Raw genomic sequence first — 72,089 nt, forward strand, 5'->3', positions numbered from 1 at the left:
TCTTCAGCCAAATCTTTTACTGAAGCTATGCAAATCCCCCCAACCACTGACCTTCCAAGAATATTTGTGACTATTTCCTATAATTTTACAGTTTCTGTTACCACCCTCACTGAACCCCTACAAATACTAAGGGACTTTAAAGTTTACACAATGTTGTTTTCAGTGTTCTCAGGTATACCTGTGCCAGAGATAAGGTATTTCACTGATACAAGTTTTTCAGAAAAATAACGAAGAAACACATATTTAGTCATTCTGATTCTCAGGTGTCAACTTGAACTAAAGGATGACTGTAAAATTAGAACTTACTGACTGCTTGAAGATGAAAGAAAAAATAAAACATGTTTTGGTGGGAAAAAGAAGTTGTATTGTCCAGTTCTACAATATTATTATACTATATTATTAGCTTCCCAAGTTGCGTCTGTTTCATATTCTGCAAAATACAGCTTACATTTTATTGGTCCTACAAAATTATACATGTTTTAATTATATAAAATTTTAAAAAAGATTGTCTTCACTGACTTACAAGAAACACTTCTGTTTAATACTTTGTATATTCAGTTATTTATCATCAATATTTTATTCTACTTTATTTGAATATATTTTGATAAATCTTTAATTCTCAATAATTTGCCAGTATGTTATTGCCCTCTAATACATATTACCTGTAACCATGAGATTCCCTATTTTTTACTTACAGAAAATTTTACTTCTCTGTACCCTGTGACCTAGCCTCTGATTTCTTTTGCTTCTAATATATTTTTATACTTTACAGCATGTTTATGTGATATATAACCTCCTGAACTCTTCCATACATTGGCCTGGTCCTACGAAGGCAATTACTAGGAAATTTTCTGTAATGGGAAGTGAAGTTTTGGCAGAAACTTTATATCGATTCTTGGGAGTAAACCAGGGCTGGTTACTTGAAGTTGAGCAGACACCAAATGTGTACCTTCCCCTTTTACTATTATCTTATAGAGAGTATTACTTCTTTATGGATTAATAACTTCTTGTATGTAAAAATTATGTTTTGATGACATATCTGTATAGATTCATAGTAGGTGAAGTGAAATTGACAAAATAGTAAATACAATATGATTACAACATTGTCTGTTATACTATAGTAACACACAGTTCTTCTTCAAGAAAGTGAATACCTATGGAAACTAAGGCCACATGCTCTTGGCAGATGGTGTAACTCTGATTAGCATGTGTAGCAGGTAAAATTTTAATGCGTACATGATAGTTATAGATTCACGTTGCCTGTTGAGCAACAAACTTTATTTCTTACTGGCTCACAAATATTTTGACCCCTCCGTGTGCTATTTTGGATTAAAAAATAACGGTTATTAGGTCTGAAATACTGGCCATAAACATTAAATTTATTTGTGTTCACTAGGGAAGCATTATTTTGTTTTTAACTGGGTTTTTTCTTTCAGGAAAAGTTGTTCATTTGCAGGTGCAATACATAGTTAATTCCATAAAGGAGGAACTCACTCTGTAAATTGCATAAAAGAACTTGAGGTAATTGTTAAGGTTCTTGTTTTTTGAAATAGATTTTAAGAAATATATACAATTTTAATCTTAAGTAATTTATCCCAAGTTATCCTCTGTTATGTTTTGGTTGCCACTTATGGGTGACAGCTGCTGATAATAATTCAGTAGCTTTTAATTTCAATCACTGTCACATAGAAAATTGTAAACAGTTCTTTGGCTCCTGAAGTCCTGCTTGAATTCTCTCTGTGTGTCTAATTGCTTGTGTGTTTTGGGGAAGGCTGAAGTTAATGAATTGTAATCTGTAGAATTTTTTTTTTAATATTACAGGGTTGTGGAGGGAATTAGAGCACAAGTTAATAAGCTGCAATCTCTAGAAGGGAAGTCCTGATATGCAATCTCATATTACAAGTCTGTGGAGAAAATTCAGTGAAAAAACTTACATGTAGTAGGTGACACCTACTGGCAAATGGCCAGTACTATTAGTTTCTACATTGAATGGCATTTGGCCAATACTATGAGTTTCCACATCAGCCTATTCACTTCTTCCATCATCAGCAGGTGAAAATTCCTGTTGTTACCTTGTAATCTTACAGATTAAAATAAAATTAAGTGCATTTTTCACATGCCATTGCCTCTTTACTTTTCTCTTTATTTCTGTGATTGCTGTCAAAAGATGGAATATTAGGTACTTGCAATGTATTTTGCATATAAAATTTATTTTTAACTTCATTTTATATCAGAACTTCATTGTCATTCATACTCAAATATAAGGTATAGTATACTTAAAAGATGGAAGCACTTCACAACATGTTCAGATTTTTTTTTTAAGACAGTATTTTATTCTGTCACTAAGACGTGAGTGCACTGGCATGATCTCAGCTGGCTGACACCTCTGCCTCCTGGGTTCAAAGGATTCTCATGTCTCAGTTTCTTGAGTAGCTGGGATTGCAGCAGAATGTCACCATGCACAGAAATTTTTGTATTTTATTATATATATAATGAAATACATACATATATATATATATATATATATATATATATATATATACACAAAACATACACACACACACACACACACACACACGTATGTGTAATTGTTGTTGGGTTTTTCCTTGCATATAGACAACGCAGTAATAATCTTAGAAGAACTTGCTTCACGGGATATGGTCTATAAAACTATCCCTGTCTCTACTCTAGGGCAGATGATAAATTTTACTCGTGTAGTTAGTATCTTATTGCAGAGATTCAGACATATGTTTAATGATGTTAAGTAAATTGTTTCACTGTGCTTAAAGAAAGAAGGCTGCCAGCTTTTACTTTTGCCACACTGTAAAGTCATTATCCAAGTGTAAACTTTTCTTGTTTAATTTCAGGTTCTTAGAATCTGTCAAGGTCCAGTCTTTGGCAACAACAAAACCATACACTGAATGAGAAGGTTAAAAAGATGAGTCCTTATTCACTAGTAAAAGAAGAAAAATTGGAGCTTCTTGCACAAAATTAATTACTTAAATAACAATTGGAAGAGAGTAGAAATGTAAACTTCCATCTCCTAAACCATGTCATTTTTCCTGATATTCATGTTTTAGTAATTAATATTAGGTCAGTATTATAAAACTATGCTTTGTACTAGCAATTGGAGGGTTAAATTGAGAAGATTTATAATATTAAGATTCCCGGATTGAATTTGGCAAACCTGCCTCTTGGTGGTGATAAGTCATCCCTTGCAGTCTGCCTGCTTATTGGCCAGTAATTACACCAGCCTTCACATACAGTGGCCCAAGACTGGCTGCTGCACCTCACAAACAAGTGAGGTCATAGTGCCTGTGACGACCTCTTCCCAGTACTCTGCACCTCCTCTCTTTCTCCAGTGCTAAGGGAGAAATTCCTAACTGATCCTTCAGTCCCAAGGAGTGAGTGCTAATAGAGTGATCCTCTTCCTATCCCAGGGAACCCCACAATTCTTTGCAGTTATGCTTAATGTGACTCTTTATTAAATGGATCTCAGATGATCTTGATTGTGGGAGCTACCTGATTTCTGCCTGTATTCCAACTGCTGCTGACGGATGCACAAATTATATTAGGTCTTGAGGTTGTCATCAACAAATAGATGGAGAGTTCCTTCTGTACCTGGTAGAGGAGAAAGCAGTTTTCTGGGTTAATCTGAGGATTTAAAAGAGTTACTTTCCTTGGAGTATGACTTCAAGAGTAATAGAGTTTGCATTAACGTGCACTAAATTCTTTTGTTCTAAAATTTGAGTCATGATTGCTCTGGAGTCATTTAATAGAATTAATATCATATGTATCGTGTGAGTACAAACAAAGAGAAGAACAGTTTAAAAACTATTTACCTGTATGTGTTAAATACAATTAAAAACAACAAACAAACAAACAAAACTAAGATGATAATAAATAGAATTAGATTTTACCTTTTTAGGCCTAGCTCAGCCAGCTCCTGAAGTTGCTGTCTTTCCAAAGGAACTGCAGAAAGCCAAATATTCTATATTAGCTGAGCATGAGGAGTTTGAAATTCACAGCCAAGGTCTACCAAAACAAATGCCAGGTGAAGTGAGTACTGGTCTTTGCCAATTTCAGTGTAATTAGTATGCTTTGTTGATATGCATACTTGGCCCAAGTTACAGCACTGTAAATCAGATTTCTTTTAACATCAAACATTACTCCACCAAATATCTTAGAGGTAAGATATTTGAGTAAATTCTCAAGTGATTATATGACCAATGCTCATAATAGTAATAAAATGGAGAGGAAAGCAAGTTATCATTTTTCTTACACTTTATTCTTACTATTCTAGAAGTTTTTAGGTAGAGCATTATGCATGGCTGAAGGCACAGATACTAGATTGTAAAGCTTCCAGATAAGAAATAGTTATTTAGGTTGCCAATTTAAAATTGCAACTGAAGCAAACTCAGACAAGCAAGGGACATTTTTAACCCATAAATATTACTGCGTGTGTAAAGCTTCTGATGCTTGTGAAAATGTGGTGATCATAATTTATTGAATATTCAGTAACTATTGTGTTATAGAAAAAAAAAAAAAAACAACACAGAAATACCACATGCATAATTAGCAAAAGTGACTGCTTCATAGTTGTAACTGGCTCGGGAGAGCCTCATTCCCAAATGGCAAAGGTGTGGTGATGACATAGAAGTCCCAAGTTTATCTTTGTATTTCCTTTCTTATTTGTTATCCCAATGTTAACAACAATTTAGTAGTTGTATGGATTTCCTGATAGACAGATATATACACACACGGAAGAAGCAGGGTGGTTTAACTATAATAACACTGTCTGTAGAATCAGAGAACTGTTTTATCTTTTAGACCAAAGTTTTGATATTAGTTGTTATATATTGTTACTTGCATGTTACTTTAACTTCCTTGCACCTCAGTTTCTGTGTTTGTAACAGGGATATTAATACCCATGAAACCATGATGAATTAGATGAAATGTGATGACTTGTAGTCCAGCATAGGGCCATATTTTAAAAAGCACTGTAGAAATGGTTATGGGGATGATTTTACTATTGTGTCTTTAGTGTGGATGCATCTCTGTCTCTTCCTATTTCATAGGAAGAATATTGAAGACTATATGCCTTTATTTTTTAATTTTACTTGCTTTTGAGTGCAAAGAAAGTATACATGTGCTACTGGTTTCACTGTTTTTTTTTTTTTTTTTTTTTTTTTTCTTTTTTTTCTGAGCCTTCCTTGTTTTCATTTGCAAGAATTGTGAAAGAAATTTTGACTTATGCCACTATTGCAGGGCACCCTGTTGCCACTTACTAATCCACTGATAGAATGATGGATCAGCCACTGCTTTGGATTGCAGCAAACTTTATTCCCTCATGCTGTGGAGCAGAAAAAAAGCTAATTGTGGAAGCAAGTTGAAAAGCCAGAGAAGAAAATGAATATACTTAGGAATATTAGTTTTTTTGTTTGTTTGTTTTGTTTTATAAAGAATTGAGTACTAATGACAAACTTGCACACTAAACATTTTATGGAGCCCTGATAGTAATAACCACTAACAGTTATTGAGAACTTACTGTTCCAGCTACAGCTTTATATGTCTTTTGAAGCATGGTACAATTACAGAATACATTATATACAATTTTCAAATACACAAACCTCTGAGAGCACAAATTTATCGATCACTTACTTGGTGGCAAAGCCTAACCAGACTTGAACTCCTCTGGTTGAAAAATTGACCTGAACTAATGTAAATGCATTTATGATCTTTCTTTATTCTAGCATGAATATTAATATAGTTCACTGCAAAATAATTTATGCATTTCACTACAGGAAGGTGTTTAGAACTATTGCAAATTCTACAGCATATGGCCTGAGTTTCAGACTAGAACGTGAAGAGCCTGCACTTACAACAACACGGTGGTAAGGAAGATCTCACTGCTCCCATTTTATAATGGGAGACTAAAGCTTACTGAGACTGGCTGAGACAGTTAGCAGATGGAGTAGTCTGATCACTTAACACACCTACGAAGTCTTCCTTCAATTACTGTAACATATGAATGTTAACATGACTCCTGGTTAATTCACGTCTAAAGCAAGAGAGGCAAATTAATACCTCCCTTCATTTAGATCACATATTTGTCTCTTAGATGATACCCTTGACTTCAATTTTCAAAGTTAATTTGGTAGCATACAGGCTGTGCTTGAAGAACTGAAATTATATTAGTGCATTTTTAAAAACAGTAATGAGAACAAAGTAATGAGAGACATATCTGTTCACAGTGAAAATCCGTTAGAAAAATACATGAAAATCATTCAGTGGGAGCAAAACTGGGAGTTCAGAGATAATGCCCCAATGCCCATGGGCAGAGAAATCTGTGGGTTTGGGACACTCAGGAATTCTGTGTATTCTTATATCTTATTGGAATGAAAATCTTTATTCTCCATCGAAGACAGAAAAGTGAAAAGCATAAACAGTTCAAAATTTCAGATTGAGTATTTTAAATATATTACTTTTTTGACAAAAAAAATAACTTTTTGCTTAAGGTAAAATATTTAAGATGTGATTTGTCAAGCTTGCAAAGGTTGGGATGGCTCATTGTTTAAGGAACAAGAAAGAAAATATTATAATATAATAATTACTTTAGTACTGATGTTAATTTTTTGTATAAGTCTGAAATTTTATGGTGTTAAATGCATACCCTGTAGTTTACTTTTATGTGCTTGGTAAATTTCATGTCTTAAGTCATTGCTTTTCTAGAATTTTAAATCAGCTATAGGTTTCAAAAGTGGTTTTCAGAGAAAAGCATTTCATAAAATTAATACACACTTCATTTCAAAATTCTTCCCTCTTCCAGAGTATTCGAAGATCAATGATCCAAGAAGGCTCTCTAGGAGATATGCTCCAATCTGGTGACAAAGTCAAAAGGTACCTGGTTTCCTCACACTCTGTGTTCCATACATGATCTGTTAATTGCTCATTTTGTCACTCAAGAAAAACAATTAAAAATTTTAGGTTACCTGTAAGAAGTTATTCATTAAGTCAGAATTACTGGCTTATGAAAACAACAGATTGAGTTATTGCACTTGTGAAGTTTATCCTAGTATAACTTATAAGCTAAGGTAGAAACTCCCCAGGGAAGAAATTGAGACTACTGTAAAGATATCAAATAAACTTGACACAAATTTTTAAATATTTGCATTTAATTCTTTATATTTCTCTTAATAATGCAAGAGACTTTTCCCTTGAAGAACCAGATGACTCTTCATAGCCATGTTTGCTGCCCGGCTTCTAACTCATATGTGAGGAGGAATTAGCTGACATTTTCTCCTTTGTAAATATTTCTCTGTCATCAGAAAAACTCTCCATAAAAGTCTCTGAGTACTTCACTGTTATTTTTGTCCATTATTTTATTTGGTACTATAGTGTATGAACCAAAAATAATCTAGACAAGTGAAACCCTTGCCCAATCATACAATTTCTCATTCATTTCACTAAAAGTAGTTGGGTTTTGTTTAATCTCCTTATTTTTGCTTTAAAAATTTAAATGGGTATAACCCATCTAATTGGTAAACTCCAGGCCTACATTTTGATATATAAAGCTGTGTTTTCCCTCTCTCCAGAGTTTGGTTATCCTCTGAAAAACAAGAGGTCATTTTTTTCAGCACATTTTGGTTTTCTCCCTGAACATAAAAACACATATTTTTCTAGATATATTATGATAGTGCCTCTAGTCTTTACATTTGATGTTTGTGGTTTGAATGCGTTTGTCCTTCCAGAATTCATATGTTAGAATTTAAGTCCAGCATTGTAATAGAATTAAAAAGTGGGGAATGTTGGAGGTGATTAAGAGCAGGATTAACAACCTTATATAAAGACTCAACAAAACTAACTAGGCCCTTTTGTCCTTCCATCATTTCAGGAAACTGTACTGGTCTTCTCTGGAGAACACAGCAACATGTGCCATCTTGGAAGCAGAAACCGGGCTTTCATCAGACAGTGAACCTGCCAGTGCCTTGATTTTGGACTTCCTAGACTCTAAAACTGCAAGAAATATTGTTGTGGTTTTTATAAGGTACCCAGTCTAAGGTATGTTGTCATAGAAGCAGAAATATACTGAGATAGCATCTTTGTTGTGGAAACTTTGGTCCTTATACCTAATGAATGAACTACAAATATTTCATTGTTTTTTAATACAGGTTTCCTCATCTATAATTGACTTTATTTTTATCTCTTAAAAATCAAGTTTTACAAGGCAGGATTTGGAAAACACTCCACTGTGGGTTTTTAATTAATTTTTCATAAGTTTATTTGGTTCTATGGTGTAAAAACTAAAAAAGATCTAGTCAAGTGAATTCCTTATCCAGTCATAAAATTTCGTATTCATTACACTAACATTAGTTTTATTGTTGTCATGGTATTTTTTTTTAAGTAGATGGCCCTAAATTTTGTGGCAGAAACACTGTGATAATTAAGAAGCTGCTTGTGGTCTTATTTATTCACTATTTACAGTTGCCTCTGTTGACTCAGGTGACTTATATAATTAGACAACATGCCACTCAAACAAAAGATATGAAGAAGTGGACAAATAGTACCGTAATTGAACTGCTGACTGTTATCTTGCCATGAATTAATGAAAGATGGTGATCCAGTGTCTGCACCTCCTTTATAAATGGTCATGTGTCAATATTGACAAAGGCTAGGCCTCACAGAGAAAGGTCAGGCACATAAAATCCAATGCAGAATTATGTTGACAGATAAGGAGTTTAAACAAATTATAAAATAAAATCCTAAATAACATATTTAGCTACGAGACTCCAGAGATAACTGTTTTAACTACTTTTTATTTTTAATTCCTGAGTACATGTTTCAATGGCCTTTTGTATCTTCAGTTTGCACAATTATCAAGTACATGTCAGCCTGTATTGTGTTTACCTTGCCTAAGTTTAAACCTTGTTAATCTCATAGGTAGATGGCTTTTATTTTTTGCAGCCCCAATCAGAAAACAATTCTTACTTTATACGGAGAACTGCAGAAGTGCGGGTGTCCCTTTAATGTTCAATACAGCTCAGTGGATTATAATGTTTTCTGAAATTGCTAAAGAGAGTTTTTAACAGAAATATAGCAATTAGAACTCATAGACTTCATTTCCATACCAATGTGACTTCTTGATTATGCACATCATTCAAAATGACACCATACTGAGGACAAAGTAAGAGAATAATTATGTGTGGTAAAAAGGTAAGTGAATGAAGCTAAAATTCTATTTTATTACTCTTAGTACATCTACAATTATTTCCACATAAAATCACCATGTACAAGTTTTGACTATTATCTAGAAATGTTCGTTGTAACCCTTAAATAGAACTATAGACAGACTTTGGGATGTATCAAAATATTGATTCACTGTTACATTACAAAAATTTATACTTAGCAAAATGTAATGCCCTTTACATTAAAAAAAAAAAAGTTAGACTACTTATACAAAACTTTCAGTCCTCTATTAGAACACTGGACTCTGATGACACCACCACTGCTGGAAAGAACAGGTAATCTGTCATACAACAGGAAAACAATCCACTAAACTGTTTTGGAACAGCCATTCTACGCTTCTCTGTTTAAAAAAATATTAAATAAGCATTATTAGAGATGAATTTAAAAATCAATTGATATGGGATACTTTATTTTCAAATTTAATAGCACCCTGATAAAGGCATAATTTATTTCTTTTATTTGAATACCTTTCTACACATGTATGTTGCAAAATCCAGGAAACAGCCAAATCACCAGTGAACTCTTAGCATGAATATACATATTAACCCTATAGTAAGCAGCTCACTTGAAAAGCACTGAGGCATCCAACAGTTATATAGATTATTTCATACAGAACAAGACAGAGTTTACCATTACTAATGCCAAGTAACTACAGTCACTTAATGTCTGCCACACAACAATATAGTAGGAAGATTTCTTTTGAAAATGACTTAAATGTGAGAAATTTTCTTACTGAAAAAATCAAACTTCATTATTTCAAGAAGCTAAGGTTTAGAGGCAAACAAATGAAATACCTTCCCTAATTGAAATTACTAACTTCTTCCAGGGAGGAGTGGAGGCTTTATATCTAAGTCCTTGACAACCTGCTCCCATTGTTCAGAGATGCTTTGCCCAGCAAAAACATCTAGTGAGACAGTGTGCTCACAGCTGCTGAGTTGTGTTGGGCCTCAAATCAGTTTGAACTTATTGATATCACCTTTTAAGTTATCTGTTATTGTCTTACATCGTTGCTTGCATTTTTCCTAAAATTCTCTTTTGTCTAATAAAATATCAGTGGTCTATCTTTTTTTTGATAAAACTTTTTTATTTTCTCTAAGCTTTATTTTTAATATTTCAGTGTGTGTATTGCCACGTAAATGAAAATTGTTCTCAATATAATAATATTTTTTAAGACATGACTTTAAACATTTTATATTAAATATGGTTACTCTTTTCTACATAATATCTGATCAGTTTTTTGTTAACCTTAGATTTTCCTTGTCTCTCTGCCTTTTCCTCCTCTTTTTATGCCTTTGTTTTTCTCTCTCTCTCTCCACATGCCACCTGTTTTTCTAACTGTATTGATTTAGTTTTCTTACTTCCATTTATGTCTCTTCCTGCTCTTGAAATTAACCACCATATTTAACACTTTCTGTTCTTAATTGGAAGCACCCAGTTGAATTTTATCTACAAAAGCTGAACTTATTTCTACATCACCTCCAAAAAAAAAATAAAATAAAAAAAATACAAAAGAAGAAAAAAGTTTTCATAGGTTTTATCCTTGGTATTTAACATTTGCTTAAGTTTTGTGAATTAAAAAAATGTATTTTTATTAAATAAGTTATGTGGAAAAATAGTATGTGTATATTTTATTTTTATATTTTTTCTCTTGCCTTTTCTGTGCATTTTTGTCCTCTGGCATTTCTTGTAAACATGTGAAATCTTCCTACTCTGTGCTCAACTTTCATTAACTTCCCTTTCATGTATAGTCACAATCACAAGATACAAAATATAATTCCCAGCTACATTTTCATTTTAAATAAACAACAAAGAGCATTGTAGTAAAATTCTCAATATTCAAGTTATTTAGTAATATACTCAATATTGAATGGGACAGACTAAAAATAAATGATTTGTTTTTGTGGACAAATCATCAAATTATAAATTGTAATGTGATATTTACATTTCTGTGTTTTCTCACTAAACCTACTTTCAGATATAATTAGGACCTCACATATTTTAGCTATGTTTGTGCTGAATCTTCTTTATAAGAAACAAGCAATAAAAAAGATTGGTTTATTTACTATATAATTAATATTTTTAATGTTGTATGATGGTCTATTTAAAAATGTATTACTCTCCTCCTACCCACATGTTTCTGCTGTTAGATTTTATTTCTTCATCTCAGGGAGCACCTAAATCTAATTATTTTTAAGACATTTTGGATTCAATATTTTATCATTGAGTGTGATCCTTAAGTGTGTCTTTTTTTTTGTTTTTGTCTTATCTGTTAAGGCATGAAACATTTATGAATGAATTAGCACAGTTGTCTCTGATGTGGTACAGCAATCCTAAATTTTTAAATGACAACTTATTCTGAAGAGTGAAGTTTTGTGTTAATCTTTTCTGGTTTTCAATAACTTAATTGTTGAATCTAGTATTTTACATCAGTTTCTGCTTTTGAAGTAGTTATATTTTGTAGATAATATGAAGTGTCTGACCTGAGTCTTGAATATTATACAGGATAGAGGTTGATATCTGAATCTTTCCTCCATCAGTTTTAATTAAAACCCCATTCTGTGTCAGATCCTTGTCTCTGTGTGAAATGAATTTCTGTATTGACTCATATATTACAGGTAAATGTCTAAACAGTCCTTTCTTTAACCAATGATTCAGGCAGGAAGCCCAGCCACATTGGAAACAGAAACAGAAACAGCCTCTTTCCAGAGAATGAATTCAGCTTTACTACTCAATTGACTATTCCAATGAACTACCAACTTTAATATTAAATTAATTTTGGGGGGGTCCAAAACAAAATTTTTGTTTTCTTGATAGCTCAATTTTTAAAAATGTATTTATTTAACTTTGGCGCCTACTATATCTGGCATTTCTACTCATGTTATCCCTCCGAATCCTCCCCTCCCTACCCCGGCATTGCCGCCTCTCTGCTGCCCATACCCAGCTGCCCTACAGTGGGTGATGCTATTCTCCCTGGGTCCAAATGTTCTCATTGTTCAACAACCACCTATGAGTAAAAACGTGGTGTTTGGCTTTCTGTTCTTTTGTTAGTTTGCTGAGAATGATGATTTCCATTTTCATCCAAGTCCCTACAAAAAACACAAACTCATTATTATCGTTGCAGAGTATTCCAAGTTGTATATGTACCATATTTTCTTTGTCCAGTCTAACATTGATGGGTATTTGGGTTGGTTCCAGATCTTTGCTATTGTACACAGGGGTGCAATGAACATGCATGTGCATTTGTTTTTATAGTAGAATGATTTATAGTTCTTTGGGTATATGCCAAGTAATGAGATTGTTGGGTCAAATGGAATTTCTACTTCTAGACCTTTGATGAATCACCACACTCTCTTCCACATTGGTTAAATTAATTTACAATCCCACTCACCGTGTAAGAGTGTTTCTATTTCTCCACATCCTCTAGATCATGGTCTCCAGATTTTTTAAGGATCACCATTCTAACTGACGTAAGATGGTATCTCAACGTGGTTTTGATTTGCATTTCTCTAATGACCACTGATGATGGGCATTTGTATATATGTTTGTTAGCCTCATATATGTGTCTTTTGAAAAGTGTCTGTTCATATCCTTCACCCACTTTTGAATGGGGTTGCTTTTTTGTGTGTGTTTCTGTGTTTCTTGTTTTTGTTTTTTTGTAAATTCTGTTTATTAGCCCTTTGTCAGATGAGTAGATTGCAATTATTTTTTTTTCATTCTGTTGGCTGCCTATTAGCTCTAATGATGGTTTATTTTGCTGCACAGAAGCTCTGCAGTTTAATTAGATTCCATTAGTCTATCCTGGCTTTTTTACTACCATTGCTTTTGATGATTTAATCATGAAGTCCTTGCCTATGCCTATGTCCTGGACAGTTTTGCCTAAGCTTCCTTCTAGCGTTTTCTTGATGTTAGATTTTATGTTTAAATCTTTAATCTATCTGAAGTTAATTTTAGTGTAAGGTGTCAGGTAGGGATCCAGTTTCTGCTTTCTGCACACTACTGGCTAGTTTTTTCAATGGCATTTATTAAACATGGAGTCCTTTCCTCATTGCTTGTTTTTGCTGGGTTTGTCAATGGTCAGATGGCTTTTAAGATGTATGGTGATTCTTCTGGGGCCTCTGTTCTGTTCCATTAGTCTATGTCTTTGTTTTGGTACTGGTACCATGCTGTTTTGATTACTGTAGCCTTGCAGTATAGTTTGAAGTCCTGTAGTGTGATGTTTCTGGCTTTGTTCCTTTTGCTTAGGATTGTCTTGGCTATGTGGGCTCTCTTGTCATTCCATATGAAGTTTAAAGTGCTTTTTTCCAATTTTGTGAAGAAGGTCATTCGTGGCTTGATAGGTATAGCATTGCATTTATAGATAACTTTGGGCAGTGTGGCCATTTACATGATATTAATTCTTTCTATACATGAGCATGGAATGTTTTTTCATCTGTGTGTGTTCTCTCTTATTGTATTGAGTGGTGGTTTGTAGTTCTTCTTGAAGAGGTCCTTCACATCCTTTGTTAGTTGTATTCCAAGGTGTTTTATTCTCTTTGTGGCAGTCGTCAATAGTCATTTGCTCTTGATTTGTCTCTCTGTCTGTTATTTATGTATAGGAATGCTTTTGAGTTCTGCACATTGATTTTTGTATTGTGAGACTTTGCTGAAGTTGCTTCTCAGTTTGAGAATATTTTGGCCTGAGATGATGGGTTATTCTGTATAGACAATCATGTCATCTGCAAATAGAGACAGTTTGACTCCCTCTTCTCCTGATTGCATATGCTTTATTTCTTTATCTTGCCTGATTGCTTTGGCTAGAACTTCCAATACTGTATTGAATAGGAGTGCTGAGAGAAGTCATCCTTGTCTAGCACCTGATTTCAAAGGGAATCCTTCCAGCTTTTGTCCATTCAGTATGATATTGGCTGTAGGTTTGCAATATATAGCTTTTATCATTTTATGATACATTCTGTCAATGCTTAGTTTATTGAGAGTTTTATGCATGAAGGGCTGTTAAATTTTGTTGAAGGCCTCCTCTGCCTCTATGGAGATAATCATGTAGTTTTTGTGTTTGGTTCCATTTATGTGATGGATTGCATTTACGAATTTGTGCATGTTGAACCAGCCTTTATCCTGAGGATGAAGCCCACTTCCTTGTGATCGATAAGCTTTTTGATGTGCTGTTGCAATCTGTTTGCCAGTATTTTATTGAAGATTTTTGTGCCAATGTTCATCATGAATATTAGCATGAAGTTTTCCTTTTTTGTTGAATCTCTGCTTGGTTTTGGTATTAGGATGATGTTGGTCTCATAAATGAGTTAGGAAAAATCCCCTCCTTTTGTATTGTTTGATGCAGTTTCAGAAGGAATGGAATCAATTCTTCTTTGTACGTCTGATAGAATTTGGCTCCGAACCCATCTGGACCTGGACATTTTTTGTTTGCTAGGCTATTGATTGCTGCCTCTACTTCAGCCCTTGTTACTGGTCTATTCAGGGTTTCAAATTCCTCCTGGCTTAGTGTTGGTAGAGTGCAACTGTCTAGGAATTTATCCAGTTCTTATTGGTTTACTGGTATGTGCATAGAGCTGTTTGTAGTAATCTCTGGTTGCCTCTATTTGATTCTTCTCCCCTTTCTTTTTTATTTATCTGGCTAGTGGTCAGTCTATTTTGTTGATCTTTTCAAAACATCAGCTCCTGGATTTATTGATATTTTGAAGGGTTTTTTTGTGTTTCTATCTTCAGTTTGATTTTGATCTTAGTTATCTCTTGTCTTCTGCTAGCTTATGAGTGTTTTTGATCTTCTTCCTCTAGCTCTTTTAATTTTGATGATAGGGTGTCAATTTTAGGTCTTTTCTTTTTTATCATGTGGGCATTTATTACTATAAATTTCCTCTCGACACTGTTTTAAAGGTGTCTCAGAGACTGTGATAAGTTATATCTTCCTTCTCATTGGTTTCAAAGAATATCTTTATTTCTGTCTTCATTTAATTGTGTATCCAGTCAATGCTCAGAAGCAAGCTGTTCAGTTTCCGAGTGGTTGTGCGCACTTGAGTGTGTTTCTTAATACTGAGATCTAGTCTGATTGCACTGTGATCTGGCAGACTGTTTGTTACAATTTCTATTCTTTAGCATTTGCTGAGGAGTGATCCAATGACGTGGTCAATTTTAGAGTAAATGCAATGTGGTGCTCAGAAAAATGTATAATCTGTGGTTCTGGGGTGGAGTGTTCTGTATATGTCTATTAGATCCACTTGCCAGCTCTGTATTAAAGTCCTGGATATCACTGATAATTTTCTGTCTTCTTGATCTGTCTAATATCGAAAGTAGAATGTGAAGTCTCCCTCTATTATTGTGTGGGAGTCTAAATCTCACTTTAGTTCATTAAGAACTTGCTTTATGTATCTGGATGCTCCTGTGTTGGGTGCATATATATTTAGGATAGTTAGGTCTTTTTGTTAGATTGATCCTTTTACCATTACGTAATGTCCTTCTTTGTCTCTTTTAATATTTGTTGGTTTGAAGTCCATTTTGTCAGAGACTAGGATTGAAACCGCTGCTTTTATTTTATTCTCCATTTGTTTGGTAAATCTTTCATCACTTTATTTTGAGACTATGTGTGTCTTTGTATGTGATATGGATTTCCTGAATATGGCATACTGATAGGTTTTGGCTTTTTATCCAGTTTGCCAGTCTGTGTCTTTTGATTGTGGTTTCTAGGCTGTTTACATTACAATGTTACTATTCTTATATGTGAATTCAATCCTGCCATTTGGTTATTGGCTGGTTTTCTTTCCTATTACTTGACTCGTTTTCTTTATTGCATTTTTGGTCTTTGCCCACTTGTTTGCTTTTTCGGTGATGGGTACTTGTTCCTTTCCATGCTTCGTGTTTCTTTCAGGAGCTTTTGTAGGGCAGGTCTGGTGGTGACAAATCTCTCAGTAATTGCCCGTTCATAAAGGATTTCATTTCTCCTTCACTTACGAAGATTATTTTGGCTGAATATGATATTCTGGGTTGAAAGTTCTTGTCTTTAAGGATGTTGAATATTGGCCCCCACTCTCTTCCAGCTGCCAAGGTTTTTGCTGAGAGATCTGCTGTGAGTCTGATTAGCTTCCCTTTGTGGGTTACCTGAGATTTCTCTGGCTGCCATTTCAACCCTGGTTAATCTGATGATTATGTCCCATGGGTTTTTTTTCTTGAGGAATATCTTTGGGCAGTTGTCTTTGTTTCTTTTTTTCTTTTTCTTTCTTTTTTTCTTTTTTCTTTTCTTTTTTTTTTTTTTTTTTTTTTTTTTTTTTTTGAGATGGAGTTTCACTCTTGTTACCCAGGCTAGACTGCAATGGTGCGATCTCAGCTCACTGCAACCACTGCCTCCTTGGTTCAAGCAATTGTCTTGCCTCAGCCTCCTGGGGAGCTTGTATTACAGGTATGCGCCACAGTGCCCAGCTAATTTTTTGTATTTTTAGTAGAATTGGGGTTTCACCATGTTGATCAGGATGATCTTGATCTCTTGTCTTTGTGATCCATCCACCTCGGCCTCCCAAAGTGCTGGGATTAGAGGCATGAGCCACCACGCCTGGCCATCTGTATTTCTTGAATTCGAAAATTGGACTTCCTTGCTAGGCTTAGAAAATTTGAAATCTGGACTGCCTTGCTAGGCTTAGAAAGTTCTCTTGGAGGACATAATCCCATATTTGTTGGAGGGCTTCGTTTATATTTTTTTCATTCTTTTTTCTGTTGTCTTGCCTTCTCATTTTATTTCATTTAGTTGATCTTCAGTCTCTCATATCTTTTTACTGCTTGATCATTTTATCTATTAAAACTTGTGTTTGCTTCACATAGTTCTCTTGCTGTGTTTTCCAACTCCATCAAGCAGTTTATGTTCTTCTTTAAGCTGGTTATTCTAGTTAGCATTTCGTCTAATATTTTTTCAAGGTTTTTGTTTTATTTGCATTAAGTTAGAATGTGTTCCTATAGCTCAGAATCTTGTTATTATTCGCTTTCTGAAGCCTGTATCTGTCAATTTGTCACCCTCCTTCTCAATCATAATGTGATCCTGTGTTGCCGAGGAGTTGTAATCCCTTGAAGGAGAAGAAATGTTTCTAGTCTTTGATGATTTCATCTTTTTTGTGCGATTTTTTTTTTTCTTATCTTTGAGGATTTACCTGGCTGTGTCTTCAGGGAGGTGCTTGATGAGGTCGCCTGTCTGCCTGTGAAGACACTACTGGGTTTCTAGGGACTCCTTCAGGTTATAGGGAAGCTTCCTGCATCATTTTTGTTTATACTGGGAGATTAGGCCCACCTCTTCTGCTGACCTGTAGGCACTGCTAGGTTATCAAGATCACTGTTCCATTGCTATGTAGGCTTTTGTTGTTGTTGTTGTTGTTGTTGTTGTTGTTGTTGTTGTTTTGTTTGTTTGTTTGTTTGTTAAAAAATATTGCCCAGCCTCAGCCCTCTAATGTTGGGTTATGCCCTTCTTCCATTGGGCTTGGTCATTCAGGGTTCAGCTCAGTCTGTGGCACTGGCTGTGTAACCCACTAGAGTCAGAGCTTTAGCCCTCTGAGGTTTGTGGGGGACGTTGGGGACCCACTCAGCAGCACCCTGCCATCTCTCACTTTCATATTCTTCTTTCTCCAGTCATGGTATAGGGACCTACCCAACTGCTCTCACTTATATCTTCCTCTCTCTCTGGTCAGGGGTAGGGTCAATAGCTCAGTCCTCTGGTTCTCTCCTCCACCCTTTGGGCTTATGCATCTGTTCAGGTCTGTGTGCCAATCCAGAACATCATCCTGGATTAGTATTCATCTCCACACTTGTAATTCTCAGTGCTTTACTGGAAAAGATCCCCTATTCTGTGTATTGCTGAGGCTTTGGGGGAACAGCTGTATCTGGACCAGAGTGCCACACGGGGAGCCTCTGACTCACCAGTCAGATGCACTTTCTGGGTAAAGCAGAACCCCTCTCCACCTCTGTGCTAAGTGAGTTTTTCTCACTGCTGTACCAGACCCACTGAAATGCACCTGGTAACTTTGTTGGAGTCAGGAGATCTCTGGATTTCTGTATCTCTCTCACTGGGTGTTGTGTGCTGGAGCTGCATATATTCAGCCATCTTGGATGCCATAGCTCAATTTTTTAAAATAGAATTTTTGTCTTGCACTTGTAATCTCTGGCTTTCATAAGAGTCAATTTTGCAAATGTTTGCTTTGCTTCAGACAACTAGAAATAAGTGCTATATTTCTAGTGAACTATTCGTTACTTAACAAAAAAAAAAAACTATGAGAGGCAATATTACCATATCCCTTCTGCATTTGAAGAAGCAGATATTTGTGTTTATATTTTTTGGAAGCATTGCCACCTTCTTTCCCCCAAGTGTATGGCAGGTATTTTATATTTTCTTCATTCATCTATATTATGCATATTATATAAATGATTGTCTAATTCACATAAATTGTAAAGACATCTTTAGGATTATTTAAATTTGGTGAAGGCTTTATTTTGTAAAATCATTTAGGTAAATTTCATCTTTTTTCTCTCTAATTATATCTTCTCAGGTATTGCTTTGTGAAATGTGTTTTGCATGACACTTAAGAAGCATTCTTCAAACTTTCCCTTTCTAGACATTCCAGTTGCAATTCAACACCCCAGTTTTTTATCTTAACATCTCAAACACCACAGATATAACAACAAGAAACAAAGTCAGACTCTCAAAGATAGAAAGAGGAAGAGAATTTGTCTAGGGAGTATAAGATTTGAAGAGTGATAATATGGTAGGTTTCTTTAGTTTTCTTATTGCCTTTCATGTATCCCAGGTGATGGACAGTAGAAGCTTCAATGCAGAGACTCCAAGATACAAAGACAAAAAAGTGTTTCACTGAAGTTTTGTTCTCTCCCAGGAGAGGGTAAGCTAATCATACACAACCACATATAACTCTTCTAGAGGGAATAACCAAGCTACTCTGGATAAACACCACAGAAATATCTCCTACTGCAGATTCTGTGGAAACATGTGCAGGACAATCTTCTGTCAGCCCAGTGATGCTCTGATTTCTCATGAAGACAGAGTAGGCAGCTAATTTTCTATCACTTACCCAGAGGAAAACAGAGGATCACATTCTAATACCCTTACAATATCTGCTCAGTTCAGTAGCAAGTTGAACATCCAGGTCCACACAACAACAATTATTTTTAAACAGCCAGAGCTAAGTAGGGTGGATTGCACTGTGCTTTTGGCCTGCCCTCCCTACTGCCTGGCTCTATCCTCTCAGGAGGCTTCAGTGGGGACTTAAGCAGCTGCCACCCTGCAACCTCTTAGACACTGAACAGTTGCAGTCAATCTAAACTAGTTAGCACTCTGCTATTTCTCCACTTTACAAGTCAGCAGGACCGCAAGTTAGCAACTGTACAATCTACACCTGCTTCAAAAAAACAAGAAACATTTTTATATACATTAAAACAAAGAATACAGGTATGGGGTCTTGGTGCTGAAACCTATAAAACACTAGTGAAAGAAATCAAAGTGGAAATAAGTGGAAATGCACTGTGTTCATAGATGGGAAGTCTCAATATATTGTGTTAATTTTTCTCCAGCTTGATCTATACATTTGATGCAATTTAACTCAAAATCTGAGCAAGATTTTTTGCAGATAAAGCAAACTTACTTTCTAGGATAGCTCAGAAATTTTTCAAGAAGTTTATAGTATGAGGAATCCATCAACAATATTTCAGAGAGTTATTACACAGCTAAAGTAATCAAGGAATTTGGTAGTGACATAGGAGTTGATTCACACACACACACACACACACACACTCACAAAAGTAGCAGATGAGAAATCCCTGGTATAGAGCAACACTAGCATGGATATGACCAAGTGAAAGGGCACAAAGCTGGCAAACACAAATCAGTGGAGGAATAATAGTCTTTCAACAGATAGTGGTAGAGCAAGTGGAAATCAGTAGCTTACCAGAAAAAAATAAAAGCCTTATCATAAATCTTACCCACAGAAATTAACTCAAAACGACTCATAAACTTGAGTTTAATCTAAAATTATAACACTTTCTGTAAAATTTTTCAGATGAAAAATACGAATTCTAATGAAATACTAAGCCTTTTAGGTGTAGCAAAGAGTTATGGTGTGTACTATCAAAAGTATATGCCATAAAAGAAAACCTGATAAACTTTGTAAAATCAAAGTTAAAAACTTCTGCACTGTGAAATACTAATGCAGGGACTGAAAAGCAATTCTGTTGTGGAAATCAGTACCCTTCCTGATAACAGCTGGAGACAATGGGAAGACCACCTGCAAGAGAGAGCATTACCTTCTCTGCTGAAAGAAGCAGCTGTAACAGAGAGCCTCAGAGACTTGCAGAGATATTCAAATTATTTCGCTTACAGAGAGAAGCCATATTCTCCAGGACTGCTTCTCTGCTAAGAGCTGAACACTCCATGGAAGGAAGTGCCTGTAGAGAGAAGCTACCCAGTCCTCTGAGTTCTTTTAACATTAAATAGAACTTTTTATTTCTTTTATTCTTCACTTGCATGTATACCTCATTTTTCCTGCATGCAGGACAAGAAATAAGGCAAAGGTGCCATGGGCACAGAGTTTTTTAGTCAAAAAACAAAATTGACTCTGCAGTTATCCTATAATAATAGCATTGACATTTCTGTGTTGATATTTATTACATTGTTTCATTGAAGGGGCAAGACTTTCTTATTCTTGAGAAGATAAGTGATTTTTATTTTAAAGTTCAACATTCAGGGCACTGTTAGGAGACTCTGGACCTTATTATGACATTTTATTTTGCCATTATAGTTAGCTTTTTCTGATGACACCCTGACAGATGAAAGAGTGTGCTTGTCAAGTATAAGCATAATTTCAAATTTACTTCTTTACTTTCTTTGACACCAACGGCAGGGCTCCTCATTATTGATAAATGAATATGCAGATTCAAGCTTCACCCTAAGCCTTGCGTATACATCCCGGGTTTGGAGGGGGAGATTATTATGTTACCACATCGCAGGGTTGAAAACTCAAACTCTATACACTACCTTCTCTGATTCCATTTCAGAACTGGCTCAGGGTGCTACATTGCTCCCTGGTGCAATCAATGTTCTCACTTGGACTTTTTGTCTTGGCTAGGTTTTTGTCTTGCTTTGTTCTGTGTTGTATTGTTTGGCTAATGTAGGATGGCTATGAAATAAAATAGGATTGTCGTATGTACTTTTCCTATTCCTGTGGCAATTAAAGTTCGGCTTTTTGGGAAAATTATTGTCTGTGACTCTACATTTTGGGATACCATCTCCTTCAAGATCAAGTCTGTAAAATCAACAGACAGAGTATCCAGTAAACTCAAATGTCTTATCACTTGCGAGGTTTTAAGTTTCTCTCCAGTTTATCCCCTTTCAGAGACTTATGTTTGCTACATGTATAATATGCAGGGGTATTAATTGTATTTATGGGAGAGGGTAAAGTATGTCTGCTCCATCTACTTTGTCATATAAATGATGACTCAAGATGCAGAACATCCATGTTGTTTCTTTCGGGCAGCAAATTTGAAGTCATTTTTGCTGTTGAAAGAGTTTAAGCTAGTTTAACATAAATTGAGACTATTTAGGAAGTTATAGCATCAGACAGATATTCTAATTATGCCGACTAGTTCATGTTTTGCACTTGCTTGACTTCATTTTCCTTCATCATTTTTCTCTCCTCCTCCCCATGCTCATTTTATTGTTGCTGTTTTTGCTGTCATTGTTGTTTGTTTGACACTTGCCTTATTCTGGCCTTAACCTTACAATATTGCAGTTCACATTTTAATCTGTCTGATTATCCTTCATTACTTTATCCTACCTTTTCTAAAATGTCATTTTCTATTTTTCTTGTTGTCTCATTGTTCACCCAAGTTAATCTTTTCCTGTTTTATTTTATGCATCAACCTGTTGTTGTTGTTGATTCTTTTGTGGTATAGTCTTAGCCTGTTCCCCAGCCAAAAGTGCAGTGACAATATCTTGGCTTACTCTTACCTCTGCCTCCAAGATTCAAACAATTCCCCTGCCTAAGCCTCCTAACCAGCTTGGATTACGTGGACCCAGCTCCATGTATGGCTGATTATTGAAGTTTTTAGAAGGATGGAATTTCATATCTCTTTAAAAAATGCAACTGGGCTGGTCTCAAACTCTTGACCTCATGTGATCCACCAGCCCCAGGCTTCCAAAGTGCTGGAATTAAAGGTGTGAGGCAGGCCTGGCTAAATTTCTTTAACATTATTCATGTTCAGTGTTTAACCATGCCTATCAGACCATGCTCTGAAAATACAGTTTGAAAACTAAAATATTGTATCTATTGTAACACCATGTCTACATAGGTGAAAGGGCCATTTTGTTGTGTCAGGGTATCCCAGTATAAGAAATCAGGATTTCCCATGTAGATCATTGATTCCACTTGAAAATAAATGCATATGGTAGAATGAGAGCAGTATGTCTCTAGTCTGAGGAATCTGACTGTCCAAATCCATGTCCCATTTCAACCCCAGCTACCCCAGAAAACTAAATCATGAGTCTTGTCAAGCCTTAGCTTGTGAAACCAGCAGTTGTATAATATATCAAATTCATCATTAATGCTGCTTCTGAAAAGTTGTGCAGCAAGGACCCCCGTTGTAATTCATTTCAGCACAAGGACTGAAATCTCCGCTGTAAAAATATGAGAGTGTTAATTGTACAGCTAGCTGATTCAGGCAAGAACCTGCTGGTCAAAGCAGAAAGTGAAAAAGAAATTTTAGAATAAGCAGGAGAAAATTATAACTAGACCAAAAAAAAAAAAAGTGTGACAGTCAAAGTGATAACCACTGACACTAGTTTCAGTAAGATAAAATTATTGCATCTCTTGTTAACACCACCGTTATCTTTACTTTAAAGAGAAGTTGTGGTGAAGAACAATGAGTAAAAAGTAATACCACAACACTATAAATATTTGCTTTAGACAATTAAAATAAATTTATTATTTTAAGTCCACAGTGTGTATGTGTGTGTGTGTATATATATATATATATATATATATACATATATATATATATATATATATATGTGTGTGTGTATATATATATATATATATATATATATATATATATATATATATATATATATATGTATGTGTGTGTATACCAGGTACTGTGTTCCATCAGTGCTGAATGTTTAAGACAAGCAGACAAGAAAACTAATGTGATAGATAAGTACCTCCTGGAAAGAGTAATGTCTGTGCCTTAGAAGTCTTAAGTTGGCAAGCAAGGAGACAGACTTTTATCTCCAGGAAAGAAAGGGGGCATAGTTACAGGATGGGAGAGGAAATGGCTGAAAGTGAAATTGTCTGACTGTTGCTACAAATGGACCATGTTGAAACAGAAAGACATGAAGCTGAAAGGCAGAGAATATCAGATCTTGTAGCAATTTGTTCACCCATGCTGCAGATCTAAGTTCAGAATCTAGAAGATATTAAATGCCAACAAAAACAATTAAAACTGACTTTCAGTGGAGGTTGAAAAGTATTTGATTAAAATGTGTACTAGAGGGCAGGTATACTGGCTCAAACCTGTAGTAGTCCCAGCACTTTCAGAGGTCAAGGTGGCTGAATCACCTGAGTCTGAGTGATCAATACCAGCCTTGCCAATGTCAAAAATTAGCCAATTGTTAGTGCACATCTAGTCCCACATACTCAGGAGACTGACTGACACACAAAAATTGGTTGAAAGCAGAGATTGAGCTTGCAGAGAGCTGAGACTGTGCCATTGCATTCTGGCCAGAGCAACACAGCAAGAGTCTGTCTCAGGGAAGAAGAAGAAGACAGGAAGAAGGAAGAAGAGGAAGAGGAAGAAGAAGAAGAAGAAGAAGAAGAAGAAGAAGAAGAAGAAGAAGAAGAAGAAGAAGAAGAAGAAGAAGAAGAAGAAGAAGAAGAAGAAAAGAGGAAGAGGAAGAAGAGGAAGAGGAAAATGAAGGAGAAGGAGGACGCGGAAAATGAGGAGGAGGAGCAGAATAAGAAGGAAAGGGAAAAGGAGGAGGAGGAGGAGAAGAAAATAATGTGCATTAGAAAACATGAAAAGGCACTCCTGCAGGAGGAAATTAAAAACACAATATACTGGAATGCTTTGATGGAAGATAAAAAACTGTCTATCACTAATGCCAACTGTAAAATTATAACATGTTTTGACAGTGATGTCATCCATGTGCATAATATTATGTGAAATTTATTACTCAAGCAATGACACAGACAATTGTGATCCTAGGTACCAAACTTGCTAGATATGAACTGTAACGAAAATTGTCTTTGTCTACTACAATCTAAGCTTAAGATAACGGGGAAAAGTAATTGAGAACACACTGAACTATACAATGTGTTTTAATCATTTTCTAGATTTTCTGTGCATTGGAGTCTGTGTGTGTGTGTGTGTGTGTGTGTGTGTGTGTGTGTGTGTGTGTGTGTTTGTGAGTATAGTCCATTTTGCCATCCCAATTTAAACCCTCATTTAATTAAGACCAGATTAATTGAGAAGTTAATTACATACTACTTTTTACTGTGTACACTTTATTCATTTTTCCTCACCTGATGCCCTGGTTTTGAATGTCCTCTCCAAATTTTACATAGAAATTCTGTGGTCATTGTGATAATAATGGGAGGTAGGAGCTTTAAGCGGTGATTAGCCATGAGGATACACCCTCATAACTAGACTTTTTTACTTTACCTGGAGAACATGTTAGTTATTCGGTGAGGGGGCTTTGAACCAATGATGAGTTTGGGCTTGATTTTCTGTTCACCATATGTCCGTCACTGTATGATACTTGCTTGCCATCTTGAAACACAGAAAGAAAGCCTCACTAGATGTAGCCTCTTGGACTTCTCAGCCTTCAGCATCATGAACAAAATAAGTCTTTTTCAAAATTAGTCAGTGGTATTCGGTTGTTGCAGCAAAAATTTGACTAAAACACTTTGTTATTTAGTTCTCTTTCGATCACTAAACTTACCAAGAAACAGGGCAAAGTTTCTGTCAAATAATCAAAGAGCCCATTGTGTGTGTGTGTGTGTGTACAAACACACACACACATACAAAATATAGTCAATATATTTTAAGAGCTAATACAATAGCCTACCACTAAAAATGAAACAGGATTTCACTCTTAACCCTATGTTCAGAAATAAAGTAAAAGCAACGATAAGGGTAAACGTGTAATTTTATTGTTCAATAAAATAATTGCCTGGATTTTTAAAATTTTTTTCAATGTAAATTTTTAGTCTCTACTGTCATGCATAATATCATACACTTTCGATGAAATATCAATTGTAATTAAAGTGATATTTGCTAAGTGGCGATGGTTGAAAAGCTGGTTTGAAACAAGAGGCAGCAGATGTATCTGCTATTGTGGGCACCGGCAACCACAGGTTCCCTGCCGGTAGCAGGTTAGGATAAGGAGCCTCATTGACTGACACATCAGGATATTTGCTTGGAAAAGGTGATGATTCCACTATCAACCCCAAAAGACTATCAATTTCGTATTGAGAAATTATGGTTGTAACACAATTCAAAATGTGGTCATTTGCTTGTATACAGGTACTATGAGATTGCACATGAATACTGGCCAACTGACTTAAAATAGCATTTGATTTGTTGTAATTTGTTCTGATGGTCCAACTGAGGCTAGAGATGGAGTAGGATAAAATCTACTTCTAATTGTGTCAGGTGAACAAGCAGTTCTCTGGCCGTCAGAAGATTTTCTTATTAGAGGAATATTGATTGATTTATTGATTGATTGATTAATACAGAGTTTCACTCTTATTACCCAGGCTGGAGTGCAATGGCCAAATCTCAGCTCACCGCAACCTCCACCTCCCGGGTTCAGGCAATTCTCCTGCCTCAGCCTCCTGAGTAGCTGGGATTACAGGCACGTGCCACCATGCCCAGCTAATTGTTTTGTATTTTTAGTAGAGATGGGGTTTCACCATGTTGACCCAGAATGGTCTCGATTTCTTGACCTCGTGATCCACCTGCCTCGGCCTCCCAAAGTGCTTTAAATCTGTGGAGATTGACAATAAATTTTCTCCACTAGTTTTAGCAATTAATCCAGAATTATGATTATTTCTGTTAACGCCTGCTCTAAAGTGCTTCTTGTTGAAATCTTCAGTGAAAAAAGTAGATACAAGAGAAGCATTTCTTGCCCAAATTCTTCTTTTCATTTTTGCTAAAAGTTGAGGATGGCCATGTTTAAAATTTGGATTACAATAAAATTTTAATTAAAACCAAATGAGAAGGCAATTCAGTGCCATTTTAAACTAAGAGAAAAGTTACTATAACATATACAACACATAAAATCTCAGATTTTTGTCTTATCACACAAAGTTAATGTCATCAAATAATGCATGAATGTTGTTTTCTCTTTGTAGGAATGTGTTATTTTGAGGAAAGACACATTCAAGATGTTAAACCGTCAAGTGAAAACATATTACATATTAATAATAACATTTCATTATTGGCTTTGGTAATTTTTATTGGAGTTTACCTGTATGATTCAAAGTTGTTACAAAATTTATTAAAACTCTGCAAGTTTAATGCTGTAGCTACCTTCAATAATTTTGAAGACTTAAATAATTTTTACTTCAATATTTTATATATATATTTTTTAAATCTAGACTTGCTGCATGTGTCAACACATTTACTAACTTACAAATTAAAATTACATATGTACTCTACATAAAGTGGTCACTGACATATTTTAAATACTTTGCTTAAAACAGAGACTTCTTTTTCTTCTGCCAGAAATTCTGTCAGAAAAGCAGATCTTTGAAAATTCTGTTGAATTTTACTGAATCCATAAAAGTTGAGCTGACAAACTCAGCTTTGTATACTGTCAGTTTAAAATATTCTGTAAGGATGCTTTTATTCAAGATTTTTTTTTTTTGAAAAGTTCTTCATGAATCACTATGCAAGTTTCAGAACATGTGACTAATTTTTGTATTTTTAGTAGAGATGTGGTTTCACCATGTTGGCCAAGATTCTCTCCATCCCTTCACATCATGATCCACCCACCTTCACCTCCCAAAGTGCTGGAATTACAAGCATAAGCTACTGTTCCCAGCCTGTTTTCTTGCTCTAAAATTTGAGAGTTAGGATTTCTCTGCAGTCATTTAATAGAATTAATATCATACATGTCATGTGACCACAAAAAATAGAAACAACACATTAGAACTTTTTAGCTGTATTTTTTTTAAATAAAATAAGAAAACTGAAGAGTGACAATGAGTAGAATTATTTGTTAGTTTCTTAGGCTCAGCTCATCTAGCTCATGAAGTTGCAGTTTTTTGGAAAGAACTGCAGAAAATGCCATTGCAGCTGAGCATGAAGACTTTGAAATCTACAAGCAAGATCTCCAAAAAGAACTGCAAAATAAAGTGAGTACTGGTGTTTGCCACTTCCAGTATGATACCAGTACACTTTATTGATATGTAAACTTGGTACAAGGAACATCAGTGTAAATCAAATCTATTTTAACATGAAGCATTACTCACCCAAATATGCAAAACAAACTCTTTCTCATCTGAGAAAATTCTCCAGTTGTAATATGATCTTATATTTATAATAGTAATAAAATTGGCAAGAATGTAAACACACAGAACATAAAATTTCTGGAATGCCTGATTGTACCCACTGTTATATCTTGATGTTCAGTCTGAAGAATATTGCAAACAGTTACTGTGTCTTCTGCCTCCATGACATAGAATTATTTGATATTACTGAAGCAGATGGTAAAAGACTTGTCTGTGTGTTCTGTTTGTCTTTTTTTTTTTTTTTTTTTTTTTTTTTTAATTAGGGTCCCCATTGTTTAGTGGCATGAATGTTCTTGAAACTGGCAGAACAAAATGATTGCAAACAAAATAAGAAAACTTTTTCTTTTGAAGCAAGTTGTGATTTGTTTTACATTGACTTATTTATCTATTCTCAATCTGCTCAGATTGAACATCTGTGCAGCTGAAGACCCAGATACTGGAATGCAAACCTTTGGTAAAGAGGATAACTATTCAAGTTGCTGATTTAAATTGCAACAGAAGCAAACTCAGACAAGTTAGAGTCATTTTTAACCCAAAAATATTCCTGTGTGTATAAAGCTTATGATGCATGTGAAATGTAATGATCATAATTTATTGAATCCAAAGTAATTATTGTATTAGAAGAAAATCCATAGAAATAAATGTCATGTTAGAAGTAAAGCTCCCTATTCGATTTTGTAATACCATTGGGAATATCAGCAAAAGTGACTTATTTAATAGGTGCCTCATGGTTTTGGAGAGCCTTATGTCCCAAATAAAAACGTTGTGGTGGTCACCTAGAAGCCCCACATTTATCCTCAGATTTTCATTCTTATTTGTTACTCCAATGTTAAAAGTAATTTAGTAGTTTTATTAATTCCTTGATAGGCAGATATTTACATACATGGAAGAAGCTGGGTGGTTTAGCAAAAAGAGCACTGCCCTCAGAATCAGAAAACTGTTCTTCTTTTGGACACAAATTTTGAAGTTAGTTGCTTGATCTTGCACGTGTTATATTAACTTCCTTGGGAGTATGTTTTCTCATTTGTAATTGGGGCAATAATACCTATTGAGCCATGATAAGAAAAAATATAAAATGAGATCTGTTTCAATCCAGTGCCTGAGACATTAAAAATAACACTCTAGAAATTGTTACTGGTGTTATTTTATTATTACATCTTCACCATGGATGTATCTCTACCCTTTTTTACTTCATAGAAATAATAACGAAGATTACATGCTTTCTTCATCACTTGTTTTAAAGCTCAAAGAAAATGTGCATGTGTTACTACTTCAGTTGGTTGCTCATACTTGTTCCACACCTTTCTTGCTTACATTTGCACTATGGCTTCGTCAGTGTCTTGTTCTTTTCTACCGACATGTTACCAATTTTTATGTCTTCATTCATTTACACTTTCTTTTCCTTTTCTCATTTCTTTCTGTTCTGTTTGCTAAAGTTCTCACATTGAAATGATAGCAGTCCCACAGTAATAAAAAAATATTTGAATGAAGATAGAAGTATTTTGTGTGTATGTGTTGTGGAGGCAAAGCTTTTATTTATTTATTTATTTATTTATTTATTTATTTATTTATTTATTTATTTATTTATTTGTAGTATCATAGGGAGGCATTGCTGGAGAGTGAGAAAAACACACTGGCTTTGCATTGGAGAAACCAAGGAGTTCCTGGATTTACTTAGATTTAATCCCACATCTATAAAGTGGGAGCAATGAGAGTTCCCTTACCACTGTGCTTTTGTGAATGCAGAACTTCACTTCCTTGTCCAAAAACTCTCACCATGTGCTGTAGAGTTGGGAATAGTTATGAATCCTTTAGTGAAAACCAGAAATTATTTTGCAGTCAATTGCAGAAATACTTATTCTGGGTTAAAGGAAGATATTAAATGTGCTTATATCAGTTCAGGTCAAAGTTTTCAACCTGATGAGTTTTTGTCTGGTTGTGTTTTGACACGAAATGACTTAAAATATTTGTTTCTCAGAGCTTGTAGATTTAAAAATTGTGCATAACAGATGTTGTAATTATACCATGCTATAAAAGACATGTGTACATCAACCTGGGAGGAAACTGGAGCACTTACCACAAGTGGGAACCCTGTATCTTTATACAGCAGTGCGGTTGTGTGTATATTTTCTGTCTCCTAACCCTACTTGTAAGCTTTAGGAGGACAGCAATTTTGGCTGTTTAATTTAAGGTTGTATTTCCAGCACTTGGGTGCGTGTCTTTTATCAAGGACTCAATACATTTTTGTTGGCAGGGAGATCCAAGAAGGCCAAATAAGAAAAGGTCTAGAGTGCAGTTCCCAGCAAAATCAACACATGGAATGAGTGATCACTGCATTTCCAAATAAGATTTTACTGACAACATACTAGAAGATTCCCAGACCGAAAAGCACCATGAGTTTCCAGCACAGATCTTTTAGCCAGGATCGTGGGTTTTCATACAGAAAACTTACTCAAATCTGGGTGGCCATTTCAGCAGGTGCCTGGAATGTCAAGGAGACAGAGCCACCCATTCAACTGAAAAGGAGGAGACTAAAAAAGATTGCCAGGCAATTCTAATTGGTGCATCCCATCCCCACAAAGACAAGCAATCTGAAACGCTCTGGATTGAGAGTTTTGCAGCAAGCATAGATGGACCCCATACACTTCAGCTCAGAGGGGCAAAAAGGGTATGCCATTATAGAAGGAGTCCACCTCTACCAAGGCAATCAGCCATTACTGAGGCAGACTCCTATTAACATGGTAGTTTTAACTGTATCTATGTAAACAAAACCACAAGGAAGTTTACACAGCAACTGGGCAGAGTCCATGGCAACTCAGCAATGCCTCTGTTGGAATACTGTAACTAGACCACCTCCTTGCTGTGCATGGCAACTCTGAAAATAGACACTAGCACATCAGGAACTTATAAATAAAGCCCTCCTTTCCAGAACGGAGCTCAACAGAGCTCTCAGCAGAGCACTTGAGCTTCTATAAGGGACAGATTGTCTCCTCAAGTGTCACCCTGACCCTCATATATCCAAAGGGACACCTCATAAAAAAGAGCTCTGGCTGTCATTTGGCAGAAGAAGAAACCAGCAGCCACCCTTACTGTTCTGCATCACCTGCACGTCATCGCCAGGCAAGAAGAGTCTGGAGTGGACCTCCAGCGCTCCTGAAGCAGAGAAGCCTGACTGTCGAAGGAAAACTAAAAAATTGGAAGAAATAGATTCAACATCAACAAAATGGATGTCTACTCAGAGACCACATTTGAAAGTCAACAGTTGTAAAACTACAGGTCAATAAATCCATGAAGATTGAAAGAAGCTAGTGCAGAAAGGATAAAAACACCAAAAAACTAGAACACCTCTCCTCCTCCAAGGGGTCACAACTCCTCACCAGCAAAGGAACAAAGCTAGATGGTGAATGAGTATGAGAAATTGACAGAAAGAGGCCTCAGAAAGTGGGTAATAACAAAATTCTCTGAGTGAAAAAAAAAAAAAATGTTCTAACCCAATGCAAAGAAACTAACCTTGAAAAAAGACTAGATGAAATGCTAATAAGAATAAACAGCTTAGAGAAGCATATAAATGACTTGATGGAGCTGAAAAACACAGCACCAGAACTTTGCAAAGCCTATACAATTTTCAATATCTGAATTGACGAAACAGAAAAAAGGATATTAGAAATTGAAGATCAACACAATGGAATAAAAGAAGGCAATATTAGAGAAAAACAAACAAACAAACAAACAAACAAACAAAAAACAGTGAAAATAAATGAACAATGCCTCCAAGAAATATGGGATTATGTGAAAAGAACTGATTTATGTTTGAAACGTGTATCGAAATGTGATGGGGAGAATAAATCCAAGCTGGAAAACACTCTTCATTATACTATTTGGGAGAACTTCCTCAACCTAGCAATGCAGGTCAACATTCAAGTCCACAAAATACAGAAAACACAAGAAAATATTTCTTAAGAAGAGCAACACCAAGGCACATAATCACCCAATTCACTAGTGTTATATATGCTAAAGGCATCCAGAGAAAAAGGTTGGGTTACCCACAAAGGGAAGTCCATCAGACACACAGAGGCCTCTCAGCAGAAACCCTACAAGACAGAAGAGAGTTGGGGACAATACTCAATGTCCAAAAAAACAAAAACAAAAACAAAAACAAAAAAAGACTTTTCGGCTGGAAAGAGGCCAATATTCAATGTCCTTAAGAAAAAAAAATAATAATAAAAATATTTTAACCTAGAATTTTATATAAAGCCAAACTAAGCTTCATTAGTGATGGAGAAATAAAATCCTTTTAATAACAAGCAATTGCCAAAAGATTTCATCACTACCAGTGCTGCCTTATGAGAGCTCCTGGAAGAAGCACTAAACCTGAAAAGGAACAACAGTACAAGCCACTACAAAAATGTTCCAAATGGTAAATGCCATTAACATAATGAAAAACTATGTCAACTGATGGGCAAAATAACCAGCTAGCATCAAAATGGCAGAATCAAATTCACACATAACAATATGAACTTTAAGTGTAAAGCGGTTAAGTGCCCCAATTAAAAGACACAGACCAGCAACCTGGATAAAATGTCAAAATCCATCAATGTTTTTTTATTTAGAAAACCCATCTCATGTGCAGGAACTCACATAGGATCAAAATAAAGAGATGGAGGAAGATATATCAGCAAAGGGAGAGCAAAAAAAAAAAAAAAAAAAAAAAAAAAAAAAAAAAAAAAAAAAATTCAGTAATTACAATATTAGCTTCTGATGAAGCTAATATTGGTCCTTAAACCAATAAATTTCAAAGGAGATATAGAAGGGCATTACCTAATGATAAAAGGATCAATGCAATAAGAAAAGCTAACCATTATAAATATGTACACAACCAAGACAGAGTACCCCCAGAAACATAAGGCAAGTTCTTAACTCGACCATCTTATCACTTGCTAAGTCTTAAGTTTTCTCGCCAGTTTATCCCCTTTCAGAGACTTATGTTTGCTGCATGTATAACATGTAGGAATATTAATTGTCTTTTTTGGGAAGGGGTAAAATACATCCAATTCATCTACTTTATTAGACAAATGATGATGCAAGATGCAGAACATCAATGTTATTCCTTTTGGGCAGCAAACTTGAATTCATTTTTGCTGTTGAAAGAGTTTAAGCTAGTTTAACATAAGTAGACATTATTTAGGAAGATATAACATCGAACAGATATTCTAATCATGCCAAATATTTAATGTTTTGCGTTTGCTTTACTTAATTTTCCTTCATCACCTGTCTCTCCTCCTCCCCTTGCTCATTTTGTTGTTGCTCTTTTTGTTGTCATTGTTGTTTGTTTGACACTTGCCTTATTCTGGCCTTAACCTTATGATATTGTAGTTCACATTTTAACCTGTCTGATTATCCATCATTACTTTATCCTACCTTTTCTTTTTTCTTTTTTTTTGAGACGGAGTTTCGCTCTTGTTACCCAGGCTGGAGTGCAATGGCGTGATCTTGGCTCACCGCAATCTCCGCCTCCTGGGCTCAGGCAATTCTCCTGCCTCAGCCTCCTAAGTAGCTGGGATTACAGGCACGCGCCACCACGCCCAGCTAGTTTTTTGTATTTTTAGTAGAGACTGGGTTTCACCATGTTGAGCAGGATGGTCTCGATCTCTCGACCTCGTGATCCACCCTTCTCGGCCTACCAAAGTGCTGGGATTACAGGCTTGAGCCACTGCACCCAGCTTATCCTACGTTTTCTTAAATGTCATTTTCTTATGTTTGTTGGCCTCCTGTATGTCTTCTTTTGTAAAGTATCTGTTCATATTCTTCGCCCATTTGTGAATGGGCTTGTTTGTTTTTTCTTGTAGATCTGCTTTAGTTCTTTGTAAATTCTGGATATCAGCCCCTTGTCAGATGGGTAGGCTGCAAAAATTTTTTCCCATTCTGTTGGTTGCCAATTCACTCTACTGACTGTTTCTTTTGCCGTGCAGAAGCTGTGGAGTTTGATTAGGTCCCATTTGTCTATTTTGGCTTTTCTTTTCTTCTCGGTGTCCTGTTGTTCACCCAAGTTAATCTTTTCATGTTTTATTATTTTTAATCATTAGCTTGTTGTTGTTGATGATTCTTTTGTGATATAATCTTTGCCTGTCCCCAGCCAAAAGGGCAGTGACAATATCTTGGCTTACTTCTACCTCTGCCTCTGAGGTTCAAGCAACTCTCCTGTCTCAGCCTCCTGACTAGCTTGGATTACATGGGTCCACCACCATGCTTGACTAATTATAGTTTTTAGAAGAATGGGGTTTTATATCTCTTTTAAAAATGCAACTGGGCTGGTCTCAAACTCTTGATCTCATGTGATCCACCCACCTTAGGCTCCCAAAGTGCTGACATTAAAGGTGTGAGACCTGGCTACATTTCTTTTAAACCTTCTTCATGTTCAGCATTTAACCATGTCTATCAGACAACCCTCTGAAAATAAAATTTGAAAACTAAAATGTGGTATAGATAATTTTTTAAATTAATTAATTAATTAATTTTTTATTGCATTTTAGGTTTTGGGGTACATGTGAAGAACATGCAAGATTATTGTATAGGTACACACGTGGCAGTGTGGTTTTCTGCCTTCCATTCCCTCGCCTGTATCTGTCATTTAATAGCATGTGGACATAGGTGAAAAGACAATTGTGCTGTGTCATGGTATTACAGGATAAGAAATCAGAATTTCTCATGTGGATCATTGATTTTAATTATTTAATACTTAGGGACAACTTGAAAATATATGCATATGGTAGAATGGCAGCAATAAGATTATAGTCTGAGAAATCTGGCCTCCAAACCCATATCACATTTAAATCCCAGCTGTCCCAGAAAACTGAATGATGAATCTTGTCAAGACTTAGCTTGTGACACCAGCAGTTTTATAATATGTGAAATGCATGAAAAATGCTGCTTTTGAAATGTTGTGCAGCTACTGTCCTCGGTATATATATATATATATATATATATATATATATATACACACATATATATGTATATATACATATATATGTATATATAATATATATACATATATATTTAAATATATATACGTGTGTGTATATATATATATACACACACACACCCCTACTAATGTATACCAGGTACTGTGTTACATCAGTGCTGAATTTGTAAGACAGGCAGACAAGAAAACTAATGTGATAGATAAACACTTCCTGAAAAAATAATGTTTCTTCATTAGAAGTCTTAAGTAGGCAAACAGGGAGAGAGACTTTTATCTCCAGGAGAGAAAGGCAGCCATAGTTACAGGATGGGAGTGTTCATGGCTGAAAGTAAAGTTGTCTGAATGTGGGTCCACATAAACCATGCTGAAACAGAAAGAAATGAAACTGAAAGGCAGAGAATATCAGGTCTGGAAGAGATTTGTTCAGCCATGCTACAGATCCAGGCTCAGAATCTAGAAGATGCTAAACACCAACAAAAACAATTACAAATTGACTTTCAGCATGAAAGCAATGTCATGAAAATGTACATTAGAGGGCAGGTATAGTGGCTCAAACCTGTAGTCTCAGCACTTTTAAAGGCCAAGGCAGATGAATCACCTGAGTCCAAGGGTTCAAGACCAGCCTTGCCAATATTAAAATTTATCCAATGGTTGATGCACATCTAGTCCCATGTATTTAGAAGACTGACAGATAGAAATTGCTTTAAGCCAGAGGTTGAGTTTACATTGAGCTGAGATTGTGCCACTGCATTCTGGCCTGAGCAAACCAGCCAGTTTCTGCCTTAGGAAAAAAAAAAAAAAAGAAAGAAAGAACAAGAAAAAGAAGAAGCATAAGAATAAGAAAGAAAAAGAAGAAGGAGGAGGAGGAGGAAGAGGAGGAGGAGGAGGGGAAAGAGAGGGAGAAGGAGAAGGAGAAGAAGAAAGAAGAAGAAGAAGAAGAAGAAGAAGAAGAAGAAGAAGAAGAAGAAGAAGAAGAAGAAGAAGAAGAAGAAGAAGAAGAAGAAGAAGGAAAAGAAGAAAGGAAGGAAGAAGGAAGAAGAAGAAAAAGAAATAAAGAGGAAGGAGGAAAAGAAAAAGGAGATAAAGTGGAAAAGAAAGAGGAAGAGGAAGAGAAAAAGGGAGGAAAAGGGAAAGAAAAAGAGAAAGAAGAAAAAAAAGTGTGCATTAGAAAACATGAAAGGGACTCCTGCAGAAGATAATTAAAGACACAAATCTGTTGGAATGTTGTGTAAAAAAATATTTAAAAAATGATTATGGCTAATACTAACTGTAAAATTTCAGCATATTCTGACAGTGATGCCATTCATGTGCATAATATAACATGAACTTTGTAAATCACGTGATGACACAAATAAATGTGATTATAGTTACTGAACTCACTGCATATAAACTGTAATGAAAAAAGACTGTCTACTACAATCTAAGCTTAAGATAATGGGGGAAAGCAATTGATAAATAGGAAACTAGTGCATTTTAACCCATTTCTAAATTGTGTGTGTGTGTGTGTGTGTGTGTGTGTGTGTGTGCGTCTCTGTGTGTGTATGTGTCTGCATATTTTAGCATTTGGTCCTGTGCAATCCCAATTTAGTCCCAAAATTTTTTAAGGCCAGACTAATTGAGAAGTTACTTATTACATTTTACTATTTGCACTTTATTCATTTTCCCTTATCTGTTGCTGTGGTTTTGAATGCCCTCTCCAAATTTTACATAGACAGTCCCTGGTCATTGTGATAGCCATGGGAGGTAGGACCTTTGAGAGGTAAATAGTCATGAGGATACACCTTGACAACGGCATTGTTGACTTTATCTGGAGAGCACGTTAGTTATTTTGTGAGTGGACTTTGGATCAAAGGATGAATTCAGTCTTGATTTCCTCTTCATCACATGACCTTCACTTTATGTTGACTGCCTGTCATGGAAACAAAGCCTCACCAGATGCATCCCTTTGGAATTTCCAGCCTTCAGAAACATAAGTAGAATAAGTCTTTTTCCAAATAACTCCATCAGTAACATTGGGCTATTGCAGCAGAAAATTGCCTAAAAGACTATTATTTCTTTCTCTGTAGATAACTGAACGACTTTACCAAGGGATATGGCAAAGTTATTGCCAAATAATCAAAAGCACACACACACACATACACACACACACACACACACACACCCCACATATAAAATATACTATGCTGTGTATGTATATATCTTATATATATATTAGCCATACAAATATGTATATCCGTTCAATATATATTTTAAATGAAATAAAATGCAACATGATTTCACTCTTAACCATATGTTTAGAAATAAATAAAAAGCAACCATAAGGGTAAACATGTAATTTTATTGTTCATCAAGATAATTGCAGAATTTTTGCTTTTTTTTTCAAGAAAAATGTTAGTCTCTATAGTTGTCCATTATATGGTAGTCTTTTAGTGTCACTCTAATATCAGTTGTAATTAGGGTTGTATTTTCCCAGTGAAGATAGTTGAAAAGCTGGCTTGAAAGGAGAGTCAGCAGATATATCAGCTATCATGGGCCCTAGCCACCACAGGTTGCCTGCTGGTAGCAGGATAGGATAAGGAGCCTCATTTACTGACACCTCAGGATATCTGCTTGTTAAAGTTGATGGTTTCACTATCAACTCCAAAAGACTATTTTGTGAGGAAGACATGATTTGGTATTGAGAAGTCATGGTTGTAATGCAATTAAAAGTGTGGTCATTTGTTTGTATGTAGGTGCTATGAGATTGCATATGAATACTGGCCAACTGATTTAAAATAGCATTTTGATTTGTTGCAATGCATTCTGTTGGTCCAAATGAAGTTGAAGATGGAGTAGGAGGAAAGCCACTTCTGGTTGTGTCAGGCAAATTGGCAATTCTTTGGCTGACGGAAGGTTTTCTTATCAGAGGCATATTTAAATTTGTAGAGGCTGAAAATGAAACTTCTCCACTAGTTTCTGCAATTAATGCAGAATTATGATTAACTGTGTCAGCCCCTGCTCTAAAGTACTTCTTGTTGAAATCTTAGGTGAATAAAGTAGATACAAGAGAAGCATTTCTAATCCCAATTCTTCTTTTCATTTTTACTAAAAGTTGAGGATAGCCACGTTTGAAATTTGGGTTACAATAGACTTTTAACTAAAAGCAAAAGAGAAAGTAATTCAGTGTCATTTTAAACCAAGAGAAAAGTGGCAGTAGCACATATCACACAAAAAACTCAGATTTCTATCTTATCACACAAAGTTATTGTCATCAAATGATGCATAAACATTGTTTATTCTTTCCAGGAATGTGCCTTTTGGGGAGAAAGTGCACTCAAATTGTTAAGCCCTCAAGTAAAAACATGTTACATAATAATAGTAACATTTCATTAGTGGATTTGGTAAATTTATTTGGAGTTTATTGGTAAGATTCAGAGTTGTTACAAAATTTCCTGAAACCTAGAAAGTTTAATGCTGAAGCTGCCCTCAGTGATTGCAAAAACTTAAACAATTTTTACTTCGATATTTATATAGTTTACAAAATCTAGACTTACTGCATGTATCAACATATTTACTGATGTACAAAATAAAATTACCTATATACTCTACATAAAGTGGCCACTGAAATGTTTTAAATACCTTGCTTACAATGGGGACTTCTTTTTCTTCTTCCAGAAGGTCTGCTAGAAATGCAGATCTTTGAAAATTCTGTCGAATTTTACTGAATCCATAAAGGTTGAGCTGTCAAACTAAGCTTTTTATACTCTCAGCTTTAAATATTCTGTAAGGATCTTTTCTTTCCAGGATTTCTTTCTCGAAAAGTTCTTCATGAATCACTATGCAAGTTCCATTGTCATCCCATGAAATGGACTTGAACTGGTCACTTTCAACTATTTTCCAAAGTTTTCTGGGAAAAGTCTGAGAAATAAAATCATTACCCTTATCTAGCTCAGAGACACAGACTGTGTAACCTGGACTTTTTATCAAGGATCCTTGTGATAAAACCTGAAAAGCATTTTCTTCAATTATTGACCTTAAGTCAGAGTCTTCAGAGAATATGTGTTCACCCAACAGAAACCTAGTGGAAGCTTCTGAACTAGTCAATTTGACTTTAGGAGAAACATCTGGAGTTTCTGAAGAAATATCTGCCATCTCAAATAAATATTTTCTCACCTAATCCTCCAGCCTGCATGGTTTTCAACACTGCGGTTTGAAAACCTGCTGCAGCAGTCCTAAGCAGGTAAAGTAATCTAGACCACTACAATGGTTCTCAATTTGAGTAGCTATGACATCACAAGGGGTCTTTGGTTTCCTAGCAACACACATGAAATTTTACCAAGAGGATTTTCTACTCAGCCCGAGAAATGTATACAGCAAAACTAAAACATAGACTGATTACTTACACAGTACAATCTGCAAGAATCTCATCCCAGCAAAATCTTTTAAACATGTAATTAAATAAATAATGTCCTCAGTACCTGAAATACATGGAGTTTTCTCACTGACACACACACTCTCACTAGATTGATTCCAGGGGACACAGGGTCTGGTAATTGGACAGTAGAGATAAATAAATATTATTAAAGCTCTGTCAGTTTGGCATATTGAATTGAAAACTGATGCACTACATGGTAAAAAGAGATGCCCATAGATATTATGGGTATTTTTCTAGTTGTCAGGGGCTGGGAAATAGAAGTAGTTCTTTAGGAGATACAGGGATTTCTGTTGATGGATAGAAATATTTAGAAACAAAAGAGAAAAATTATTGTACAACATCATAAACATATTAAATTCTGTTGAATTGTACACTCTATTAACTTTATATTATTTAAAACTTACCTTCAAATGTTAAGATGAAAACAAATGTAACTAAAATATCTGATTAGATTTCAGAATAAAAAGTCAGTAATATGCATATCCATTCAAAACATTTTATGTATATTTTTAAAATTAATATTGATTTTGTTTGCTATGTTTATAAATATCTGACCAATGTTAATAATATACAATATTTTAAAGCAGGTGATCTTGGAAGGAGATACCAAAGAATGGAAGATAAAAAAAAAGAAAAAAAAGCAAAAGCCAACTTTTTTAATTTAAGTAAATTTTTATGTGTATCCAAGCAGAATTTTAAATTATTTTTTTATTTTGCTCAAATGACCTAATGTCAATTAAAAATTATTTTTTAAGAAATCATCTGTGTGATGTAACATAACTGTCTAACAAAACAGGATTTGAATTTGTAATGTAATCTTAACGTTAAATAAAATATTTATTGAATTTTTATACATTCATGGTGTAAATAATTTCTGTATGATCATGGTTTAAAAGTGGTATATTAAAATTATAAGCATTTGCGCTGGCAAGTTTTGAATATGTGTGGAGGAAAGAAATGATAATTTTTATTTTTCTCATACCATAGGAGACAGTTCTCTCATAATTGAAAGAGATGTTATTGTCAGAAGTTTGTCTTGGTTTAATGTAGTTTAGGTTTGTGGGTAATTTTGTATAGTTTTATTTCAGAATTTTTTATATATAACACAATGTAATAAAAACATCCACATCAGTAAACTCCTTCTCAAGATAAAACAGGTGTTTCTACCAGAGGTGGTTCATCAATTTTTACAATATTTCTGTTTTGAAAAATGGACAATTAAAATATATTTTTTTAATTTTTTGCTTTTCTGGGAAATGTTTATGTTGCACTGCCTGAAGTACAGGCTTCTTCTGTGATGGAAGGGGAGGAATGATTACCGACAGCACCAAAAGGTGGACCAAGGTTGTGAAAAAAAAAAAAAAAGGGAGTTAATGGTAGAATCAGAAAAAGAAACCACATTAAATGTAGGACAATCTGCGTCAAATGGTGGCTGAGCAATTTGGGAAACTAAGACAAGTGACAGTGTAGAGAAGAACAATGCCTTGATGTTTTCAGTGGGAGACAAACTGTTACCTGTCTCCAAAGTGCAAGCCTACATTTAGTCATAAAAAGGCAAGAAAATAAGCAATTTTACGTAAAAAACATGAATGTAAAATGGGCTTAATCCACTATCTTGTGTAAAATTGTAAGATGTCTGACCTCTTTTCTGGTAGCCTTTGATACACATTATGTTCTTGTTACATGTGTATATATAATTTCACAACAAATTTGTTTTCATTTTCCCTCATCTTTTTGAAGAAGATGCACGTATTGGGAGTAGATTTTGGTATTGATTCTATTTTTCCCAGGAGAAAGCTGAGTGTATCTGAGGAAAAACCATAGAGAGAATCAGCCAGCCTAGTGGCTGATGTCTGTAATCCACATTTTTAAAACAAGCATTTTGAGAAACACAGGGTGCATTTTCTGGATGTTATCTTGCCCTGTGACCTTGTGTCTTGTCATCAAGAGAAGAAGACATTCCTGGGAACTTTGCTGAGAATGTGGGGAGGAGAGATAAGGTAGGTTTTTTAGGGAGTCAGTTAATTTCAAACAGAGACTGGGGTGAGGTTTTACATCGAACACAACACAGTAAACTATATATTATTATGCAGCAAATACAGACTACTGTTGTTACCATTAAATTTCTCATTTAATATATGGCTTTTTATTAATCCATTAATAGGAAGCAACACCATTGTTTTAAACATTTACTACCACTTAGAAGTTAATATTTGGTAAAGGTTACTTGGTGCTTCTATGAGCTTACAAGCTTATTTGGTAGATCTCTTTTATGCCTGTTTGGTTTTTGAAGCTGGACCTCAGGGTGGATGGCTTAGCTATGTTGCAGAACATTTTAAGAGAAACCACCTGGGAATGGCTTTGTGCTTTTTATGGACAGGAGGGTGGTGTGTGAGCTTATGGTAAGCCTATAGCACCGAGTTGATTCCTTTAGCACTAGGTTGAGAGTTTCTATCCTGACACGAGAGACAAAAATTAAACTTTTAGTACCTGATGAACTCTTTGCGACTGTGTCTGTCTTAAGAGTTGTCCCTCCTCTGTGGAATCTCACTTGCTTTTGTCTAACCAGTCACCTACCTGTGACCAGCCAGGGTGACAGCTTAGGATTTGGAAGGTTCTCACAGGCTGATATGCAGAGTGCTGAGGTTCCAGGAATGGTGTTATTCACCTGTAAGATACCATTATTATTATTATCTTATTATTATTAATTATTATTTCTGATAAGCTTCCTGCTTAGAAAATATGATATTAATGTAGCTTTCTGGGCTACTACCATATTATTTGCTTAGTTTAAGTTTATTTTATCTCATCATTCGACAATTATTAAGTTCCATTAGATGATGAAGCTGCATAAGCCCATAGTTAGCCCTGTTGTTTTAGTCCTGTTATTAGTCCTATTATTTTGAGGCAGTGCTACATCCTCTTGGGGCACAGTTTGATACTTAGTTAATGTCATCAATTGACTGATGTCTATTGCTTGTGTAGTTGATTGAATATCACCAATTAAGAGAGGCAAGAGACAAGATAGTATTAAACACTCTTTCAATGTAATTACTACTGCCCCCTGAGTGTTTTACCTTCCCCATCTCAAATATACAAACCATCCTTCAAAGAGTGAGTATACTGATTACTCTTTCCAAGTTTGTACTGGCACATGAGCTAGTTTTTGAATCCTTGTAGTAATTTCCATGACTGTTTGTCCATTATTATTAATGTCCAGACGGCCATTTGATAAGCTAAAATGTCTACATACTTCCCTTTTTTGAGCTAAAAGATAATCCAACGTTAGTCTCTTTTGGAAAATGGCATTTCTCATCTGTGTGGCTTGTACCAGTAGCAAATCAGAAACTCTGAAAGCTTCAGTGGTTGTGACTTTTAGAAACTTCTGCAGCCAGATGATGTCATTTATTGTATCGATTAAAGGACTATATCCCCATGACCCAGTTTGCACCCAAATAGCTCAGCCATAATAATTAATTATTCTTTCTAGAGGACACTATGTGTTTTTTTTTTTCAGTTTTCTATCTATGTATTTATTATAATTACACCAGCTTATTGTATTATTAGCCCAATGTAGGATTTGCTTCGTTGAGGGTTATAGCATTGTTTACAAATGGATCAAGAGATGACAATGAGCCATGGCATATAGAATTGGCACCCCAGTAGTATTAGTAGTGCTGTTTTTTCTATATGGGTTGCTTGGAGAAAGGTTTTACAGACCTGGGGGCTATAACTTCAGAAATTGCTAATTTTCCATGTAAGAACTTCTGCAATTTTTTTTTTTTTTTAATGCACTTCATTGTCCTGAGTAAACCAGGTCCTCTTATTTGTCCTGAGTAAACCAGGTCCTCTTATTTGGAAACTCACTTGACTTCTATTTAAGCAAGTGCTCTGGGAGGAGAGACATAACACAAGCTGCTTTTCTGGCTATTGTGCTGGAAAGTGGGGTACTTATTACTGCACACTTAGCTGCTGCATCTGATTTCCAGGCAGGGTTCCACCTTTCTGATGGCCTTGACAATGTTTAACAGCTATTTTCTTAGGCTTTTATATCGCATCAAAAAGTTGTGGAATTTTTTCTGTGTACTTCACACTTGTTCCTTGGGCAGTTAGGAGTACTTTTCTCTTGTGTCTGCTCCCATGTACATGTAGCATAGCAAAGGCATATTTTCAGTTAGTATGTATCATGGTTTCTTTACCTTTTGCTAACAGCAATGGCTGTATTGGCAAGCTTTGAGCCACTAGCACTTAATCTAGAGTTACAACTGCATATCCTGCCCCTTTGACTCTTTCTGTTACAAAGCTGCTACCAGCAGTAAAGTACTTAACATCTGGATTTTGGAGGGGCTAATCTGTAAGGTCCTGTCGACCTGAGAATACTTTATAGACTGTTTCCATACAGTTATGTAAGTGAGATTCTTGCTCCAAAGGGAGCAGTGTAGTAGATTTGAGAGTGTTTACAATTTCTGAGTTGATGTACAATTTTTTTACACAAAAGTCCCTGGTATCGAGTTATTCTAGAATTTGACAGCTAGTGGTGACCTACTTAATCCATTAGTGTTAAATCATAGTGTGATACCCTTACAGCGACCTGCTGCCCCAGATTTCATTTATTAAGCTTCCAGCATGGGCATGGCTGTAGTGGCAAGAGCCTTGAACCAGGGTGGCCTTTTTGGAGCCACTGAGTTCAGCTACTTGAATAGGTAGGATATTGAGTAATGCCATTATCCCAACATTGGGTTAAAAATCGAATGGCCATTATCCTCCACTCATGAACATACAGAAGAAAAAAGTTAGTTATGTCTGGCAGTCCTAAAGCAGGTGTCTCAACTAGAAACTTGTTTATCACATTAAATGCTTTCTGTTGTTAAGGGCCTCAGATGAAGGGGTCTTTTCTCCTTGTCCCCTTTGGGGCTTCATATAATATTTTTGCCGTTAGCAGGAAATATGGAATTCTATGTCAAAACACTGCTCTCTCTAAGAACTCTCTGACTTGTTGCTGTGAGGTTGTGGTTAGATCATTGTATACACTACTTAACATGTGCCGTCAGTGGCTTTTGACAAACTCCACATATGTGAATACTGTGCAGCAAATCTGGCCTTTTCTCTACATAACATTTATTCTATCTTCCACAGAAAGTGGAGACAGTTTTTTAATGGGAATCTTCTATAGTGAGTGCTGCTGGGAGAAAGTAATTCACATACTGGAGAAAGGCTCAGTCTTTATTTGGTGGGGTGTAAGCATTAAGGTCTGATGGTAGGACCTCACTAAATATCATGAAGGAGTTGTTGAACACTTTGGTAAGCCTGGTCCAACTATGCTGAGGATTTCCCCTTTGAAGTACAAAGATATGCCAACTGACTGGCATGAGACAAAGGCAGGAGAAAGCATTCTTTGAGTCTAAAACAGTGAACCATACTCCCTCGAAGGGAATTAGGGGGAGCAAGATGTATGGGTTTGGGAAAGTAACAGAAAGCAAGGGACTGTTGCTTGGTTTACAGCTTGTGGGTTCTGCACTGGCCTATAATCATTACAGGTGTGGTACAATTTATCACTAGGCAGTAATTTATTGATTGATAAGAGTGGAGTGTTCCAGAATGAACACCATGGCACAAAAATATATTGCTTTTCTAAGTGTTCTAAATGCTTTTCTAAGCCTAAAACTGCCTCCAGTGGTGTGGGATACTGGCTCCCACTTTTAGTCCTCCTACCTGCTGAGCATGCTTTATGGCTAGCTTGGGTGGATTATCTTCAGCCCATAGCTCTGGAAATTTACTAATTGATTCTGACAGTGTGATTTTCTTCATTGGCCTCCAAGTTTGCTTTTCAGGACCCTCCACATCCCTAGCAGATAATCACCAGTTATCAGCTTGTGGAAAGGTGAGTACTAATACCATAGCCTTTGGTTGCTTAAAATCTAAAGTTACTCTTCCTTCAGGCTTAAAAGAAGTTTATACTTGTAGTTTTTGAAGCAGGTACCTCCTCCATAGAGGAACAGGGCAGCTGGGAAGATATAACATTTTGTGCTGCACCTCACATCTTCCAATGACACATCTTTTTGATTGGCAAAAATGGTCTTTCAGTTTGATATTCCCATAGCCTCAATGGTAGTAGCATAAGCTTTGAACAGTAGCCCTACCAGTTTTGTTACCACCTAATGCTCAGTCCCTGTATCTACCATAAAATTCTTTGTTGTTGTTATGAATCACCTTAATGCTGACGATAGGCTACTTTGGATACAGAGAAATTGAGCTTGGCCTGTGTCAGTCTTCATATCTTCCCAACCCAGCCAGACCACGTATGTCTATATCCTGATTATTTGAGACTTTCTGACTTGCTGCTGCTGCTGCTGCTGCTCTTGGCCTACATATTTCATGGAGATAAAACCATTGGCTCCATGGGGGCACCTAATCTTTATACAACGCTATTTTGGGACAATTATTCTTCTAATGCCTTTTTTTTTTTTTTTTTTTTTTTTTTTTTTTTTTACAGAAAGCGATTTATTAGGCAGAGAGAGAGAGAGAGAGAAGCAGAGCAAGCTCCCACACTGTTGTGGGAGGGAATCCCAGAGAGGGAAATCCTGCCTTTTTCTTTTTATCAATCCCACATTGATCTTTCTCCAGCCAGGTTTTAGATGCTGGTCTAGAAATACCTCTTTCTCATTCTCAGCAAACTGACACAAGACCAGAAAATCAAACACCATATATTCTCGCTCATAGGCGGGTGTTGAACAATGAGAACACATGGACACAGGGAGGGGAGCACTACACACTGGGGTCTGTTGGGGGGAAATGGGTGAGGGGCGGGGGGGTGGGGAAGTGGGAAGAGATAGCATGGGGAGAAATGACAGATACAGGTGAGGGGACGGAAGGCAGCAAAGCACACTGCCATGTGTGTACCTATGCAACAATCTTGCATGTTCATCACATGTACCCCAAAACCTAAAATGCAATAAAAAAAAAGAAAGAAATACCTCTTTCTCACTGTCTTGTTAACCCAGGTTGTCTCCCCATCTTGCCTTGTGAGTTATACCTTGCCTTTCTCTCAGCCCCTTCCTCCTGATTGTAAAACACATTTCTGGCCACTTGTATGAGTTTAGTAGCATCTTTGCCCTCAAATTCTCTTGTAATTTCACCTAAATATTTTATTGCCAGACACACTGGGTCTTTCTCTTAAGTCTCTATCTCATTTGTGTGCTCTTTCTCTCTCTCTGTTACTCTTTGATGATGTTTGTGGTTTTACTGCAAGTTTTCACTCATCAGTTTATTCTTATACTGTGTTTACTGTCTGAGCTGCTTGAGCCAACTGCTCCCACAAACATCTGTGCTCTGTTGCCTTCAAGGTCAGCAGATTAACTGTGTCTCTCTCTGAGTGTCCCTTTTCCTTTTATTTTTGTTTTTAACATTTTGCTGGCCAGAGCACACACTTGATAATGCTTCCATTCTTAACTTGACAGCTTATTTTTTAATAGCTGAGAAGCTTCGGCTTACTAATCAGTTTTAAGATGCTAACCTTCAGTGTATCAAGTGTGAGTTTTTAGAAATAAAGCTACATGAATATAAGAGAGAAATAAAGCAGCAAATTCAGGCAGTCACAAGTAAACTGGTACACTTAATTTTGTTACTGATCACAAGAGTAATGTTTTTGTTTGTCTTGTAAAGTCTTCTGCTTTTTTCTTTCCTTTTTTTCCCCTTAAGACAGAGTCTAGCTCTGTCACCCAGGCTAGAGGTCCATGGCATGATCTCAGCTCATTGCAACCTCACTTCTCAGGTTCAAGTGATTCTCTTGCCTCACACACCTGAGTAGCTGGGATTACAGGCACGTGCCACCACACCTGGCTCTTTTATATATTTTTCAGTCGAGACCATGTTTGACCAGGAGGTCCTATCCGTCTCTAAATTCAGATGCTGTGAACTGCCCAGCTATCCTCTCAAAGTGCTGAGATTACAGGCATGAGCTACCACGACCCACCTGTCTTCAAAAGTTAATATTTAACATAACAAAAAAAAATCTAAAACTTTTAGTAAATGTTAGGATACTCTACTGTTGCGCATAATACTTTTATTTCTGATAATTTTTTTTTTTTTTTTTTTTTTTTTTTTTTTTTTTTTTTTGAGACAGAGTTTCGCTCTTGTTACCCAGGCTGGAGTGCAATGGCGCGATCTCGGCTCACCGCAACCTCCGCCTCCTGAGTTCAGGCAATTCTCCTGCCTCAGCCTCCTGAGTAGCTGGGATTACAGGCACGCGCCACCATGCCCAGCTAATTTTTTGCATGTTTAGTAGAGATGGGGTTTCACCATGTTGATCAGGATGGTCTCGATCTCTTGACCTCGTGATCCACCCGCCTCGGCCTCCCAAAGTGCTGGGATTACAGGATAATATTTCTTTATGTGATTTGAGTGGGTCCTACAAATACAGTGAAATAGATAAAATTAAAAATTAAGTAAATATAATGTATCTGTGGAGAGCATTAATGTTGAGCCTTGCTGTAGAAAAATAATTTGTTACTGTTCTTGTAGTAAAATAGTTGGAATATTTTTGTGTGTTTGTGTGTGTGCATGATTGATTTGCAATTGAAGTGTTGTAAATATCCCGAGATAACAAAATTTAAAATGAAAGCGAAAGCAAAATGTGGGAAGGAATTAGCTATTTTAGAACAACTTTGAGAAAGCCTGTCAAGCAAAATTGGCAGCCTTTAATCTTCAGGGAAAAAGTATCTTTGGTAAAAGTAAAAAGCACCACGAGGTGGTATTTATAAATAGTTTCCTGGTTGGCTATTTTCTACAGCTACTACTACTTTGGCACAAGATCTGGGAATTAAGTGGCACAATTAATGAAACATGTCACTAGAAGAGCAACACGTACTTGGACCAAGAGTGCAAATAGAGGGATGGGCTTTGAAAAGGATACACAGACTTGCATTCTCTGAGCTTAGTGGAAAGGCAAGAATTGCAGAAGTAAACAGTCATGCTTGGGTTCTGAGAATCATACCCTAAATAATCTCCATTTTTTCAGGAAGATTAGAAGGGAGCAGCTTGGAGGGAAAAAGTAGGTCTGGTGCGTAAGGAAAGAATAGCTCCTTAAGACAGAGAGGCATGATAACCTGGATTGAGGGGCCAGCTGTGGTTGGGGGAACCAGGAATTGAAAGAAACCAAGCCAGGTGTTTGTAGGTGAGTTTACTGTTCTAGCTCTGGGAATAAATTATAAGTGTCTCTCCCTTTGGACCCTTCCATGAGTGTGGAAAAATGAAGATGTTTAAATATTGCAGCTTTGTGAGCCCACTTTATTTGATTTTATAAAGGCAGCTACTTCATTGATAATTCTGGGGCTGTCTTGGGTAGCAGAGTAGAGGGAAAGTAGCTGCCAACCTAGGGAGAAAGTGAGGGTTGAATGGCAGTCTCAATTATCAAAGACTACATGTGGAGAGTTTTTCAGGTAGAAGAATAAGGATTGCCCAACAGTACAGAGTTGCCGGATTAGGTTTCAGGTGGAAACTGAAAACCAAATGCATGGTACTGCCATGGGGCAGAGTCATGAAAATGAGCAAAGGTCAAGGTCCCTGGGGTAAAGGAGTCACTAGGGTCACAAGGATCATCCATGTGGCCATTTTACCTAGTCAATGGTAAAGTAATTGCACAAAAGTCAATTTTGTGCAGGATGAGGAGTGGCAGGGAGTCCATGTCAGCAAGTTGGATTATATTTATTCCTTTACAAAATCACTTTCTTATTCCAAGAATATGTCTTAGACCAGAATGGATTCACAGCAGTTTAGTTACATACATCCAGAACTGCTGCTGTCATATGTTACAAGTAGGAAGGCTTTCCTCTCAAGTGTCCACTGTACCTTGTGGATTCTCAATAAAACCTAGTTGTTTCATGATAAGGACACCCTCTTGTATAGCATTTCTGGGAATTTGGCTTACATCGAGTATAAAAATGAGTGTTGAAAGCACAGATCTTTGAGATCGTAGAATTGTTTATCGACTAATAACTTCATCTTCAAGATGGCTGACTGACTAGATTTCTATTTAACTGAGAGTATATGAAGGCTTTGAAAGGATTGTCATCCTCATATAAAGCAGCATGCATGTATTTTCTCAATGAAATTTTCAATTGTCCTCTCTCTCAGATTAAGCTATACTCTCCTTCAAGTCACACCTTGGATGTCACCTCTGAGATTTTCTTTCCTGACACCACTTAATGACTCATTTATGTCTCATTCCTGAATGCAATCTTTATTAACTCAGTTGTGAAATTATTATATTTGATTGTGATTGTTTCTCCCTTACCACATTTTGAGGACAATAGAGATTAGGTTTATATCTGTGTACATTTTTAGATCCAGTTTCCAGTTTGATTCTTATCATGTGATAAGTAGTAAATTCTTGCACATGTGCCATGGTGGTTTGCTGCATCCATCACCTTGTCATCTAAATTAGATATTCTTTCTATTGATATGTATTCCCCTGGCCTCTTAAACCACCTGCTATCCTATCTGTAGCACCCTCATCCCACAGCAGGCCCTGGTGTGTAATGTTCTTCCTGAGTCCACATGTTTTCATTGTTCAACACCCACTTATGAGTAAGAACATATGGCATTTGGTTTTCTGTTCTTGTAGCACTTTGCTGAGAATGATGGTTTCCAGCTTTATCCATGTCCCAGCAAAATAAATGAATTCATTATTTTTAATAGCTACATAGCATTCCATGGTGTATATGTGTGTCATTTCCTCTATCCAGTCTAGTTGATGGACGTTTGGGTTGGTTTTAAGTTTTTGCTACTGTGAACAGTGCTGCAATAAGCATCACGGAATTCTAAGCAGCCGTAAAGAACAATGAGTTCATGTTCTTTGTACAGAATTAGATGAACCTGGAAACCATCATTTTCAGCAAACTGATACAATAATAAAAAGTCAAACACCACATGTACTCACTCATAGGCAGGTGTTGAACAATGAAAACACATGGACACTGGGAGGGGAGCATCATACACTGGGGTTTATAGGGTGGAAATAGGGGAGGGGGAGCAGGAGTGAGGAGTTGGGGAGGAATAACATGGGAGAAATGCCAGATATAGGTGACTGCAAGAAGGCAGCGAGCCACATTGTCATGTGTGTACCTATGCAACAATCTTACGTGTTCTTCATATGTACACAAAAACCTAAAATGCAATACAAAAGAAAAAATAATAGTATAATGTATAATCCTTTGTATATATACCCAGTAATGGGATTCCTGGGTCAAATGATATTTGTAGTTCTAGATTCTTAAAACAAACAAACAAACAAACAAACAAAAAAACACCATGATTTCTTCCACAGTGATGGAATTAATTTACACTCTCACCAGCAGTGTAAAGCATTCTTATTTCTTCACATCCTCTCCAGCATGTACTGTTTCTAGAGTTTTTTAATGATTGCCATTCTAACTGTCCTAAATGGTATGCAAATGTGGTTTTGATTTGCATTTCTCATATAACCACTGATGAGGAGCTTTTGTTTGTATGTTTGTTGGCTGCATAAATGTCTTCTTTTGAGAAGTGTCTCTTCATATCCTTCTCCCATTTTTTGATTTTGCTTTTTGTAAAATTGTCATAGTCCCTTGTAGATTCTGGATATTAGCCCTTTGTCATATAAGTAGATTGCAATTTTTTTCCCATTCTGTTGGTTCCTGGTTCACTCTAATGAGAATTTCTTTTACTGTGAAAAATCTCTTACATTTTGTTAGATCCTATTTCTCAATTTTGACTTTTGTCGTCATTGCTTTTGGTGTTTCATGAAGTTCTCACCCATGCCTATGTCCCGAATGGTACTGCCTAGGTTTTGTTCTAAGGTTTTTTGATGTTAGGTCTTACCTTTCAATCTTTAATGCATCCTGAGTTAATTTCTATATAAAGTGTAAGAAGAAGATCCCGTTTCAGCTTTCTGCATATGGCTATCCAGTTTTCTCAACACTATTTGTTAAATGGGAACCCTTTCCCCATTGCTTATTTTTGTCAGATTTGTCAATGATCATATGTTTGTACATGTATGGCATTACTTCTGAGACCTCTGTTCTTTTCTGTTGGTTTGTTATATATCTGTTTTGGTACCAGAACCATGCTGTTTTGATTACCGTAGGCTTGTAGTATTGTTTGAAGCCAAGTAGTGTGATACCTGTAGGTTTTTATTTATTTTTTTTTTCCTTAGGACTGTCTTGGCATCTTTCTTGGGGTCCTCTTATGAAGTTTAAGATGTATTTATTAATTTTATTTTATTTTATTTTATTTTTTTGATTCTGTGAAGAAAGTCACTGGTAGCATGATGGGAATAGCATTGAATCTATAATTTACTTTGGGCTGGATAACCGTTTTCAAGATGTTGATTATTCGTAACCAAGAGCATGCAATTTTTTGTTTTGTTTTGTTTTGTTTTTTAATCTCTTTGTGTCCACTCTTATTCCCTTGAGCAGTGGTTTGTAGTTCTTCTTGAAGAGATCTTTCACATCCCTTGTTAGTTGTATTCCTAGGCATTTTATTCTCTTTGTAGCAATGGTTAATGTGAGTTTATTCATGATTTGGCTCTCTGTTTTTCTCTATATGTGTATAGAAATGCATGCGGTTTTTGTACAATGATTTTGTATCCCAAGACTTCCCAGAAGTTGCTTGCCACCTTAAGGAAATTTTGGATTGAGATGATGGGGTCTTCTATATACTGTTATTTCATCTGCAAATAGAGATAATTTGATTTTCTTTTTTTCTATTTAAATAGACTTTATTTCCTTTTCTTGATTGATTGTCCTGGCCAGAACTTTCAATACCATGTTGCATAGGAGTGTTGAAAGAGGGCATTTTTGTTTTGTGCTGACTTACAAAGAGAATATTTCCAGATTTTGCCCATTCAGTATGATATCTGCTGTGGGCTTGTCATAAATACCTCTTATTATTTAGAGATATGTACCTAGTTTATTGAAAGCTACTAGCATAAACGACTGCTGAATATTGTCAAAGGCCTTCTCTGACTCTACTGAGATAATGATATAGCTTTTTGTCTTTGGTTCTATTGATGTGATGGATTATGTATATTTATTTACATATATGTAACCAGAATCACATCTCAGGGATGAAGCCTATTTGATTGTGATAAGTAAATTTTTGATGTGCTGTTGGATTTGGTTTTCCAGTCTTTCGTTGGGAATTTTCACATCAACGTTTATCATGAATATTGGCCTGCATTTTTATTTTAGTTGTGTCTGTGCCAAGTTTTGGTGTCAGAATGATGTTTGTCTCATAAAATGAGTTAGAAAGGATTCCTTATTTTTTCTATTATTTGAAATAGTTTCAGAATGAATGGTACTAGCTCCTCTTTGCAGCTCTGTTAGAATTTAACTGTGAACTCATTGAATCTTGCACATTTTTTTTTTTTTTTTGATTGGTAGGCTATTAATTGCTGCTTGAACTCCAGGCCTCATGACTGGTTGATTGAAGAATTCAACTTCTTCCTGGTTTAGTCTTTGGTGAATGTAAATGTTGAAGAATTTATCCGTTTTGTTTCTAGAATTTCTGGGTTTTGTTTGTTTGTTTGTTTGTTTGTTTGTTTTTTCATAGAGGTGTTTTAAGTATACTCTGATGGTAGTTTGGATTACTGTAGAATCAGTGGTGATATTCTCTTTATCATTTTTTATTACATCTGTTTATTCTTCTCCCTTTTCATCTTCATTATTATGGCTAACGGTCTATTTAGTTGATGTTTTCAAAAAATTCAACTCCTGGAATCATTATTATTTTTTTTTTGTAGGTTTTTTTTTTTTTTTCTTTTCTTTTCTTTTTTGTTAGTTATGCGTGTTCTTAATTGTTTCTTGTTTTCTGACAGTTTTTGAATTAGTTTGTTCTTCCTCCTCTAGTTCCTTAATTGTAACATTAAGATGCCAACTTTAGGTCTATTCTTCTTCCACTTAAGCACTTAGTGCTATATATTTTTCTCTAGTCATTGCTTTAAATGTGTCTCATAAATTCTGGAATGTTTTGTCTTCATTCTCATTGGTTTTGATGAATAACTTTATTTTTGCGTTTATGTCATTATCAAGTTGTCATTTTGGAGCAGGTGGCTGTGTTTCCTTGTAGTTATGAAGTTCTGAGTATTTTTTTTAATGCTACATTCTAATTTGATTTCACTGTTTTCTGAGAGGCTGTTAGAATATCTGTTCTTTTGCATTTGCTAAGAATCTTTTTTACTTCTAATTATGTGGTCCATTTTAGAAAAAAGTTCAAATGGTGCTGAGAAAAATGCATATTCTCTGGATTTGAGATGCAGAGTCCTGTAGATGTCTATCAGGTCTGCTTGCTTCAGATCCGAGTTAAAGTCCTCCATATCCTTGTTCATTTTTTGTCTCATTGATTGTCTAATACTGACAGTAGAGTGTTAAGGTCTCCCATTACTACTGTGTGGAAGTCTACATCTCTGTGTAGGTCTTTAAGAACTTGCTTTATGTATTGGGGTGCTTCTGTATTGGGTGCAGATATATTTTTGATGGCTATCTTTTCTTGTTGCACTGATTCTTCTACAATTATGTAACACCTTTTTGTCTTTTTGGATCTTTGATAGTTTATAGTCTCTTTTATCAGAGACTAGAATTGCAACCTTTGTTTTGTTTGTTTGATTGTTTGTTTTTGCTTTGTATTTGATTGGTAAATCTTCCTTCATTCCTTTATTTGAGGCCTATGTTTGTCTTTAATTATGAGATGTATCTTCTGCATTTTTGAAGGAAGCACACTGAAGGCTATTGATCCTTTATTCAATTTGTCAGTTTGTGTATTTTAATTGGGGCATCTAACCCATTTACATTTAAGGTTAATATAGTTATGTGTAAATTTGATTCTGTTATTATGATGCTAGCTGGTTATTTTACTCAATAGTGGATGACAGATTCTTCATAGTGTTGATGGTCTTTAAAATTGGGTATTTCTTTTCAATGGCTGATACTAGTTGTTTCTTTCCATGTTTTGTTCTTCCTTCCATAGCTCTTCTAAGGCTGGCCTGGTGGCTAGGAAATCTCTTAGAAGTTGCTTGTCCATAAAGCATTTTACTTCTCCTTCACTTATGAAGCTTGGTTTGGCTGGATATAAATTCTGTGTTGAAAATTCTTTTCTTTAAGAATGTTAAATATTGACCCCACTCTCTCCTGGATTGTAGTTTTTTTGCGAAGAGCTCCCCAGTGATTCTGAGGGTATTTTCTTTGTGAGTAATTCGACATTTGTCTCTGGCTGCCATTAGCATTTTTTTTTTTTTTCTTCAATTCAACACTGGTGAATCTGATGATTATGGGTCCTGGGGTTGCTCTTCTCAAGAGGCATCACTGTAGTATTCTCTGTATTTCCTGGATTTGAATGTTGGATTGCTTTTCTAGGTTGGGAAGTTCTCCTGGATAATTCCCGAGAGAGTGTTTTCCATGTTGGTTTAATTATCTTTATCACTTTCAGATACACCAATCAAAAGTAGATTTGGTCTGTTTACATGACACCATATTCCTGGAACCTTTGTTCATTTATTTTCTCTCTTATTTTCCTAATCTGGTATTCTTGCTTTATGTTATTATGTTAATATTCAATCTCTGATATCGTTTTTTATGCTTCATTGACTTGGCTATTAAAACTTGTGTATGCTTCATTAAGTTCTCATTCTGTTCTTTTGAGTTTCATCAGTAACATACCTTCTTCTCTACACTGGTTATTCTAGTTGGCATTTTGTTTAACCTTTGTTGAAGGTTGTTAGCATCCTTACTTTTGGTTAGAACATACTACATTAGCTCAGAGATGTTTGTTATTACCCAATTTCTGAAGACTGTTTCTGTCAGTTCATTAAACTTATTATCTGTCTAGTTTCGTTCCCTTACTTGTGAGGAGTTGTAGTCCCTTGGAGGAAAATAAGTGTTCTGGTTTTTAGAATTTTTATCTTTTTTGCATTGGTTTCTTCCTTTAGAATTTTTATCTTTTTTGCATTGGTTTCTTCCTATTTTCATGGACCTATCCACCAGTGGTCTTTGAAGTTAGTGACCTTTGTATGGGATCCCTGAGTGGATACTTTTTCTGTTGATGGTAAAACTATTTCTTTCTATTTGATAGTTTTTCTAGTAGCCGTCAGGCTTCTTTGCTGCTGGTTTGCTAGACACTTATTGCTTGGGAATCACCAATTGGTGCTGCAGAAAATCAAAGATTGCTGACTGTTCTTTTTTCTGATATCTTCATCCCAGAAGGGTACCCATCAGATGTCAATCTAAGCTCTCCTTTATGAGTTGTCTGCCAGCCCCTCCTGGCAGGTGTCTCCAGTCAGGACACACAGGGGTCAGAAAGCCAGCAGAGGAGGGAGTTTGGATCTTATCAATATTTAAACACTGTGCTGAAAAATCCCAATGGTCTCTTTAGTGCTGCCAGGCAGGAATGTTTAAATCTGCTAAATCTGTACCCACAACTGCTTTTCTTCCCAGGTTGTCTTTCCCAGGAAGGTGAGAGATTTATTTGTAATTTTTTTGACAGGCTGCCGCCCGTTTTCAGAGATTCCCTGCACAGGTAAAAGAGAGTTTAGTGATACAGTCTTCCTGAAGGGGCCTTGCTGAGCTATCATAGACTTTGCCCTGTTCAAATTATTTTGACTTCGGTTTTCAAAATTAGTTCACTAGCATAAAGGTTATAATTGAAGAATCTAGATTATATTAATGCATTTTAAAACATTTAAAATGTTTTACAAATAGATTTGTGTATTTTCTCCTTTGGTGTTCATCTGTTTTATAACACATGATAAAAGAATCAGTGAAGATTGAAGTGAAAAATAAATTAGAAATAAAAAAATGAATCAGGAATGAATAATTAAGAAATGAGAGACAAATCTTCTCCAAGTGAAAATCCTTTAGAGAAATACATAGATGTCATTCAATGTGAACAAATCCAGAAATCATAAGATAAGTTCCCACAGCCCATGGACAGGGAAATCTGTGGATTGGTGACACTCAGCACTTTTGTTGTTGTTGGTTTATTTTTACTGCTTGGAACAAAAATCTTTCTTCTCCATTGAAATCAAAAGTTGAAAACATTTAAAAAAATAAAGTCAGGTGGAACTTCACATCTTTGAAGTGTAGCACTCTTTTGACAAAATATATGGCTTTTTGCTTAAGGTAAAAGATTTAGAAGGTCTCAGTTTGTTAAAGTTACCAAATACTGGGATAATGCATTGTTTTAGGAACAAGAAAGAAAGATTTATCATTAAATAATAAGTATGTTAGTACTGACATTAATATTTTGTAAAAGTATAAAGTTTTGTAGTGATCAATGCATACCCTATGATTTATTTTGATGTGCTTGGTAAATGCTTGTGTATTCAATTCTGTTATTTACTTTTTTCCATAATTTTATGCAGTGATATAGTGTATGAACCAAAAATAATCTAGTAATGTGAAACCCTTCTTCAGTCATAGAGTTTTCCATTGATTATACTAAAAGCAGCTGGACTTTTTTAACCTCCTTATTTTTGTCTTAAAATTTTAAATTAGTATAACTTCTAATTGATAATCTCCAGAGTTACATTTAGGAAGATAAAGCTGTGCTTTTCTTCTCTCCAGAGGAAGGTATTTTTTTTTTCCCCACAGTTGTTGTTTTTCTCACTGAATGTAAAAAACACATAATTTTTTCGGTATTAAAAACAGTATAATATTGCATCTGTTGTTTACATTTGATGTCTGTGTTTTGAATATATTTGTCCTTCCAGAATTCATGTTAGAATTTAAGCACGTCATTGTGAGAGATTTAAAAATTGGAAAATGTTAGAGGTGATAAAGAGTAGCATTACTATCCTTATAAAAATGCTCAACAACACTAATTAGGCCCTTTTGCCTTTCCATTATTTGAGGTCACTATATTAGTCTTCTCTGGAGAAAACAGCAACAGGTGACATCATGTAAGCAGATGCCAAGCTTTCTTCATTGAAAACAAAAGGAAAAAAGCAATAAAAAGAATCAGAATTTCAAATGGAACCTTAAGTTTTTAAAGTGTACTCTTTTGACAAATAATTGTAGGTTTTTTATTAAATACAGAATCTGCCAGTACCTTGATCTTGACTTTTTAGCCTCTAAAACTCTAAGAAATACATTTCTGGTTTTTATGAGTTATGAAATCTAAGGTATTTTGTTATAGCAGCAGAAATATATGAGATAGTATCTTTATTGTGGGGTTTTTGTTCCTCATACTTCATGAAAATGATTAAAATATTTTATTTGTTTTTAAATACAGGTTTTCTTCTCTATAACTGACTTTATTTTTAGCTCTTTAAAATCAATTTTTACCAGGCAGAACTGGAAAAAATATCCACTGGGTTTTCAATGTTGTTTTGGTGGCAGTGGCAGTGGTGGTGATTGTCATCATTTTATATGGTACTTTAGTTTATGAATCAAAAAGAAAATAGTCAAATGAAACTCTTTGCAAGTCATAAGATATATTTGATTACACTAAGAATAGCTTCTTATTTAACTGTAGAGGACCCTAAGTTAAGTCACAGAATCACTATGGATAATTTAGAGGCTGCTTGTGATCTTATCTATTCATGATGTGCAGATTTCTCTGTTGAGTTACGTGACTTACATAATTGCAAAAAATAAAAAATACTACTTAATCAGAAAGTCTTAAGTAGTGTGACCAATAGCACACTAATTGAGCTGCTGATTGTTCTCCTGCCATGAATGAATGAAGGGTGATGATCCAGAGTCAGCAACTCATTTAGGATGGCCATGTGTCATTAAGGCTAGGCCTCACTAAAAAAAGGTCAGGTTTAGAGAATCTAAATGCAGAATTATGTTGGCAGATAAAGAGTTTAAACAGATGATAAAATAAAATCCTTAGTAACATATTTAGCTCTGCTACTCTAGAGGTAACTGTTAGTACTAGGTTTTATTTTGGTATGCCTGAGTAAATATTTCAATAGAGTTTTGTACCTCCAATTTAAAAAATAATCAGCTACAAACAGGCCCTTCTTGTTTCTATCTTACCCAAGTTTTAAGCTCTGTTTATCTCATAAATAAATAAAATTTATCTCAAAATAAAGTCGCTTTTATTTGTTGCAAACTCAGTCAGAAAAATTATCATATTATGCAGAAAACTACAGAAGTGCTAGTGGCTGAAAAGACTTGCCAAAAATAAAACAAATAGTACTTGCATATTTGATTTCCATACCAATGTGGAACCTTGATTCTGCACATCATTCAAAAGTGACACCATACTGAGTACAAAGAAATATAGGATTTATATGCGGTAAAAAGGTAAGGGAATTCACTATAATTTTATTTTATTACTCTTAGTAAGTGCACAACTATTTGCATCTAAATAGATCTTTAAAATAAATATAAACAAATGACTAATATCTAAACATATTTATTGCAACATTTGAATAGAACTACAGGAAACCCTTCACACTGATTCAAAATACTGATTCACCATTACGTTACCAAAAATTACACATAGAAAATTTATTTTTCCCTTACAAAAAAAATTAGACTACTTATGCAAAATATACAGTAATTCCTGTTAATAGCCACTAGAATTAGAAAAGTGAAATTAGGGTTTAGACACATTCTCTTTCAGAACACTGGCCTCTGACAGCATCACCACTGCCATCAGAAATAATGGTTAAATCTGTCATGCGACAAGAAAGCCATGCACTAAGCTGTGTTGGAATATGCATTCTATGCAGAAGACAGTTTTACCAGATTTTTAAAAAAATGCAATAGGTATTTTTGAAAATTATTTTAAAAAATCAACTGACATGTCTTACTTGATTTACAAATTTAATAGCATCCTGATTGTGTTGTGTCTCTTTTCTTTTATTTGAATACAGAAAACATCGAAATCACAAGTGAACTCTTAACGTGAATAGTAATAGTTAATCCAATAGTAAGCAGTCCATTTAAAAAGCACTGAGGAACTCAACAGTTATATAGATTATTTTATGAAGAGAAGTAGAATTTACCATCACTGGTAATCATTACTTATAGTCACTTACTGTCTGGTACAACATAATATAGTAGGGATGTTTCTTTAGAAAATGTCTTAAACTCAAGAAATTTTCTTGATGAAATCAAACTTTATTGTTTCAGGAAGCTAAGATTTAGATGAGAAAAAAAAAATATCAACCCTAGTTTAAATTACTTACATCTTGAAGTCTATAAAAGTAGGACTGTAGAGGTTTGTGGTCAATTTGAAATTAAGTTTTAGATGGTTGGTACAAAAATTGTATACCCGGACAACTAAAAGTAGCTTAAATGATAGCTGTTTTAATAAGGTAACACTTCTTAATTAAGAACATTTGAGAGGAGATCCAAGATTGTCAGTTAGAAACAGCTCAGGATTGCAGCTACCAGTGAAGGGGCAGGGGGTAAGTGGATGCCACATTTCCTGATAGATTTTTGTTGCCTACAGACCAGGAGATTCCCAGGCAGATTAGCCCCACACGAAGCCAGCATTGCTGTTTTGGCTAGTGTGGCTGTTTTGGCCAGCATGGTTGTTTTGACTGGCACTGCTCCATTGCCGGTGCCCTTGCATGGTGGCTCTCCATACAAAATACAGTGGTCTGGGTGCCCTTTTAGCTGATGATTGAAGCCCCAGAAAGTCACCTATTTATCTGACTAAAAAGAGAACTGAACAGGGAGCCAGGCCAGGAGATTTCTGGGGAAAAATCTCCATAAATCTCAGCACCACTGTTTAAGCTGGTGCATTGAGTTGCTGCACCAGAAATCACACAGATCCTGGCACTTTTTCAACAGGTGATTGGAACACGTGGGAGAAAGTTGACCATTCGATTAAAAAAAAAAAAAAAAAAAAAAAAAAAAAAAAAAAAAAAGGCTCTGAGTCAGAAAGCCAAGTGATCAGGCTTGGCGAGTCCTACCCCCACAAAAAAACAACAATCAGAAAATTTCTGCATTTAGAGTTTCACAGCAACCAAAACTGATCCTGGGACAGGCTAGCTCTGTGCGAAAGAGGTGTCTGCCATTCTTGAGGCACTACACCACTACAGAGGTAGTCTGCCATTTCTGAGGCAGCCTGCCATTGCCAAGGCAACCTGCCATTACAGAGAGAGTCCAACAATACAGAGGAAGGCTACCATTGCCAAGGCAGTTCTAACTACACCCATATAAACAGGACTGCAGGAAAGTTTACAGTGCAGCTGGGCTGAGCCCACAGCAGATCAGCAAAACCTCTGCAGGCAGACAGTGAATAGTCTGACTCCTTGTTAGGCAGGATAGCCCTGAAAAAAAAAAAAAAAAAAAAAAAAAAAAAAAAAAAGGTAGCAGCAAAATGAAAACTCATAAATAAAGCCTTAATTTCCTGAGAAAAAGCACCTGGGAACAAAAAGTGGTTTATGAGGTCTGCTGCAGCAGACAAAAACATAAATGCTCAGCAGCTCTGAATGAAGAACGAAGCTCACACTTTGGCACTTGAGATTCTATGAAGGACAGACTGTCTCCTTAAGCAGCTCCCTGACCCAGTTTATCCAGAGTCACCTCATAAAAGAGAGAACAGACTGACATTTGGCAGGTATCCTTCTGGGACAAAGATAGCAGAAGAAGAAACTGGTAGCAAGCCTTACTGTTCTGTAGCTGCTGCAGGTGTTCCCCAGGCAAGCAGGGCCTAGAGTAGACCTCAGCAATTCTACAGCAGAGGGGCCAGACTGTTAGAAGGAAAACTAAGAAACAGAAATAACTTCATCATCAAAAAACAAAGGATCCGCTCAGAGACCCAATCTGAAGTCAGCAACTACAAAGAGGACAGGTGGATAAATCCACAAAGATGAGAAACCAGTGCAAAAAGGATGAAAACACCTGAAACCAGAACAACTCTCCCCTACAAGGGATCACGACTCTTCACCTGCAAGGGAACAATGTGGGGAACACTACTGTGTGAGACCCCTAAAAGACGTGAGTCTCACTATATGGTGAGTTTGATCCCAAACACAGTTTCCTCCTGGAGGCAGTCGAGCTATCTGGAAATATAGGAAATGAAAGATGAATGATCAGTTTCTAATATCAACCACAATATCATTTTGGGCCTAAAACTATGCATTGCTGCTAGACTGAGTAACCCCCTACCAGCAACCGGTTCCTGCTTTTAACCTTTTTATGACTTTAAGAATAAGTTCTAACCTTTACTTACCAGACTGCCTTGTACCCTAGATAATGGTTTAACTGTCGATATTTGCAAAGCAAAATGCCACCATAAGGGATGGCTTTGATTCCTGACTCAGAGATTCCTGAATGGGGAAGTTGAGTTAAGTTGAGTCAGGAGTAGACAAAGGAGAATCTGATTAAAAGATATTCTGATGAGCAAAACCAAAAAACCTTTTCACATTTCAGTTCTAAAACAAGGTCAAACCAGAGATACCTGCAGCCAGGACGAATGATGTTTGGATATAAACAAGCCTTGTGAATAATGTTTGGATATAAACAAGCTTTGAATAATGTTTGGATATAAACAAGCCTTGTGAATAATGTTTGGATATAAACAAGCCTTGTGAATAATGTTTGGATATAAACAAGCTTTGTGATTGTAGAAAATTTTGTTACTTTTTACAACCATTGATCGCATATCTGACTTCTCTATTGTATAGGTCATGTGAAGCATACATTTACATTCCTCTTACTATGACATAAACCAAAGCCAAGAAAGTGTATTTATTCCTGGCCTTTGAAGAATAAAATTTGCTGTTTAGGCACAGCCTATCAGCCCTCCAGACGCCTCACTTTCTCTCTCTCTGTCTTTATTAATTTTCCTGGCGCACTCCCTCTTCCAGGTATTGGGACCCTCTTGCAGGTCGAGAGACCCCCGGGCAGACGTGCCTACCCATCCCGGATGGTCCACGACAGAACAAGGCTGGATGGAGAATGAGTGTGATGAAATGACAGAATCATGTTTCAGAAGGTGGGTAATAAGAAGCTTCTGTGAGCTAAAAAGAACATGTTCTAACCCAATGCAAAGAAGCTAAGAACATTGAAAAAAGATTTGACAAAATGCTAATGAGAATTGACAACGTAGAAAGAAATATAAATGAATTGATGGAGCTGAAAAACACAACATGAGAACTTCTTGAAGCATGGAGAAGTTTCAACAGTCGAATTGACCAAGCAGAAGAAAGGGTATCAGAGGCCAAAGATCAACTCAATGAAATAAAATGAGAAGGCAAAATTAGAGAAAACAGGGTAAAAAGAATGAACAAAGTCTCCAAAAAATATGGAACTATGTAAAAAGACCTAATCTACGTTTAATAGTTGTACCTGAATGTGAGGAAGAGCATGAATCAAAACTGGAAAATACTCTTTAGCATATTATCCAGGAAAACTTTCCCAACCTAGCAACATAGGCGAATATCCAAGTCCAGAAAATACAGAGAACACAGCAAATATATTCCTCAAGAAGAGCAACCCCGAGGCACATAATCGTCAGATTCGCCATGGTTGAAATGAAGGAGAAAAAGCTAAGAGCAGTCAGAGAGAAAGCTCATGTTGCCCACAAAGGGAAGCACATCAGACACACAGCAGATCTCTCAGCAGAAACTCTACAAGCCAGAAGAGAGTGGGGGACAATATTCAACATCCTTAAAAAAAAAAGAACTTTCAACCCAGAATTTTATATCCAGACAAACTAAGCTTCATAAGTGAAGAAAAAATAAAATCCTTTGCAAGCAAGCATGTACTCAGAGATTTCATCACCACAAGGCCTTCTTTACAATAGCTCCTGAAAGGGGCTCTACACATAGAAAGGAACAACCAGTACCAGCCACTTCAAAAACATGCCAAATAGTAAAGAGCATCAACACAATGAAGAATCTACATCAACTAATGGGCAAAACAGCCAGCTATCATCAAAATGGCAGCATCTAATTCACACATAACAATACTAACCCTAAATGTTAATAGACTAAATGCTCCAATACACAAAGGCTCAAAATAAAGAGATAGAAGAAGATTTACCAAGCCAATGGAGAGAGAGAGGAAAAAAAAATAGCAGGAGTTGCAACTCTTATTTCTGATAAAATAGACTTTAAAGCAACCAAGATCAAAAGATACAAAGAATACAATACATAATGTTAAAACGATCAATGCACCAAGAAATAACTATATTAAATATATATATGCCCCCAATAAAGAAGCACCCAGATACATAAGGCAAGTTCTTAAAGACTTACAAAGGGACTTAGATTAACACACAATAATAGTGGAAGACTTTAACACCCCATTGTGAATATTAGACAGAAGAAACAGACAGAAAATTAACAAGGATATCCAGGACTTAAACTCAGACCTGGACCAAGAAAACCTAATAGACATTTACAGAACTCTCCACCCCAAATCCACAGAATATACATTTTTCTCAGCACCGCATCACACCTACTCTAAAATTGACCACATAATTGGAAGTAAAGCACCCTTAGCAAATGCAAAAGAACGGACATCATAACAAACAGTCCCTCAGACCACAGTGCAATCAAGTTAGAACTCAGAATACAAAAACGAACTCAAAACCACAGGTCTTCATAAAAACTGAACAACTTGCTCCTGAATGTTGACTGGATAGGCAATGAAATAAAGGCAGAAATAAAGAAGTTTTTTTTTAAACCAATGAGAACAAAGACACAAAATACCAGAATTTCTTGGAAACATTTAAAGCAGTCTCAAGAGGAAATTATACAGCAATAAGTGCAAAAATAAGAAGCAAGGAGAGATCTAAAATTGACACCCTATCTTCAAAATTGAAAGAGCTAGAGGAGCAAGATAAAAACAACCCCAAATTTAGCAGAAGACAAGAAATAACTAAGATTAGAGCAGAAATTAAGGAGATAGAGACACAAAAATAAAACTTTAAAAAAATCAATAAATCCAGGAGCTGGTTGTTCAAAAAGATCAACAAAATATATCGACCATTAGCCAGATTAATTTTTAAAAAAGAGAGAGAATAACCAAATTGATGCAATAAAAAACTATAAAAGGGATATCACCACAGATTATACAGAAATTCAAACCATCATCAGAGATTAGTACAAACAACTCTATGCACGTAAACTAGGAAACATGGAAGAAATGGATAAATTTCTGGACACTTGTCTTCTCCCAAGCCTTAACCAGGAATAAGTCAAAACACTGAATAGACTAATAACAAGGTCTGAAGATGAGGCAGCAATTAAGAGCCCACCACCCAATAAAAGCACAGATCCAGACATGTACACAGCCAAATTCTACCAGACATACAAAGAGGAGCTGGTGTCATTCCTCTGAAACTATTACAAATAATACAAAAAGAGGGAATCCTTACAAAATTATTTTATGAGACAAAAATCATCCTGATATCAACATTCAGCAGAGACTCAACAAGAAAAGAAAACTTCAAAACAGAGATATAGACCAATGGAACAGAACAGAGGCCTCAGAGGCAATATATCTACAACATATCTACAACCATCTGATCTTTGACAAACATGACAAAATCAAGCAATGGGAAAAGAATTCTCTCTTTAATAAATGGTGTTCGTACTGTGCAGAAAGCAGAAAATGGACCCCTTCCTGACACCTTACACTAAAATCAACTCCAGATGGATTAAAGACTTAAACAGAAGACCTAACACCATAAAAACCCTAGAAGAAAATCTAGGCAAAACCATTCAGGACATAGGTGTAGGCAAGGACGTCATGACCAAAACACCAAAAGCACTGCCAACAAAAGCCAAAATAGACAAATGGGACCTAATCAAACACCACAACTTCTGCCCAGCAAAAGAAACAGTCATTGGAGTGAATAGGCAACTGATAGAATGGGAAAATATTTATTGCAGTTTACCCATCTGACAAAGGGCTGATATCCAGAAGCTAAAACAGATTTACAAGGAAAAAAAAAAAAAAAAAAAAAAAAAAAAAAAAAAAAAAAAACCACAAAAACAAGCCCACTCAAAAGTGGGCAAAGAATATGAAGAGATACTTTACAAAAAAAGACATACATGAGCCAACAAACATCTGAAAAAATGCTCATCAGCACGGTCATTAGAGAAATGCAAATCAAGTCTACATTGAGATAGCACCTCACACCAGTTTGAAGGGTAATCATTTAAAAATCTGGAGACAACAGATGCTGAAGAGGATGTGAAGAAATAGGAACACTCTTACACTCTTCGTGGGAGTGTAAATTAGTTCAACCATTGTGGAAGACAGTGTGGAGATTACTCAAGGACCTTGAAATAGAATTCTATTTGACCAGGCAATCCCATTACTGGGTATATATTAAAAGGATTATAAATTGTTCTACTATAAGGAAACATGCACACGGATGTTCGTTGCAGCACTGTTTACAATAGCAAAGACGTGGAACCAACTCAAATGCCCATTGATGATAGACTGGACAGGGATAACGTGCCACATATACACCGTGAAATATTATTCATCCATCAAAAACGATCTGTTGGTGTCCTTTGTGGGAACATGGATGAACCTGGAACCATCATTATCACCAAACTGACACAAGAGCAGAAAATCAAACACCACATGTTATCACTCATAAGTGGGTGTTGAACAATGAGAACACATGGACACATGGAGGGGAGCAGTACACACTGTAGTCTGTTGGGAGAAAATAGGTGAGGGACAGCGGAGAGTAGGGAATTGGGGAGAGGTAACATGGGAAGGAATTTCAGATATAGGTGATGGGGAGAAGGCAGCAAATCACACTGCCACATGTTTACCTATGTAACAATTTTTCATGTTCTTCACATGTTCCCCAAAACCTAAAATGCAATAAAAAAAACTAAAAATAAAAATAAAGAAAAATATTTATAAAATAATATTATGTGAAAGATACTTGGGTCTCTAGTTATGATATAAATTCTTAGAATTTTAAAATAAATACTTCTTAATGCAGAGCTGACAGTTATTTCCCAAGGATAATGAAAACTGGATCAGTAGTTTGTTTAAATGAAATCTTTTATAAAATTCCTTCTGAAAAGCATGTCAATTAGAATTCAGATTATTTAGTAGTAGAATCAGCAGAATTTTAGCTAATTTTAGCACTGTCAAAAATATTTTCTGATTGGCTGTAAAAATTAGCAGGGCCTGGACTTGGAAGGAAAAGCTAATTTGAAAAGTCAGTCATGAGGATCACAATGTCTCAGAGCCAAAGTTTAATAAATGTTGAGCACGATGGCTAATGAGCACATAACAAGGCAAAGTGAGGTTCTAGTTAGATTAGATGGACTTCACCTTAAACGAGATGAGGATTATTCTGTATTAATATTTGCTCTATCACAAAGCTCTCAGATACTGCAAGCATGCCCTGCTAGTTGGCTTTGCTTTTCTGTATACTTGAGTCTAGACCAGTGATATATTGCATACCTCTCATTCCATTTGGAAAGTTTCAACATAAATTGAAATCCATCAAATTTGTCTCAGGTGCATGTTGAGGCAGTGATACTGAGGAATTTACATTTGTGACTGTACATTAAATTTATTTTTTTTCATATTTTGATATTTTATATTTTATCTGTAATCATTTTACTTATTATGTTCCCTCTTTATTGTTTGCATTTTTCCTAAAATTCTCTTCTGTGTAATACATTATCAGTGGCTTTCTTGATACGTACCTTCGAATTTGGTTTAAACTTTTATTTTCTATATTTCAGTGTGATTCTTAATATGTAAAAGCAATTGTTTTTCAATCTAATGTTTGAATATTTTATACTTTAACACAGAAACTGTTTACATCTAATAGAGTAACTCTCTTTACTATGTAACTAATATATTAGACATTTTTAATTTTAATGTAGAATTTTTTTGTCTTTCTGCTTTTGCCTTCTCTCTTTTTGCCTCTATTTTCTCCTTCTCCCCACCTGCCACCTGTTTGTCTAATTGTATTGATTGAGTATTATTATTTTTATTTATTTCTTTTCCTGCCTTGACAATAATCACAATATTTCTAGAATTTTTATAGTTAATCAGAAGTACCCAATCAATTGATTATTTGCTTAAAAAGTAAAATATATTTCTAACTCCCCCCCAAAAAAGAAAGAAACAAACAAACAAAAAGAAAAAGAAGCTTTTATGTTTTTTCTTTGTCTTTTGATAAGTCTTTAGTATTTGCTTAATATTTGTGAGACAAAAATGTATTTTATTAAGTGTTAAACTATATCGAATAATAGTGTAAGTACATATTATTTTTAAATATTTTCTATTGCCCATTTTATGTACTTTTTTCTTCTGGTGTTTCATGTAAATATGTATGAGACCTTCATACTCTGAGCTCAAGTTTCAACAATTTCTCCTTCATGTATTGTTACCAAGTAAAATATGAGCTTCCCAAATATGTTTTCATTTTAAATAACAAGTAGCATTTTAGTATAATTTTCAATATTTTAGTAAGTAATATTCTCAATATTTCACAAGACAGACTCCTTTTTGAATTATTGTATAATTGTCAGGTAAAAAAATTTATCGTTGTTCTCCTATCCAGCTGTTTCCTCCTTTGTATTTTATTCTTTCATCTCAGAGAACACCAAAACCGGCTTACTAGGAAGACAATTTTGATTCAACATTTTATTTGTCAGTGTGAACTTTATGTGTGTCTTTTTATTTTTGGATGATACTTAGGACATGTTATCTATCAATGAATTAACAATGTTGTCTGTAATGTGGTAAAGCATTCTTAAATAATTAAATGTCAAGTTATTCTTAAGAGGGGAGTTTTATGTTAATCTTTCCAGGACTCCGGAAATCTACTTTTTCAAGCTGTTATTTTATATCAGTTTCTGCTTTTGACACCATTATGGCTTGCAGGCAATATAAAAACTCTGACTTCAAACTTGAATATTCTACAAGATAGAGGCTGAGATCTGAATGGTTTCCACCTTGGGTTTGAATCAAAACCTGATTCTGAGTGAGGTCCTAGTATCAATGGGCCAGGACTTTCTATATTCACTCAAAAATTTAAGATAAATATTGTAACAACTCTTTATTTCATCAGTTATTTAGGCAGGGAGCCCAGCCCCATTGGACACAGAAATTATCTCTCTCCTGGAAATAACTCCAACTTTTCCCTTAAATTGACTATTTCAATGAACTACCAACTTTAATCTCAAATTAGCATTACTGGGGACTAAACCTCAGAAATGTTTCCATTCTTGATAGTTTGAGTTTTTAGAAATAATTTTTGTCTTACACTTATGATCTCTCTTTTTCATAAGAGTTGCTTTGTGAACTATTCATTTTTCCCCAGATAACTAGCAATAGGTACTTTCTTTCTTTCTATTAAATCATTTGTTATTTAACAAATAAATCTAGAGAGAAAGGTGTTATCACTATTTTCCTTCTGTAGTTGAGGAAGAACCTATATTTGCTTATATTTTCTGGAAGCATTGACAACTTTATTTTTTCCAAGTGCATGGCAGTTATTTTGTAGTTTCTTCATTGACCTATACTATTTATATTCTATAAATAGTTGGCTATTTTACATAAATTATAAGACTTATTTGAGATTAATTTTGGTGAAGACTTATTTTATAAAATCACCTTATTGTAGGTAGATCATATTATTTTTTCTTCACAATTATATCTTTCCATGTTTTGCTTTATGAGATTTGTTTTGCATTGCATTTTAAGAGTCTTTCTCAAACTTTCACTTCCTAGGACTCCCAGTTGCAATGCTACATCCCAAACTTTCTCTTAACTACTAAAACACCACAGACATAAAAAGACACAAAGATAGACTCTGAAGCGTAGAAAGAGAGAGTTTTTCTAAGGACTCTAAGACTTGAAGGTTGATCCTATGATACATTTATTGGGTTTTCTTATTGCCTTCTATAGTAGGAGACTGTAGAAAAGCTTCCACTCCAGATTCTCTAGGAGACACAGACAAAAAAGGCTTCAGGAAGTTCTATTGTCTTCTGGCCAAAGAACCAGGAGAGAATGACGCAACCACACTAAAACACACAAAACCCTTCTAGGGGGAATAACGAAGCTACTCCAAACACCACAAAGAAAAACTACTGCTGCAGTTTCTGTGGAGCCACGTGCACAGACAATGTTCTCCCAGGTCAGTGATGCTCTGGTTCCCCAGAAAGGCAGATTAGACAGCTAATTTTCTATTACCTACCCAGAGAAAAGAGAGGTTGGCATTCCAACCCCCTTACTAGTGGCATCAGGGTGCAGTAGCAAACTGAGCACCCAGGTCCACTCAACAACAATAGGTGTTAAAGCGTCAAAGCTAAGTAGGACTGATTGCACTGTGCTTCTTGCCTGCCCTCCCCACTACCTTTACGTATCCTTTCAGCAGGTTTCAATGGAAAGTTAAGCATCTATGAAAATCCGATTCCTAGGCACTGAACTGTTGAAGTGAATTTAATCAGTACTCTGCTCTTTCCACACACCATAGGTCAGCAGGGCCAAATATTAACAACTCCACCATCTATAACTGTTTCTAAGAAGATGAAATGTTTTGACCTACATTAAAACAAAACAAAACAAAACAGTATGGAATCTGGTTGCTGAAACATATAAAGCACTAGTGAAAAAATATTAAAATGGAAATAAAGGGAAACACACTGTGTTTATGGATGGGAAAACTCAATATATTGTATTAATTTCTCCAAGCTTGATCTATACATTTCATGCAATTCCTATCAAAATATCAGCCACAATGTTTGCAGACAAAGCAAACTTTCTTTCTAGGATAGCTAAGAAAAGTTAAAAAAAACAAAATGTATATACAAAAAAGAAACAACCAATAATGTTTTAGAGAGGTATTACACAACTGAAGTAATCAAAACAGTTTGCTATTGGCATAGGGATTGATTCATATAAAAATGGAGAGGAAGGAAATATCCAGAAATAGAGCAATACTGGTGGGAATATGACTAAGTGGTGTCACACAAACTGGCAAACACAAATTAGTAAAGAAAAAATAGTCTTTCAATAAATATTGGCAAGGCAAGTGGATATCAGTAGATTAAGGGTGAAAAAGCCTTAAAGAAAACTTCAGCCTACAGAAATTAACTCAGAATGACCCATAAACATGAATGTAACATAAAATTATCACATTTTATACCAACTTTTTTTAGAAACAAAGAATCATACAGAAAATTCAAGCCTCCTAGGTGTAGCAAAATGTTATTACATTTAATACTATAAGTGCAAGTCATAGAAGAAAAACTGTTAACCTCAATCAAATCCAAGTTATATACTTCTGCTCTTTCATAATAACTGATGAGGAGACTTAAAAGCCAATCTCCTACAGATAGGGGTACCCAGAAAGACCAGCTACAGAAAGTAGTTCTCTCTCTGCTGAGAGCAGCAGCTGCAGCAAGAGCTTCAGAGACTTGCAGAGACATCCATATGACTTGCCTTCAGATAGGATCCACCCTCTCTAGGGCATCCTCTCTGCAAAGACCTGAATGATTCATGAGAGACAGTGCCTAAAGAGAGAAGCAATCCACTCCTCTGAGCTTTTTAACACTACATAGAACTTTCTCATTTTCTCCTCTCCTTCTCCTTCTTTTTCTTCTTCTCCTCCTCTACCTTCTGGTTCATTTTTTCCCTTCCCCTCCTCCTCCTCCTCCTCCTCCTCCTCCTCCTCCTCCTCCTCCTCCTCCTCCTCCTCCTCCTCCTCCTCCTCCTCCTCCTCCTCCTCCTCCTCCTCCTCCTCCTCCTCCTCCTCCTCCTCCTCCTCCTCCTCCTCCTCCTCCTCCTCCTCCTCCTCCTCCTCCTCCTCCTCCTCCTCCTCCTCCTTCTTCTTCTTCTTCTTCTTCTTCTTCTTCTTCTTCTTCTTCCACCTCTTATTCTCTTCCTCCTCCTCCTCACCTTCATTATTTTTCTTCTTCTCATCTCTTCACTTGCCTGCATACCTCATTATTCCCACATGCAGTACAAATAATCAGAAACAGTTGCCGTGTCCACAGAGGTTTTTGACCAGAAAAATGGTTACCGCATTTCTCCTGTAACAACAACAATGACATATCTCTCTGGATATTTATTATATTATTTCATTTTGTGCCAAGATGAGAGATTTTTATTTGAAAAGTTAACATTTGAGGGACTCCTAGAAGACTCTGAATCTTATTATAACATTTTATTGTTTATTTGTAAATGGCTTTTTCTGATATCACACTAACAGAAGAAAAGGTATGCTTGTCGAGTAGAAGCACAATTTCAAATTTGCAGCTTCACTTCCTTTGATAGCCAAAGCAGGGCTCCTTATTATTGCTGAATACATATGCAGTATTGAGCTTCACTCTAGGCCTTACTTGTACCTCCCTGCCCAGGAGGGGAAGGTCTTGTGACCTTGTGACCACATGGCAGGGTTGAAAGCTTTAGCTCTATAGTCTACCTTCTCTGATTACACTCCAGAAGTGGGGTGGGTAGGAGTGCTTCATTACTGCCTGGTGCAACTGATGTTCGAACTTGTACTTTGTTGTCCTGGCTAGGTTTTTGGTTTTACTTTGTTCTGTGTTGTATTCCTCAGCTAAAACATGATGGCTATTTTATAGAAGATTATTCCCTCAGTATGTGTATTTTTTTGTACTCCTGTGTCTACAGAAGTTGGGTTTTGGGGGACATTTTTGTCTGTGCATATTTGTATTTTTGAGGACCATCTCCTTCATGATCAAGTCTGTGGTAACATGAGGCATAAAAAAATCAGGGAAACTCACCCATCTTATCACTTACTGGGTCTCCAATGTCCTTTTCAGTTTAGGTGCTTGTTCTACCTTTCAGAGACTTATGTTTGCTTTACATACAAAATCCAGGAATATTAACTGTGTTTATGGGAGGAGGAAAATACATATGCTTCATCTACTTTATTATGTAAGTGATGACTCTACATGTATAACACCCATGCTGTTCCTTTTCGGCAG

General features: G+C 35.7%; 1 pseudogene; it reads right to left on the minus strand.

Moving 5' to 3' along the window:
- Window positions 1–37,228: 37,228 nt before the first annotated feature.
- Window positions 37,229–38,916, minus strand: LOC141582998 (heat shock transcription factor, Y-linked-like; annotated as a pseudogene).
- Window positions 38,917–72,089: the final 33,173 nt, after the last annotated feature.

The sequence above is a fragment of the Saimiri boliviensis genome, chromosome Y (genome assembly GCF_048565385.1).
Source record: "Saimiri boliviensis isolate mSaiBol1 chromosome Y, mSaiBol1.pri, whole genome shotgun sequence".
Taxonomy (NCBI): Eukaryota; Metazoa; Chordata; class Mammalia; order Primates; family Cebidae; genus Saimiri; species Saimiri boliviensis.